This window comes from Mirounga leonina, unplaced genomic scaffold (assembly GCF_011800145.1).
Source record: "Mirounga leonina isolate KUSES-001 unplaced genomic scaffold, KU_Mleo_1.0 Mir_175, whole genome shotgun sequence".
NCBI lineage: Eukaryota > Metazoa > Chordata > Mammalia > Carnivora > Phocidae > Mirounga > Mirounga leonina.
This window is the reverse complement of record NW_023270453.1, coordinates 24,783,710-24,853,376: the sequence shown is the minus strand read 5'-3', so window position 1 is coordinate 24,853,376 and position 69,667 is coordinate 24,783,710. Positions and strand designations below refer to the sequence as shown.

At 49.6% G+C, this 69,667-nt stretch overlaps 2 protein-coding genes across 17 annotated transcripts; one reads left to right on the top strand and one right to left on the bottom strand.

Annotated features, from left to right (window-relative positions):
• Window positions 1-11,655: 11,655 nt before the first annotated feature.
• Window positions 11,656-38,626, top strand: CDIP1 (cell death inducing p53 target 1). 11 transcript variants are annotated; one of them, XM_035022168.1, is made up of 7 exons: window positions 11,682-11,764; window positions 34,577-34,665; window positions 34,758-34,841; window positions 35,063-35,164; window positions 35,306-35,461; window positions 36,252-36,525; window positions 36,648-38,626. In XM_035022168.1, the coding sequence occupies exons 3-7, from the start codon at window positions 34,796-34,798 to the stop codon at window positions 36,757-36,759; spliced, it is 690 nt and encodes a 229-aa protein (XP_034878059.1). In that variant the 5' UTR covers window positions 11,682-11,764; window positions 34,577-34,665; window positions 34,758-34,795; the 3' UTR covers window positions 36,760-38,626. The 11 variants fall into 11 exon arrangements, with proteins under 11 accessions (XP_034878057.1, XP_034878056.1, XP_034878059.1 ...); XM_035022169.1 differs by lacking the exon at window positions 11,682-11,764 and adding an exon at window positions 11,813-12,092; XM_035022170.1 differs by lacking the exon at window positions 11,682-11,764 and adding an exon at window positions 12,117-12,214.
• A 248-nt stretch (window positions 38,627-38,874) lies between these two features.
• On the bottom strand, window positions 38,875-68,838 carry HMOX2 (heme oxygenase 2). Of its 6 annotated transcripts, XM_035022162.1 has the most exons (7): window positions 68,737-68,814; window positions 50,140-50,264; window positions 43,241-43,366; window positions 41,904-42,021; window positions 40,767-41,258; window positions 39,664-39,790; window positions 38,875-39,573 (listed from the first exon to the last, which is right to left on the bottom strand). In XM_035022162.1, exons 3-7 carry the CDS (start codon window positions 43,324-43,326, stop codon window positions 39,446-39,448), a joined length of 951 nt encoding a protein of 316 aa, XP_034878053.1. In that variant the 5' UTR covers window positions 43,327-43,366; window positions 50,140-50,264; window positions 68,737-68,814; the 3' UTR covers window positions 38,875-39,445. The 6 variants fall into 6 exon arrangements, with proteins under 6 accessions (XP_034878053.1, XP_034878055.1, XP_034878052.1 ...); XM_035022164.1 differs by lacking the exon at window positions 50,140-50,264 and having other exon boundaries at window positions 68,737-68,838; XM_035022161.1 differs by lacking the exon at window positions 68,737-68,814 and having other exon boundaries at window positions 50,140-50,422.
• Window positions 68,839-69,667: the final 829 nt, after the last annotated feature.

Here is a 69,667-nt window from a genome sequence, read left to right as displayed (position 1 = left end):
ACTGGCCTTCGCTCACTTCACATTACAGAATGGCAAGATTTGGGAAAGTTGTGTGTGTTGCAGGTGATCTGATGCCACTAAATCAAAATAGTTGTGATAAAACGCAATAAATAAATAGATAAAGCCAATGCGTTAGACTTGAGAGGATTTGTAAACTTTAAAGATCACGTCATTTTAGGTCTGGAAATAAAACACTTGTTACAAAAACAAACGAGCCGAAGACCGGACCATTTGAGTAGAAGAGGATACAACGCGACTTCACAGGCTGTGCCTTGCTCCCCAGGAAGCGCCCCTGCCCTTCGGTCACCAGGCAGCACCTACGATTTGGCACAGCTGAGTTCTGAGGGCAGAACCCCCGATAAGACAATTTCAGGACAGGGGCGCCTGGGTGGCTCAGTCGTTAAGCGTCTGCCTTCGGCTCAGGTCATGATCCCAGGGTCCTGGGATCAAGCCCTGCGTCGGGCTCCCTGCTCAGCCGGGAGCCTGCTTCTCCCTCTCCCGCTCCCCCTGCTTGTGTTCCCTCTCTAGCTGTCTCTCTCTCTCTGTTAAATAAATAAAATCTTTAAAAAAAAAAAGAAGACAATTTCAGGACAAACTTGTCACCAGACATTCTTTGGATGGCTGGTTGGAGCCAGAAGCCAATTAACATGACTGGAAATGACCATTAGCATTTTTTTCCCTCCCAAATAAATTGATGTCAACTATTAAATCCGTTTTGTAAAGTGCTACTCATCCACTTTGCCCAGACAAGCCATTCTTCATGCTGCATAAATAGCTAAGAAGGATAACCAGGTCACCTTTCCTCTCTAGCTCCAGGAAGAACCAGGCGCCAGGGGGAGGATCAAGGGTGAAGGATCAGAGTTTGCGGTAAATGTGTGCCGTTTCTGGCTGCCTAGTATCCGGACATTCTCCTTACTGGGGGAGAGGGAGGGGCGGGGGTGATCTCATGACAGGTGCAGCAACCTGCCCCTTGCTCAGAAGCTGTCAATCCCATCAGATCTCCCCACCCGACCCACCTCAGTCTCATTCGTGGTTAGGTGTGAAAAATCAAGAAGGCAACTGCTGTTCCTGGTTCTGAAATTCAGGACCAATATATATATATATATTTGCAATATTTTATTTTATTTTACTTTTTTAACCATTTTTAACATTTTATTCTATTCTTCACTCTTTTTCTTATTCTTATGTTAATCCCCATACATTACATCATTAGTTTTAGATGTAGTGTTCCATGATTCATTGTGCATAACACCCAGTGCTCCATGCAGAATGTGCCCTCCTCAATACCCATCACCAGGCTAACCCATCCTCCCACCCCCCTCCCCTCTAGAACCCTCACTTTGTTTTTCAGAGTCCATTGTCTCTCATGGTTCATCTACCCCTCAGATTTCCCCCCCTTCATTCTTCCCCTCCTGCTACCTTCTTCTTTTTTTTTTTTCTTAACATATATTGCATTATTTGTTTCAGAGTACAGATCTGAGATTCAACAGTCTTGCACAATTCACAGCGCTTACCAGAGCACATACCCTCCCCAGTGTCTATCACCCAGTCACCCCATCCCTCCCACCCTACCCCCCACTCCAGCAACCCTCAGTTTGTTTCCTGCGATTAAGAATTCCTCATATCAGTGAAGTCATATGATACATGTCTTTCTGTTTGACTTATTTCGCTCAACATAATACCCTCCAGTTCTATCCACGTCGTTGCAAATGGCAAGATCTCATTCCTTTTGATGGCTGCATAATATTCCATGGTATATATATACCACATCTTCTTTATCCATTCATCTGTCGATGGACATCTTGGCTCTTTCCACAGTTTGGCTATTGTGGACATTGCTGCTATAAACATCGGGGTGCACGTACCCTTTCGGATCCCTACTTTTGTATCTTTGGGGTAAATACCCAGTAGTGCAATTGCTGGATCTTATGGTAGCTCTATTTTCAACTTTTTGAGGAACCTCCATACTGTTTTCCAGAATGGCTGCACCAGCTTGCATTCCCACCAACAGTGTAGGAGGGTACCCCTTTCTCCGCATCCCCGCAACATCTGTCGTTTCCTGACTTAATTTTAGCCATTCTGACTGGTGTGAGGTGGTATCTCATTGAGGTTTTGATTTGGATTTCCCTGATGCCGAGCGATATTGAGCACTTTTTCATGTGTCTGTTGGCCATTTGGATGTCTTCTTTGGAAAAATGTCTGTTCATGTCTTCTGCCCATTTCTTGATTGGATTCTTTGTTCTTTGGGTGTTGAGTTTGATGAGTTCTTTATAGATTTTGGATACTAGTCCTTTATCTGATATGTCATTTGCAAATATCTTCTCCCATTCTGTCGGTGGTCTTGTGGTTTTGTTGACTGTTTCCTTTGCTTTGCAAAAGCTTTTTATCTTGATGAAGTCCCAATAGTTCATTTTTGCCCTTGCTTCCCTTGCCTTTGGTGATGTTTCTAGGAAGAAGTTGCTTCGGCTGAGGTCGAAGAGGTTGCTGCCTGTGTTCTCCTTTAGGATTTTGATGGACTCCTGTCTCACATTGAGGTCTTTCAACCATTTGGAATCTATTTTTGTGTGGGGTGTAAGGAAATGGTCCAGTTTCATTCTTCTGCATGTGGCTATCCAATTTTTCCAACACCATTTGTTGAAGAGACTGTCTTTTTCCCATTGGACATTCTTTCCTGCTTTGTCAAAGATTAGTTGACCATAGAGTTGAGGGCAGGACCAATATTTTTAAAATCAAGGGAAAATCGTATCTGTACTAGCCCGCTGGAAGCTGTGGGGCTGTGGGGGTGGTGTGTGGGGTTGGGTGACTCAGCCACTTGCCATATTAGGCAAGACACCTGACGTAATGAAGGCCACTTACTTCCCTGGGCCTCAGCTTTCTTGTCTCTAAAATGGGATTAATGGGCGCCTGGGTGGCTCAGTTGGTTAAGCGACTGCCTTCAGCTCAGGTCATGATCCTGGAGTCGCAGGATCGAGTCCCGCATCGGGCTCCCTGCTCGGCAGGGAGTCTGCTTCTCCCTCTGACCCTCCTCCCTCTCATGCTCTCTGTCTCTCATTCTCTCTCTCTCAAATAAATAAATAAAATCTTTAAAAAAAAAAAATTTTTTTTTAAATGGGATTAATGGCCCTTCTCTCACTAGGGGGAAGAGCAGATGGAAAGGGAAGGAAGCTTTCAGGACAGCCCCAGCAGAGTTGAGGGGCTGGTGGGCGGGTACATGCTGAGCTCCCCAGGCAGCCTGTCCTGGGGTGGCATTGTGGCCAGGCCCGGCTTCCTGGGTCCCATGTGAGCTCTGTTCCCCAGCCAGGAACATAATTCTGTGAGCAACCACGACCTTCCAGCTGAACCCTTTCCTGCTCAAGTGACCAGAGTCAGGTTCTGTGACTTGCCATCAAGAACACCCGACTGGCCCGAAGTGCTCATTTGCAAGGCTGGCCAACAGTGAGAAACCGCTGATGGAACTCAGTGAGGGCAGGTGCATGTGTGTGTAGAGGAGGCCACACCAATCCAAGCCTGTACCTGCTAGGGCCCCCAGTGCCCACCCACCCGGGAGGGTGTGTCCAGGTGGGAGTGTGGGCTGCAGGTGCCCAAATTTCTTCTTGGGAGGCATAACATGTAAGTTTACATTTGCACTGGGACCCGGACAGAGCACCTTAATGAGACCTCAGACTGGAGGTTTCCAGAGCCTCTTGGGAAATGCTCAGGGATCTGGGCAGGGGTGGGGTGGGGTGTCTTCCTCCCCCAGTCACTCACATCATATCCGCCATTGGGCCCTATTGACTTTTTCTCCTAAATATCTCCCAATGTCACCCACCCCTCCTTGTCCACCGCCAGCCCTGAAGTCGTTTGCTTAGGACAAAGACCAAACCACGTGACCTCTCACCTCTTTGGGCTCAACTCCCAGCGGCTCTTTCTACTCTGACTCACTGCCCGTTCCTCCTTCCCAGCCCCTGGCAACCACCCCATTCTGCTTTCCATCTCTATAACTGTGACTACTCTCAGGACCTTGTGTGAGTGGGATCATGCACTGTTTATCTTTCTCTGTCTGGCTTTCTTGCACTTTGCATTGTGTCCTCAAGGTCCACCCATGCTGTAGCAGGTGTCAGAATTCCCTTCCTTCTGAAAGCGGAAGAATAGTCCATTGTGTGTATGCACACACTTTGCTCATCCATTCATCCGCTGGCGGACGATGGGCACTTGGGTTGTGTTCGCATTTCAGCTATCGTGGATAATGCTGCTGGGCACACAGCAGTACAAACGTCTGTTGTCAATTCTCTAAGCCAGGTGTGGAACTGCTGAATCATATGGTAATTCTAAGGTTAATTTTTTGAGCACCTGCCATACTGTTTCCCATGGCGGCTGCATGACTCCCACAGCAGCTCACAAGGGCTCCAGTTCCTCCGTGTGCTCACCAGAACTTGCTATGTTCTGTTTTTCTGATAACAGCCCCCCCAGTGGGCGTGACGGGGTAGTTCGTGGTTTTCACGTGCATTTCCCTAATCAGTGGTGAGCATCTTTTCATGTGCTTCTTGGCCATTCCTGTATCTTTGGAGAAATGTTTATTCCAGTCCTTTGCCCATTTTAAATTTTGTTATTGTTGGGTTGTATGAGTTCTTTACATATTCTGGATATTAACCACTTATCAGACATATAATTTTCCAATTAACTTTCTTTCAGTCCCTGTTGGGGAATGTGATCAAAAAGCTGTGACCGCCAGCTGACCTGTGAGCGGGGCCCACATACTGGAGGCTCCTCACCCCCTTCCCTGTCCTTGGCTTCCACTTGCCCTTCCCACTCCCAGAAACTGCTCCAAGGACACAGCCTGGAGACAGTGTTGTGATGTTGAGAACACCTGCATGCTCTGCGTGACTGAACCCAGTTAGGGCCTCTTTATAAGCTTTAAAAAAAAAATTATTTATTTATTTGAGAGAGAGAGTGTACATAAGCGGGGGTTGGGGTACTGAGCAGAGGAAAAGGGACAAGCAGACTCCCCGCTGAGCATGGAGCTGGACATGGGGCTCGATCCCACAACCCCGAGATCATGACCTGAGCTGAAATTAAGAGTTGGACCCCCAACTGACTGAGCCACCCAGGTGCCCCTTTTAAGCTTTTAAGACCTGGTGGGTTAGTGTAGGGATCTACTTGTCTTGTTGCCTCCCAAGACAAGCCTCATATGTTAAGTTCCCTTTGCTATTATTTTTTTTTTAAGATTGTATTTATTTATTTGACAGAGAGAAAGAGAGCACAAGTAGGCAGAGTGGCAGGCAGAGGGAGAGGGAGAAGCAGACTCCCAGCAGAGCAGGGAGCCCAATGTGGGACTTGATCCTAGGACTCCGGGATCATGACCTGAGCCGAAGGCAGACACCCAGCCACTGAGCCACCCAGGCGCCCCTCCCTTTGCTATTATTAAAACTGCCACCTACCCACTCAGAGTGGCCTGCCTCTTTCTTTGGTCTCTCCATGCTCTGCGTATGGGGGCGGTTTCAGATTACACCAGGAAAGCTCCCAAGAGGGTTGTGAACCTATGGTTCCCTTGTCCTTGTTCTGTTCCCTCCTGCCTCAGGCCCTTTGCACATGAAACATTTTTCCTGCCCATATTTATGAGGGAAAGGAAAGTCCTATTCATCATTCAGACCTCAGCTCAACTATCACTTTCCAAGGGAAGCCTTCCCCACCTCCTTGGTTGGGATAAATGCTCCCTACTCAGGGATCTTAGTACCTCTCATGTCCTTCCTTCACATGCTTGGCACGGTCATTTGTGTGGCTATTTGGTGAATGCCATTCTCCCTCACTATTCTCTGAGTTCCTGCAGTTAGATGTTGAGTTCCACGGGAGTATGGCTTCTAGCAAGCACAGAGTAGATGCTTAATAAATACATACTAATTGATGAACAAAATAGTCATTTGTAGAAAGCCTTTTTCCTAGAAAGGACCACAAACGGAGACATTTGCTTCTTTTGGCTAAACCTCCAGATGGGTGTAGAAGGACTGATTTTTACTTTCTGCCACAGTAATATTGAGCTGCTGCTGCCAACTCACGTAGGGTGGATTAAATAACATAAAAAAGGCAATCGGAAACTATACTCACTGAATGATCCTTAGTAATGTGTTCAGGAACTGCTGTGGTCAGACATTGAACTCACAGTTCCTGAATCCAAACAATAACGCTACAATGCGGAGGTTACCCTTATTTATTTCTACTATATCTTCCCACTTGGAATATATCATCCCACTGCCTTGCGGCCTCTGTTGTTTCCAAGGATAAGTTAGCTGTTAATCTTATTTGGGTTCCCTGGGGTGCCTGGGTGTGCAGTCGATTAAGCGTCTGAGCGTCTGACTCTTGGTTCCAGCTCAGGTCGTGATCTCAGGGTTGTGAGATTGAGCCCCGTGTCGGGCTCCTCACTCAGCTTGAGCTGAGTCTGCTTGAGATTCTCTCTCCCTCCTCCACCACATGCACTCTCTCTCTCAAGTAAATAAATCTTTTTCAAAAATCTCATTTGGGTTCCCTTGTAGGTGATCAGTCATTTTTCTCTTGCTCTTTTTTTAAAGATTTATTTATTTATTTATTTATTTGAGAGAGTGAGAAAGAGAGAGAAAGAGCGCATGAGAAGGGGGAGGGGCAGAGGGAGAAGCAGACTCCCTGCCAAGTGGGGAGCCCTATGTCAATCCCAAGACTCTGGGATCATGACTTGAGCCAAAGGTAGTTGCTTAAACAACTGAGCCACCTAGGCGCTCCTCTTTTGATCTTTTCAAAAATGTTTTGTCTTGTCTTTTAACTATGATGTATCTGGGTATGGAGCTCCTTGCAAACTCCTCTTTAGAGTTTGTTGAGATGCTTGGATGTATAGATTAATGTGGGTTTTTTTTTCTTTGATTATATTTGGGAGTTTGGGGGCATTATTTCTTTAAATACTTTTTCTGCTCCTTTCTCTCTCTCCTCTTCCATTCTGAAACGCCCATTACACATATGTTGGTGCACTCAAAGTTGTCCCACATTTCTCTGAGGCTCTGTTTGATTTTTCTTCGTTCTATTTTCTCTCTTTTTCAGATTATGTAATTTCTCTCAACCTAGCTTCAAGCTCATTTGTTCTTTCCTTTGCCAGTTCAAGCACTCTTGTTTTATAGATGAGGAAATGAGAATCAGAAAACTTAAATAATTGGGGCACCTGGGTGGCTCAGTGAGTTAAGTGTCTGCCTTCGGCTCAGGTCATGATCCAGCGTCCTGGGATCGAGCCCCATGTCAGGCTCCCTGCTCAGCGGGGAGCCTGCTTCTCCCTCTCCCTCTGCCCCCCAGCTGGTGCTTTCTCTCACTCTCTATCTCAAATAAATAAATAAAATCTTTAAAAAAAAAAAAGAAAAGAAAACTGAAATAATTGACTGAAGGTCTCAGACAGCAGATGAGTGGCAAAGCCAGGACTTGAACCTAAGATCTCGGGTCTCACCCTGCCTATCACTTATTCCATCATTCACTCACCCAATAAATATGTACTGAATGCAGACTATGTGCCAGAAACTATGCTAGAGGATAGAGAACACTGAACAGACAAGATTCTTGCCCTCGTGAGAGCAGCAAACACGTCAACAAACAGGTAAACAAGGTACCTTCGGTGATGTACGTGTCGTGAAGAAGATGAAACAGGCAATGGGTGATGCGGGCAGGTGCTCTGGGAGGCCCGTCTGCAGATGTGACATCTGAGTTGATACCTGAAGAGAGGATGTCCCTGGAGCTCCTTCAGGACAGAGAGCTTTCTGCTTTTTTCTGTCTCTCTAGCACCAGCACACAGAGCCCAGCATGCAGGAAGGGCTCAGTAAATGTTCACTAAATGGATGACGGCTCCCATGGAGTACTCCACTCTCATGACCTGTGTGCATAACAGGAATGTTACTAAATAGACGTTAACGCTGAAATCATGCGGGTTTCCACTTAGAATCATTGAGCGTTTAAATCAGAGGGTCTGGCCATGCCAAGTGTTGGTGAGGATATGATGAGCAGAACTCCCATCCTCTGGTGGAGTGTAAATTGAAAGAAGCACTTGGGGAAAGCAGGCAGACCCTCTGACCCAGCCACTCTACCCGTCAGCGGGCCACCAGAAGTAACGTTCTCATCCCATGCACTGCAGTATCTGCGACAACCGTAATAGCGAAGAACTCCTGTCTGTGAATTCCCCAGATGCCCGTGAACGGCACAACAGAAGGACCACACTATAGTCACATAATGGGCTGTCACATGGCAATGAGGATGAACACGGGCAGCCATGTGCACCCGTACGGATGACTTCCACTGATATAAAATTGAGCAAAAGAAGCCCTATACAAAAGAGCTCACACTGTATGAATCCTTTTCTATAGAAAGTACAAAAATGGAGAGAACTGTCTTTGCTGTCAGAAGTTAGGAGCATGGTGAGCATGGGGTGATCTCATGCTTGGGAGGGAGCGTGAGGCCGACTGCTGGGAGGTGGCCATACTAGTGTGTTCAGTTTGTGAAAATGCATCATGCTGTGCACTTCTGATTAAGGGCCCTTTTCTGTATCAAAGGTCTGAGAAGCCCCAACCGTTCAAACAAATCAATGACCTAACAATGTGGGGTCCACTGGGGTTGCAGGCTCCCTTCCTGTCCTGTGCTGGGTGTAAAGACAGATTTTTAGGGAGAACAGGCCTGCACATGATGGTTTCCTGGCTCACACCATCTCTGGAGAGCAGCTTAGGTAGCGAGAAGACCACTGGTCTAGAGTCACGAGATTTGGGGTCTGCCAGCCACTGGCTCCGCACCTCTGAGCACGTTATACTCTCTGCTCAGGTTTAGGCAAGTGTGCACAGGCTCCTTGTGGGGAGGAAGACAGGTGTGCATGCAGAGTGCTTAACACAGTCCTTGGTGCAAAGGAAGTGCTCCGGGATGTTGCCTGAGCCTCTCAAAATGACCACATGATTTTGTTTGAGGCTTTCAAGCCAATGGTGGGTCAGCTTGACGGAGGAGGGGGTGAGGGAGGAGGCAGAGGTTTGCGGCAGGAGAGGAGAGAGGTGTCCCTGGCAATACCTGGGCTTTCTCCTTTGGGGAGGACTGTGCTGCAAACGCCCTTTGTCACCTGGAGTTTTCGCTGCATTACAGCAAGTGCATACTGCAAGCTCCAAGTGGCTCCAGCTTGTAACGAAGATGCACATGCAGGCAAATGAATCTTAGGAGTTGCACTGGTGACCTCCTCGTGGGGGGACAGTGAGTGGAAGGGGGCACAGAGGAGGTTGCTGCGGGATGGTCACACTCCGTGTCTTGACCTGGTGCCTGCTGCACCAAGAGTGAGGTTCCTGAAACTCCACCAAGCTCAACACGTTAGACGTGGGCACTTTTCTCATGGTTCTCACTGTAGGAGGGAGGTCTGCTTTAAACTCCAGCCTGAGAGAGCTGAGAGGGATGAACGACACTCCGCATCGCAGACTCCAAGCCCGGGAAGGAAAGGCACACAGGGGAGCGACCAGGTCCCCTGCACCACCGTTTGAACAGCAGATGGCACTGGTTGTAGACAGGATGGAGGAGCTCCCACTTTTCCCACCTTCGGGCTGTTTTCTGTAAAACCTGGGAAACTGGGTCCAGCCCCCGCGAAAGCAGACAGGTGTTCTTCCAGTGGCAGCAGGATGTTCTGGAGGCAGGGGCCAGCAGAAGGACCACGAAAGCTGTCCTGGGCCCGGGGCGCTCCAGCTGACCCAGTTAGGGTATAATCCTGACTAAAAATAAAGTGCGGCTCGCTTTGCAGCACAGGTGTGAGTACAGGTGTGAGGCTCGGAGGCTGGAGGAGGAGGCAGATGACGTGGAAGCAGCCTTGTGTGTGCGTCTGTGAGAACAGCAGGAGTCAGGAGAAAGCAAAAGCTCCCGGGGAAAGGTGAGATCAGCAGTTACACTGAAAGACCACAAGTGACAACTCCCGACACCTCCTGGGACAGCCGTGGGCTTCTGGTCTCAGATGCGCCCCATGAGGATTCTACAGCAAATAGCACGGGGAACATCACCCCATCTCTACACAGGCGTGGCTGTGTCTTACGACGTGTCTTGATTCTTCCTGAGTTGCTTTGCGTATAGGCTCTCCCTGGTTGTTTGGTTGTTTGTTTTGGTAACTGCTTTAAGGTATAATACACATTCACCCATTCAATGGCTTTTAGTATATTCACCGTGGCGTGCAGCCATCATGACAATCTTAGAGTGTTTTCATCACCCCAAAAAGAAAATCTGCACCCATTTCCCCTGAACTCCCCCAGCCCCAGGCAACCACTGATCTGCCCATCTCTGTGGATCTGCGGGTTCTGAACATTTCATACAAACGGAATCATACAATATGTGGTCTCATGTGATTGGCTTCTTTCGCTAAAGCATGCTATTTTTAAGGTTCATCCACGTTGTAGCCTGGATCAGCCACGGTTTATCTATTTATTTGTTGATGGGTTGTTTCCACTTTTTTGGCCGTAGTGAATGCGAGCATTCGTGCTATGAATATGAACAAATGCTATGGACATTTGTGTACAGGTTTGTGTGTGGCCATATGTTTTCATTTTCTTGGCCATATTCCTAGGACTAGAATTGCTAAGTGACTCTGTTTAATCTTTTGAGGAATATCTGCCTTTAGGTTTTTTTTTAAGTAAACCCTATGCCCAATGCGTGGCTCAAATTTACAACCCTGAGATCAAGAGCTGCACGCTCCACCGACTGAGCCAGCTGGGCACCCCTGCCCTTAGTTTTAAGTGCAAATACAATTCAACCATCTCTTTTTTATTCCTTGATTCCTCTAACAGCAAGCGAGAGATGGCAGTTCCCTTTTTGTAAGCAGGGGAACCGAGGCCCAGGACACCCTAAGGAGAGCAAATAATAATTGTGTCCAGTGTGGGCATGCGTGAAGAGACCCAACCGCAGTAAGCCATTCCATCCTTAGAGCAGCCCTAGGAGGCTGGCCTCACATTTATCCCCATTTTCTGGCTAGAATATTAAGTATCTTGAACAAGGCCATTCAGTGGTGTGGTCCAAGACTTGACACCAGTTCAATCACACTCAATTTTAGGCTTTCACGGGCTCTTAAGCCCTCTGCTATTCGGTGGACTCTGGAGGGTCAGCGAATCTCCCCCGAGCCTCTAGCATAGTAAGGCTGGCCTGTCCTCTTCCTGCGTGACCTCTACTACACAGGATACTCTGCAGCTTGGGGCTACACTTGCAGACTATTTTAAACAGCAAAACCACCAACAAAACCCAAAAAAATGCAAAAAACGTGGCACTAAACATATATGAGACACTTGTTTACAGTATGAGAGCTAAAATAGGAAGGCACAAAGTTGTCTTATTTGACCTCAGCTTGGATCCTCCATACCTAGCAAAACTAAAGCCTTTCCCATTCTGTGCACGTCCACAGAACGCACAGCACCTAACGTCAGTGAGCATTGGTTGAATAAATGAAGGAAGATGCGCCTTGCTCGGACGGATGCCCTGGTGCTGCGAGGGCGGGAGGGAGCGCTAACTGGGTCTTTCCCCTAACCTCATGCCACTCTTTCGCAGGACAAAACCCTCCCGGGCCCTCCCACGTGTCCTGCCATCGCCGAAGCGCCTCCGCTCCCCGTGACGTCACCAGGGACCGTCGCGTGTCGCCAGAAGCTCCGCCCCGGCGCTGACCTCATGACTCCGCCCCTCGCCCTGACGCCCTGCTCCAAAGCCTACCCGCCTCCTTCTGACAGACGCGCGACCGCGAGCTGCGGAGGTGTGCGTTCTTGCAGCTGCGGCCGCCGCGGGTGCCGCGGGGACGGTGAGTCGCCTGGGCCGCTGGAGACAGTTTCCGGCGGAGCCCCCCGGGAGCAGGGCTTGGCGCTCGCGGCGCTCGGTGGGGAGGAGGGTGACCTCGGACCGCTGAGCCCCCAGCCCCCGCCTGCGCGGTGCATGTCGGGCACTGTGGTCTCCCCGACCCGCGGAGCGCGCCTGAGGCGCACGGACGGACTACATCTCCCAGAGACCTTTGAGCGGGCGGGGGGCGGTGTGCGCGCAAAGCCCCGCGGGGCCGAGGGTCTCGCCCTCCCAGCGCCTGGACCCCGGCCTGTCTCGGCGTTGGTTCGGCCTCCGGCGCCGGGCCTCCCGAGGTAAAGGGTCCCCGGGAGCGGCGCAGCGAGCCCGTCGCCTCCTCCCCGGGCACTGATGCGATCCAGAGCGGGGTTTTGACGTCGCACCGTCGCTGGGTTGGCCGGTCACCCGCGGGGCTGCGGTTAGTTTGGCCAGGCCCGGGCGGGGCGCCGGGGTCGGTCCCTTGGGGGCTGCCGGCCCGCTCCTCGGGGTCCCGCATCTCCTGTAAGGAAGGGTGGGGAAGTAACATCTCCCGCTTTCCGCGGCGGCTGTTTCCTCGAGGAAAGCGGGTCGGGAGGAGGGTCCTGGGGACAGAGGAGCCCCTGCTGAGCTCCTCGGTGACCTTGGCAGGCCCGAGGGGCCCGCGCGCCTCTCCCTCCCCGCCCGTCCCCTCTCGGCGACGTCTGTAAATCTCTGCGCCCGCACTCGGCCCGCACGCGGCGGGGCTGACGGGGAGGCAGTGACCAGGCCTGGCTTCGGGCCCAGCTTCGTTGAGGTCGAGGACCTTGGTGTAGTTGCACCCACCGCGTCTTCGAGCCCAGCTTTGGGCACCTTTTCGTAGGTGTGTGCGTTTCTGTTTGTCTCTAAATGTTCCCAGGAGGCTTCTCAACAGGTGTCAGGTAAGGAGCTAGCGGCTCGGAGTGTCTCCAGTGTGGGTCTCAGATCCTCTGCCTCAGAATCACCAAGGCCTTTGTTAAAAGGGCTGATTCCTGGGCAGCTGCTCCCCCCGCCCCCCCCCGCCCCCGCAGGTTCTGATTCAGCAGTTATGGGATGTGGCCAGGACTGTATTTAATAAGCTCCCCAGATAATTCTCAGTCACATTTGGGGTTGAGAGCCTTTATCCTAAAGTGAAAAGGTTGGAGGTCCTGGAGCATAGCACTTATACCAGTTTTGTATGTAGAGTGGGACCTGCTGCTGGGCAGGCAGTGCCTAGGCAAGTGTGACCTCTCTCCTTGGCACTTTCTTACCTCGGGGCTGACTTAAGAGTTGGGTGGGGAGAGGCGTGCCAGCTCTGCCTTGTCTGCAGCCCCACATTTAATTAATGGAGAATTTTAAACATACATAAAAGTTGAAGAAACTTTACACTGAATGCCAATAGACTACCACCTAGAACGCACAACATTTTGTCATATTTTGTCTCAAATCTAACTCTTGTTTGTTTAGGTATGTCAAAGTAACTGTAGACATCAGTCTGTTCCCTCCCAAATAATTAAACGTGCATATAAGTAAGTAGACTCTTAGAATTTTTGCTTATTGTTTTTTAACCAGTAGAAGCCCTGGGTATTGAAGGGTTATCTCTCTCTCCCACCCCTGAGGAGCTGGAGGAGTTTGAAGGTTTTTCCATAGGATGGGCCTCTAGAATCAGGAAGGAACTTTACATGTGTTCTTACAGAGATTTGAAAACAGTAGGCCATGGCTCTGAAGTTACAAAGTGCAGAAACATGGAATGTGTGATGTGCAATAATACTTCAGGGAACAAAAACGTTTTGGGGAATGCTAATGAAATGCATCCCAGTAGTCAGATAGCCCCAGCAGGTCTCGGTGACATTCAATAATATAAGTTGTCAGCCTGCATACTCTGTTGCTACTCTTTACAGTTTAAGTTTGCCTGGTTTGAACCTGCTAGTTCCGTGTGTTTTCTCAGGCTCCAGGGGAGCAGGGCTGCATAGCCCCGTTGACAAGCTTTGAGTCCCTTGGGCTGAGATACTGTGTTCTGTAGGCATGAACACCAACCCTTAATCCTGTTTAGTTGTCTGAGAGGGAGAGGAGACAGGTCTGTAGAAATTCATCTCCAGCTTCAGCAACACTCTTCAAAGGGCATGCACATCTGTTTATTAATGGAGGACACAGGGAAATGTGGTAGAGTCATGGCACCTTATACTGATGTCTCTGTCCTTATGTGAAGGAAAGCCATCATGCTGGTGAGAAGGCAGCATGCAGGGGGAGCTCTGCAGATAATGTAGGCCCTTAGTGCGGAGGAGACCCAGGCTTGCAGGGCTGGCACGAGGGTTATTAGGCCTTCACAAAGGGACTTGGAAATGGAGTGTGCAGAATGGGAATGTGCCAGTTTCTAGAACCCCACAGAGGGCTTCCGGCTCCTCATCTCTGCAGTCAGGACTTTCCCAGGCATGTCTCCCCAGGAGGTGGTAGAGGCTGCATTGAAATTTAGTGCTGCAGAGGAGAGGGGGCCCTTGATCTGGGCCTGTGGCAAAGCCTCTCCCCCCAGAGAGGGCAGCCCACCCAGGGAGATGCAGGTCTGGTCGCTGTTGAGCCTGCAGACCAAGCCCCTCTCCTGCTCTGTGAGTTATCAGGTTCTGGTAATAAAGGTGAGGTCCTGGGACCAGTACTGTCTAGACTCGGCAGAGCACGTTGGAGGCACTTTTGTCGCTTCCAAGCTTTGTGACAAGGCGTTAGCCTTCCCAGAACCTCACTTGCTACATCTATGATAGGTGAAAAGCAACACCCAGGTGAGATGAAGACCTGTATCCGCTTGTGCGGAAAGATTAGCGTCCCCTAATGTTAGACAAAGTAAAACCAGCACAAAACCACGCAATGCAGGGTAAGGAAGTCCAGTGCCATTCTGACTGTTTCTATAAAAGCGGTTGTGATGTGTTTGGTAATGTCGGATCAGTTTTCCAGAAAACGTTTCTCATCATCTTTTTGGTGCTCCTGGTCTGTGGGTGCTGTGAGCTCCTTTGTGATCTGGCCCCTGGGTGACTCTGCACCATCGGTTCTAACCACAAGGAGTTGTCATGAAGGTCCAGTAAAAACTGGATGTGCTGGAAATGTAATGTGTTCCTTACGTGTTGATTCAGTCTGAATCCAGATCTATTCCAGTGTTTGTGTTTTCCCCTGAAGGAGAAACAGAGGAAGGCAGAAGTAGGTAGAGAAGGCTGGAGGGGTGTCCTGGGTTGGGGTTTGAGAATTCTAAGCCTTATTACTATGGGAGGAAGTGAAACGTGTCGCGGTTCTAAGCAGCATTAAGAGCAACAGTCTTACAAGCTGGGGAAGCAGCAGGAAGGCGGTTGCGTTTGCAGGGGCTGCTCTTCGGAAGTGCTCCAGGCCCACCTGGCAGCGCCCGCACCTGTGCTCGGTCCGCAAGGGTCCTTGCAGCAGCGGGGGGGCCACTCTGGCATCAGTCTCGCGGCCGAGGAAACAGTGAGTGAGTGGTTTACCGAAGATTGCCAGATACGGGCCCAGCAGGGCTGAAGGGAGTGAGGCTGACGGGAATGTGGGCTGTCCCCGCCCCATCGTGGAAATTGCTCCATGGAGTTGACTGTGACTCTAAAAGGGGGTCTTCTATCTGGATTTTTGGCCATAAACCAGGCACTTTCATCCCCGGAAGCCAGGGACTCCATCTCTGCTAAGGCTGTGTTCTGCCCCAGGGCTATGGGTGGTGGGCATTTGGGCAGGAAACAGCATGGGAAGCCTAGTTAGGCTAACCCCAACCCTCACGGACTCGTTTTTTCAATGCACCTATGCCAGGGGCTGAGTAGGGCCTGCAGGGTCACGAGTGGGAGAGCCCCCCCACCCCCCCAGCGTTCTCTGGGTGGGAGGTGAGTGAAGTGTGGAGGGAGTCATGGGGAAGGCTTGGGTTTGCTGGAAAGGCAGGGGTTGGAGGGCAGGGGGAAGGTGTGTGGAGGTTGGGGAAGGGTCTGTGGAAGGTCCTTTGGTAGGGGTGAGGTTTGGTTTCTTTGGAGAAGAGCGGATTACAGTCTGGGTGGCTGCAGTAGGTTGTAGTAGAGAGATATGAACGTGGGGCCAAGTCTAGACTCTAGCCTTTAAACCTTGAGCAGTAGATGAGTGGATCTGAGACCTTTTTGAACCATGGCATTGGCAGGACTTGCTGACAGGTCAAGGTTTAAAGGGCCAGAGAAAAGTCTGGAACATCCATCTTCGTGGCTGGGGTACTGTGAACAGCACAGGGCCTACGGGACAGGGAAGAGCCCCTCCCCAGAGTACCAGCCAGGCTGCATTACTTACCCACCCAGTGACAGCCAAGGTTTGATGTGCTGCTTGGGGTTGTGGAGACACTGGCCCCAAACCCCATCCCTGCCCTCTGGGAGTGACCACTCTAGCCTGGGGAGGCTGGGCCCTTGACCACAGTGTTCTGTTTCCCCTCTGCTCACAGTGACTCCTTTGTCCCAGACCAGGAATCCCTGCCCTCCTTCCTGCAGGACCCACCTGGTGCCTGAAGCCTCCCCAGTGCCGGGGCTCACAGACGCACCTTCTCTCACCGGGAGCACCTGCTGTCATGAGTTCTCGTTTGGGTTTTGCTGAGTATCTTTTGTAAATTCTTCTTTGGTGTGAGCTGGCTTCCTAGGTGGATCTGCAGCTCCCTGAGGGCCGGGGCCACAAAATGAGTGACCTCCATAGAGGGGCCCATGAAATGTTGGCTGAATTAAGGAGTCAAGAACCTGAAGGCTTTTTATTTTTATTTTTATTTTTTAAAATATTTATTTGACAGAGACACAGCGAGAGAGGGAACACAAGCAGGGGGAGTGGGAGAGGGAGAAGCAGGCCTCCTGCCGAGCAGGGAGCCTGATGCGGGGCTTGATCCCAGGACCCTGAGATCATGACCTGAGCCGAAGGCAGACGCTCAACGACTGAGCCACCCAGGCGCCCCAAGAACCTGAAGCCTTTTTAAACAGGTGGTTACTTGAAAGAAAGAAAAAACAAACTTGGATAGTGATGGCTCTGCTGAATAAAACTGGCTTTTCCTAGGCCTGGAAGAATTCTGTCCTGCTCTAGGCGAGAAGGCCCCCCGTGACCCCTTGTCAGCTCTTGGACTCTGGGCCATTCTGTACTGCCTGAGGCTCAGGCCTCATCTCTGTCCCTGTGTAGTCAGGCTCAGGTTACATGCATTTCTGTGTGCATTTACCTGCTTTATCTGGAGAGCGTATGGTCCACGCCATGACCCAGTTCTCTGTGGCTCCAGTCCAACTGGCCATGAAGAAACCATGCCTGCTGGAGGTGGGGGCTGAGAACTGACGGTCCCCCACCTCTAGCAGCCACCTCTTGATATCAGGACTTTGGGGGCCCACATTAGTACACCAGGCATAGGGCAGGAAGTGGAGAGCCAAGGGACAGCTGGACAGCCTGATTTCCTGAGCCCTCCCTCTCACTCGGGGAGTAAAGTGGACGTCCTTTAGCGGCTTGAGGACCTGGCCTCCCTTCCATCAAGGGCCAGCCCCACTTCCCTCAGCTCCTCCCACTCCTGGCACCCATGCTACCCAGCCTCCAGCTCCCAGGGTTGTGCAGGCATGTTCCAGGCCTCTGCACTTAACTCTTTCTGCCTGGACCTTCTTTCCACAGCTGTGCACGTGACCTGTCCTGTCTTGGCCCGAATGCTCCCCACTCTGAGAAGCCCGCCCTGTTGAAAATTGCATCCGTGCAGTGCTCACTCCCTTCCCTGCTCATCATTCCTCTATGGCATGTGTCACTGTCTGACAAACTGTATACTTGATCTGTTTCTGTGTTATAACCCCCAGCCCCCTGCAAATGTAAGCTCCATGAAGACAGGTTTTTCCCCACCTTCAGGGCCTGGGCTGATTCAGAGCGTGTGCCAGTTATTTATGTGTTGAGTGAAATTGCGTCCCATGCCTGCATTTCAGCTGTCCTGGCTTTGGAAGGGCTGGTGAAGCCCTGAGGGGTGGGGAGCGGAGTATACATGTGCTCTGGAGCTCCCTGCAGCACAGGTGAATAGAGGTGAATTGCCAAGTGAACATTCAGTGGCTAGGGTCTAAAGTCAGCTGGTAGAGCAGACACCTCATGGTCCAGCTGCCCTGTAGAGTCCTTGAGTTGCCTGTGAGCTCAGAGGTGTGCAGGAGCTGGGCCCTTGCGCAGACGGCGTGCGTGCCCCGAGTTCCGGTCCCCTCCCAAGCCCTGCCGTCCCCAAGGGAAAAGCAGGGGGCCTGGTCGGGCTCATTTCTTTTTTTTTTTTAAAGATTTTATTTATTTGTTTGACAGAGACAGAGACAGCAGGAGCAGGAACACAAGCAGGGGGAGTGGGAGAGGGAGAAGCAGGCTTCCTGCTGAGCTGGGAGCCCAATGTGGGACTCCATCCCAGGACCCTGGGATCATGACCTGAGCCGAAGGCAGTCGCTTAACCAACTGAGCCACCCAGGCGCCCGGGCTCATTTCAGTTGTTTCTCTTTTTTGTTCTGGCCACAGTGAAATCCATGCAAACTCCCTTGGTGGAATTCCAGTGTGCAAAAGCCCTTTGTTGGGAGTGTGAGATCCTGCTTGAGGATAGTTTGGAGAACGTGTGAGTAAAGAGACAGGGCTGAGACCAGTGCATCTAATGCGCGTGGGGCATGAATCAGGGCTCCTCTCTGAGCTGCTGGGCCCGGATCCTGTCAGAGAGCAGCCGGGGGTGGGCGCTGCTTGTCTTGCCCACCGCAGTCTCCGGTACAGCACCCTGCCTCTGGGGGGGCTTCAGGAAATGTCTGAAGAGTCATGAATGTCAGTTGAGACTTTGGACTTCGTGATCTCTAATGACATTTCTGCCTGGAAGGTGGTCTCTAGGTGTTTGAATCATAGAGAAATGGCACGTGACCATAAATAAGGCAACCCCAGATATTCCATGAGCTCTCGTTTTCCCAAGGAGAAGATCCAAAATAGTTCTTCTGTCCCAACTGGCATGAGTAAGCTCTCTGGGTCAGATGTGCGTTAGAGTGATAGGAATTTGAACTTCCATATACTCTTCTGTGTCATGTAATGTGAACCACTGACCCGATTTGTTCCTCACTCACACGTCCCAGAGCACTTTGTTCGCACTTTTCCCTTTCTCCACTGTGGATGTCATGTTGTGGTCATGGATGCCGGCCCCACGTGCTCAGCAGCAACAGCTTGTCCAAGTGCCCCCGGCCCCCGGGACGCTAGCACTGGAGAGCGTAGCCCCGGAATGTCCTCTTGTCTCAGGTTTTATTCCACTGGTCCTGCAACACAGCTTCTTACCTCTACGGCGACATCCAACCACTGCAGTGGGCTCCAGGAACAGTGGACTAATCTGCGACATGTCTGCTGGTTTTTGGCTTTTTTCTTTTGACTGATGCTATCCGGTGACCTCTGGAAGCCTGTCACACTGGTACTGGTGAGGTTGCTGCAGCTCCTGTTCTCCATCCAGCTGTTCTCAGTTTAACTGAGAGAACGCTCTGTAGCATGAAGGATGTAAGCGATGTACAGAAACGTCCTCACTGTTGGGCGGGGAGACCTGGGCCAGGCCCGGCTGCCGGCTGAGCTCCCCTCCGGGGCCAGCAACGATGCTACAGGGTTTGTGTCTGAAGTAAGATTCTTCCAGCTGGGTGGCCATGACCATAGTGGCCAAGTGGCTTGGTTGCACGTAGGGCCTCGTGCTTTTAGCTGGGTCAGAATGGTATGTCTTGATCTCAGATAACTGATTAAAATGGAGTCAAGCCAAAGACTGCTTTGTCAGCTTAGTGGAGGCAGAGGTTAGGATTTTTTCTTTTCAGGGCTTCATTTTGATTGCCTAAGTGATGGTTTTTGAGACTCATCCTGCTTCTAAAATTAGTGGGCCTTTTAGTTCCCAAGCCCTGCCCGCCTGACAGGTGCAGATGACTTGTTTCTTCACTAGTGGCTGCAGCTGTAGCTGTTTTCTTCCCTTTGCTGCTGCTCCTCCTCCTGTCTGTACTGCTTCCTCCTCCTGTGTCCAGCTCCGGAGGCCCTCCTGCCTGGGAGGCACCTCTGAAGGCGAAAGAGGTTCTGGACCACAGCTTGGAGGCCTGGGCCGAACTCCCAGCAGCTGCCACGGCTGGCGGCACCCCCCCAAGTGCAGCTCTGTCGCCCGGTCTGTCTCCGCTTCATGTGTGTCTGCTGGGCTTTTCTTACCTGCCCTCCTCTGCCAAGTGACCTCGTGCCGGCTGTCCACATAGGGTCTCCGAGGCCAGAACCACCTTGGGTGGTCTTTATGTTCCAGCTTTACAGATCTAGATCTTCAATTTTACCGGAGTACGGTGAGGTGACGTGGGATGGAGAACGGACGCATGCTACCAGACTCACATGAAACCAATATAAAGACCGTAACACCACTTTAGGCGAGAAAACTGGTAAATAGACAGTCCCTGCGTTTGCTTCTTGGACTATTGCTTTTCCCGGAGGGTATAGTCAGAGGCACCTTTCTGGACTGAGGAGGAATACACATAAATTTAACACAATTACAATGAGGCTTTTTTGGGAAAGAACCAAAGGAGCTGCCCATCCTAGAAAAACTAGAAACTACACATAACGGTTTCTGTATATGTATTTGTATATAAACAAATGATCCAAAATCTTAACACCCAGAGAAAACAATTAACATTTGGTGTGTAATACATATGTAAATATGTACTTTTAAAGTAGAATCCCTACACATACTGGTTTTACAGTGCAATATCAAGACCACTGTTCTGCCTACAAAAAGGGGTCTATATCGTTTTGGGGGTGAATACAATTACATTATGTAGGTAACCAGGGGGGTAACCAGTCCCTTTGGTGGAACAGAAGACATTGGTACATACAGACATTTGCCTGTAAATCTTTGCTCACATGCTCACTTAGCTCTAGGACAGATGTCTTGAAATGGAATTAATGAGCCAAATAGAATGTACAGATAGCAGAATTGTCCTCCAGAGTTGCCGCGCTAACCCGCTTTGCTGTGGTCCGTTGCTCTTGACACTCGGGGAGTCAGAGTGGTTGGCCAGGACTTTGACAAGAATTTAGCATGACGTAAATTGTTATGATTGTTGTCATCATCACAGTTCCTAGAAATCTTACTGCTTTTTAGTTTAGAACCATGCCTTGAGTCCTGTCTGCCTTTTGATTTTGCTTCTAAGAGCAACCAGTGTATTTTTTCTCTTTTTAAATTGTGTACTTCTTTCTCATGCTCCGCTTGCAACTCCTAAATACCAGTGATACAAGCAAGAATTTGTTTATTGAACACTGTGTGGCCGGCTCTGCGCTGTGTGCTCTTCACACACAACCCCACTCAGGCCTCATTATGGCTCTGGAAAGCTGGGGAGCCAGATGGCTAGCGTGGGACCGAGCACCTGGGCACCCGCAGGTGAGGATTCTGTCCTGTCAGCTGACGCCGTGACCAGGGCTCAAGCCTCCTCTTGGGGCCATGGGCTTGGGCTGGTGTAGTAGCTTCTTGGAGCCGTGATACCGATCAGGGAGGTGCGTTTGGGCCGGGTGGGATGAGAGGCAGATGGGAAAACCAGATCTGCTTTCTGGTCCTTTCTGTGTCTTACTTTAGCTTGTTTTGAAGTATTTAGAATTCCCACAGCATCAGATAAGCCTGTGTTCGTGTGTAAAAACAAACGGTTCATAGCCCCCGGTGATGCTGTCTGAGGGAGGGATTACCTCTCCGTCCTGCCTCCATCAGTAAGAACAATGGAAAATGGGCCACAGGCAGGATTTCCCAGGCCCTCCAGGGCTAGAACTTGGCAGCCCGAGGGCCTGCTCAGCGAACCCGTGTGGAGGCCACCCGTGTGGAGGCCCCAGTGTCGGCTCAAGAAAGCCAAGTCAGTGGGAAGTCCATAATGGGAGGTTTTCAGTTATGGACCACTTGTTGACATACCTTCAGCCTGACTAGCACTATTTCTAATGATGCCTGCTTCCTTCTTTGTTAATAATCTGGAAATTTACCAATCACAAGTAATTTCTGGCCATAGTGTGTTTGAGAATTGCTGGAAAACTAGCATTTCCGTTTCCCCTTTGATTGCTGGAATTAGGTCTGGCTGTATTTAGTAGGAAACCCGAAGTTACCGACTAAAACAAGTTTGTTTCTTTCTCACATAGAAGTTATGAGAAGTGGGCGCCAGGGTGGCTCAGTTGGTTAAGCGACTGCCTTCGGCTCAGGTCATGATCCTGGAGTCCCTGGATCGAGTCCCGCATCGGGCTCCCTGCTCGGCGGGGAGTCTGCTTCTCCCTCTGACCCTCCTCCCTCTCATGCTCTCTGTCTCTCATTCTCTCTCTCTCAAATAAATAAATAAAATCTTTAAAAAAAAAAAAAAAAGAAGAAGATATGAGAAGTGGTCACTTCAGTGCTGGCATGGTATCTCTATGGTCTTCCGGGGCCTGGGCACCTTCTGCTGTCCTTAGTATGGCTTCCATGCCCAAGGTCACCTCATGGTCAAGCATGGTTGCAGGCGCTGTCACAGATGTATTCCAGGCAGCAGACAGGAGGGCAGGAGGACGGAGGGTCCGGTCCGCCTGGCTAGGGTGGCACCTTCCTATCAGTCCTTACAGTACTCTGCTTGTGACTCATTGGCCGGAGTTTAGTCATGTGGTCACAGGTGACTGCAGGAAGGGCTGGGAGTGTCTTAGTCAAGACCCTGTTGCCCTGAATAAAAACGGAGTGTGGTGCTCTAGGTAGGGAAACTGAGGTTCAGAGGAATTCAGTAACTCGTCCAGGGTCATACAATCTATCATGGTGGGCAGGATGCCCGTAAACCCTGTGCTCTCAGACTTTATTGCTGGTCAAGAAAGAAGTTGACGGCTTTGTTCCTGAAGACTGAGTGGTTGGGGATGGGGGCACCACTCAGGAGAGTGGGCTGGGAAAGAGGAGGGCTGGGGTGCTGCTGTGGGGTACTGTGGGCTTCCTGGCCCGTGATTCTCATCCTTCCTCTTAGCTCAGGTCCCCCATGGGGGTCCATGGTCTGTGTGCTCTGGCGGAGCAGCCCCTGTGGCCAGGTGCCTCTGAAGCAGTCGGGCAGCTTGAGCGTGGGCTCCAGGCTTGTGACCTGCCCCTTCCCCCCCGCCACCGCAGCTTGAGCGTGGGCTCCAGGCTTGTGTCCTGCCCCCCCCCCACCGCGGGTGCAGCCTCCTCCCTTCAGTCTGTGGCTCACCATCCAGCCGCTCTTCACATCCCCTCCTTTGCCTGCTGGTCTCGTTAATCCTGCCTCCTGGCTTGCTTGGAGAGACGTTCCCTGATCCCCAGACCAGGGCCAATTTTCCTGTGCTTTCAAAGTCTCCTCCACCTCTGCACGCCACTGGTCACACTTTTCATTATGTTTGGCGTTTCTGGTGTGATGATTTAATGCCTGTCTCCCCCTACTTGATTTTAAGCATCTGGAAGGCAGGGATCGTGCTCTCACTTCCTGCCACACTGTACAACTACCATCGTGAAGGGACAGGTGGTTATTCCCAGAAGAAGCGCCGTCCTCCCTCCAAGGGCCTCTGTGAAGTGGCCACCACACAGACTGTTCTTAAATCCGCCCCTGGGAAGTTGGAGAACAGGACAGTACGTGGTGTTGCCCAGGGTGTCAGTGCCCATCTCTGGCAACCAAGTCCCCCAGTCAGCGACACCTCATATTGCCTGGTCCTTACATGGCTTCTGCACATCCGTGTCTCTGTTCTCACACGGGCCCCAGGGGTGGGCGGGCGGGAAATGGGTGACGCAGTCACCTGTGGGCCAGGCCTCCTGTGAAGGGACTCAGCAGGGGCCAGGTGGGTTCTGCTTCTCCCCTCCTCTGGGTGGCCAAGAGGACCCAAGAAGGTGTTTGGCTTTTACTCTGGACCTCCAACCCTTCCTGAGCAGTGGGAGGCTGTTGGCAGTGTAGAAAACTGTTTTTCAGTTTCCCCAACAAGTCCTGTCTCTGGCCAGACGCCTGGAACCTGTGTCCTGGGGACTGAGGAGCCCCCTGAGGCCCTCTGACATCCTAGCGCTGTGGCTGCTGGGAAGGTGAGTTCCTCTGGAGAGAGGCCCCTGGGAAAGGTGGTCCTGCAGTTGCTGTTGCCTGGCCACCGACCTGCCACCACGGTCTCAGGTAGACACCCAGAGTCTCGGGGCGGAGCGCCCTTGCCAGGGCCATTACTGACCGTGATGTTGCCCGAAAGGAGAGTCGGCCCTGAGGAGGATTGCTGGTATCTCTGCAGGAGTCGCGCAGAGCAGGTGGCCTCCACTTGGCTGTGTCATGGATGAACTCTGCTGGGTGGGCCGCTCAGGTGGGGTTTGATTCCAGGTCCCCCCGCATCCTGTGAGGAGCACACACCAGGACCCTCACAGCTGGGGGGGGGGGGCAGAAGCTGCTGTGGCAGAGGCCTTGGTGCCTGTTTTGTTTTCCTTCCTGTTGGAAGTTGGTCACAATAAATGGTGCTGTCAGCAGGTGCCATTTGTCCCGTGTTCTCATGTGCTGGGTCCGGAGCCGCTGCTCTGGGTATTTCGCACACACTAGTTATTTTAAACCTTGCTCCCACCCCTGGAGGTAGGCCTGATCACCTCTGCTTCCAGATGAGAGAGTCTGAGGCTCAGTGAGGTCACGCAGCTACAAAGTGGTGAGCTGGGTCCGAGCTGGTCCGATGCTTCCTGTCAGGCCGGGCACACCGCAGCCGGGGCCGGGGCGCAGCACCAGCAAGCTCAGAGGCTCACCGGCCCGGGCCGCTCTGGGTGGGTCTCTGCGGCGTCGGAGCTCCTCGTGGTCTGCGGGGCTGCCTCTAGCACAGCAGGGGCGGTGTCCTGGGGGCTGCCGGGGCTGAAGGTCAGGACTCTTTATGGCAGTGCCCTTCACACCGTGTTGGCCGCCACACCTGTGGTGCAGAAGCAGCGAGGACCGAACTGCTGTTTGACTTAAGGCAGAGGCACCAACCTGGGCTCGTCATCTTTGTGATGATGCTCATCACACTCACAGGTCTCATTTAAGAAAAAGCAGTAAAAATGATTTACTGTGTTAAATCATCTTGACCCTCAAGTGCACATCTCTGCTATTCTGTGTGATGAAACATGAGACCTACATCACACACCTGTGGAGTATGACAAATGCCTCAGGGAAAGCACATGCACAGTTGTTTGAATTGTGAGCTGAACTAGCTTTCTTGTGAAGCTCCAGATTTACTTGAACAACTCACACACAAACTGTGGTTATTCACACTTGGGGACTTAGTGGACATTCTCTTGAAAATGAACAGTGAGCCCACTACTTAAGGGGAAACCGCTGACCTTTGTTTTTGTAAATGTCACCAATGATAAATTTGTTAATCTACTTGTGGCCAGTGATGAAATTGGGAACTTTCAAGGGAAAGTTAGAATTTTGGGAAACTTGTATCTGCCACTGCGAGCTTGACAGCTTCCCAGTAGTTAAAGACTTTTCCGATGAGATTGGTGGTGATGCTAGCCATGTGATTTGAGTGGGGGGAATATTACATAAGACACATCAGCGCTGTTCTGTCTTCATAATCGGGGCTCATATTGTGAACCGATGTTTTCCAGATGACCCACGCGTGCTGTTAGAAACCATGCATGGGTAAAAGCCATTCCAAATGCAAGGTAGACTGATGAACTGTAACATAACAGGAGGAAGAATTCATTAAGCATTCAGATTCCATATTGCAGCTAACCTTTGAGACACTACCCCGGTCGGGTTTGGGTGTGGTATGGAAGAATGTCCACAGTTACGTACCTGAAGAGACTCTTCAAACGCCCCTCCCATTTCCAGCTGTTTTCTTTGGGAAGCTGGGTTTTCTTCACGTACTTCAACCCAGACACCGTAGCACGACAGACTGGGTGGAGGAGCAAATAGGAGAATCCAGAGGGAAGTGAAATGAAAAAGGGTTGCAGAAATGAAAAACAATACCAGCTATCTCATTATTACAGTTGTTTTGGAAGGTAGTTATTTTAACTATTTATGCTGACATGTAATGAGTTTATTGATGTTTTTAATGAATTAATACTTTTTAAAAGCCCTCATTTTTTATTTCTAATATGGTAGGTATTGATAACCCACAAAAACAAAACCTTTTTAGAGTCCTCAATAATCGAGTTTGTAAAGGAGTCCTGAGACCCAAAACATTGGGGAACTGCTGCTCTAGCAGATCCTGGGGGAGACTGGTGTCAGAAAGTCCTCCTTCGGGCGCCTGGGTGGCTCAGATGGTTGAGCGTCTGCCTTCGGCTCAGGTCATGGTCCTGGGGTCCTGGGATCGAGTCCCGCATCGGGCTCCCCACTCTGCGGGGAGCCTGCTTCTCCCTCTGCCTCTCTCTCTCTCTCATGAATAAATAAATAAAATCTTTAAAAAAAAAAAAAAAGAAAGAAAGTCCTCCTTCCAGGCACTGCCCTCACTGCCTTCTGCCTTCACCTCTGCCTCATCCCCCTGGCACCCCACCTCGGCCCTCCAGGAGTGCTCACTCGTGCACAGATGGAGCTTAGCATCGGACTGTCCCTCCCTGCCCTCTCGGTCTCACCTGCCTCCAGAAGGGAGTGTCAGTGTGTGTCCCTGGCAGGTCATGTGTGGTGCGGCAGAGACCGTGGGGGCAGGGTGGGTATCCCTTGGCCGTGTGCGGGACCGTTCAGATTGCAGAATTGGGTTTGCAGCTGTGGCTGCAGCGGGGGAGGAGTGTCTCCTGCTAGCCTGGGCCCAGGCCTTCCCAACTCCCATGGGCAGCCCACCTGGGCTGCCATAGGCTGCTGCCAGTTGGCCCAGCTTTGGATCAACAGCAGCTCTCTGCAATGAATGATGAATAGTTGGGAGCCGAGCAGAACGCCAGAGGCCTTTCCCAGGGCCCCGAAGTCTTTGCTTTTAAGTCCTCTCTGGGATGTGGGGAGGGCGGGGGCAGAGGAGAGCCGCTGAACTCGGTGCACCAGGAGGTGGAGACCCCCTGCCTCCTCTCTGTCACCAGGGATCGAAGCTGCCCATCTCAGCTCTGTCCTAAAATTGTATTCTTTTCAAAAATTTTAGTTCTGCAAATACACAGATACCTTTTTGTTTAAAATACGCGTGTTTAAGTCTGTAATGACAGAAATCCTCACCTCTCTTGACCGTTGGCTGCCAAACTTCAACCCCAGAGACGATGATTCTTGTCTGGGGTGTTTCTTCCCCATCTCTTTTATAACCGTGCACACACACAGAACTATCCATATCTGGGTGGGTTTTGCTCTTGGGGGGATGTAATTATAATTCACGTGCCATACAATCCACCCTCTCAAAGTGCATAGTTCAGTGGCTTTAGTATGTTGGAAGAGCTGTGCTGGCATCACCACTAATTCCAGAGCCTTGTCATCCCCCCCAGTAGACTTGTGTTTGGACCCGAAAGTGCTCTGCTCCCCTGCCAGGTACTGGGCACCTGCTGTTGTCACTGCTCTGCACGCAGCCTGGCCAGGAGGCAGGGGTTCTAGTCCCAGGTCCCAGGAAGACTGAGGCTCAGGGAGGGTCCGTGACTCACCCAAGGCCACCAGCTTCAAGCCCAGGGCTGTCTGACTCCAGAGCGCCACACTCTCCACGTGTGCCGTTTTCCCATTAACTGACGACTGACATGGGGCAAATCCTTGCCTTCCTGTCCTCGGAGCTGTCGTCAGTAGCTGCTTAGAGTATTGTGTTGGATGCAGACGGGGCCTGGGATGGGGCAGGGTGCAATAAGGCAGTTTCACTTGTTTCATGGCCCCACACCCTAAAACCCATAGTAGGCACCTCAGGACATCATTTCCTTCCTCACACCTGAGGAAACTCACTCCTGGTCCCACCAGCTCATCCGAGGAGAAGGGCTGCTCTGTGACACGGCTGAGGGTGGAACGGGGCTTCCAACATTGGGATGTGGAGCAGAAGTTTACATTCTGCAGTGGACCTGCGCTGAGTGCCGAGCAGGGCCTGGCTCTAGGGGCTGCTGGTCCAGCAGGTGGCACTCAGAATTCTGCTGGACTGGGACGCCGGCGGGGCTCAGTCGGTTAAGCGTCTGCCTTCGGCTCAGGTCATGATCCCAGGGTCCTGGGATCGAGTCCCACATTGGGCTCCTTGCTCAGCAAGGTGCCTGCTTCTCCCTCTGCCTGCCTCTGTCTCTCTCTCTCTGGTAAATAAATAATATCTTAACAAAAAAATATTTAAAAAGAATTCTGCTAGACTAAGGAGGGGAGCTGTGGGCAGCTTTGCGGAAAAGGGCCTGGCTCTATGTCTGGCACACGTGTGTGCTGCCCGCAGAGGCCCCAGCATCTGCCGTCCTTGGGAAAGTGAGATGAGATCACAGGCAGTGGGTCTACAGACAGATGTGAAGACAGGCTTCATCTTGTTTTAGGGTGACTTGAATAATTCTAAGACCACAGTGGGTGCTAGGCTGTGTTGGTTGTGGGCATAAGGAGCCGGTTTGGGCCTTAAGTGGCCCCATTCTGTCTCCCAGGAGGCTAAGGAGCATGTGCAGGCCTGCCCTTGCTTCTCTTTTGCCAGAGACCACTCAGGACCCTGTCTCCTGGGCATACCACACCCTGTCCCTTGGGGCTCCCCTAAGTCTGCCCCCAGATATCCAGGGCCTTACTGTTCCCCATGGCAGGCTATGGCCCTTTCCATTCTAAGGGTTTTCTTGCTAATCTGGACACAGGCCTGTGGTAACAGCATGGAGAGGCTGCAGGCACAGGGTATCTGTTGGAGGCCACAGCACCTTCTCAAGTGTCTTGAGCCTTCTAACTCATCAGCCACCTGGCCCATGCTGCCTCCCTGCCCTAGCAAGGGTCAGGACCATTACTGGCAGGCTCGCCTCATCCTGAAAATGCAGTCCAAGAGACATTGATCTCCTCTGTCAATTTGACCCCTGAGGCTCCTGTGCCCGGGTGCCATCTAGTAACCTCCACTCTTCACACATTTCCAGATACTGATTAGTTTCAAATAGACTTCCAGCCTCTGGAAAGCAGCGGTCTCCCAAGGGCCAGTGGCTTCTAAAGTAGGAGCCATTGGGACTGGGGCGGTGGCATATCACTTTTATCCAGGACTAAGTGGGAAATTCCTCAGCATCCCCAAAACTGTGCTGAAAACTGGTAAACAGGAATTTAAAGCTCAAAGAGAAATCATTGAAAACACCTAAAATGCTGATTGTGAGGCCGTGTGACCCTGGGTGTGACATGAGCTGTGTTACCTTCTCTAAAGTGAAGATGTTAGTAGGGCTGCCCTGTAGAGCTGAGGACGACAGTTGAACACCCGTAGCAAGCACCCCAGGGGTGTCAGGATTATTGCTTCTCTAGGTGTCCCCGGAATACATAACCCTTGCAGCCTGCGTGGGATGAGCGGCTGACCCGCGTGCCTGCACTGTTCCACTGTGACAGGAAAACTTCATGTAAGAATCTTCCTTCTTGGGGCGCCTGGGTGGCTGTCGGTTGGGCATCTGCCTTTGGCTCGGGTCATGATCTCAGGGTCCTGGGATCGAGCCCTGAGTGGGGCTCCCTGCTCAGCGGGGAGTCTGCTTCTCCCTCTGTGCTCTCCCTCCCTCTTTTTCAAATAAAATCTTTAAAGAAAAAAAAAATACAAAACACTTTTCCTTCTTGTGTAATGTGCTCTGGCTCACTGAGAGCACCTCTGCTCCCGTGTGGAGTGCAGCCCACGCCCTGGTGTTCTGGGTACCCCCCTCTGTACCCTCACACCTATGTGCTGCTGGGGTCAGCACCTCGTTGGCTGGCCAGCTGCTGAGCAGTCAGCTGGATCTCCAGTTCTGAGAACCAGAAGTGGCAACACCTATTCATGCATAAAATCTTCTGGGCCCCAGGGCAGCCCTGTTCAGGGCGATAGACCTGGGAGGGTTTTCAGGCGATTCTCAGTTTCTTCCCACTTCACGTCCAAGGGATGGGAACAGGAGGCTGAGAGGCCTGTTTTGGCTTTCCGGGGCTGCACGCTGACTTCACTGACGCTCCCAGGACTGCAGGCCTCCCTCTCCTCTGTGGGGAACTGCGAACCGCGGGGACTTGGGTCTTGCAACCCGTTCCGTAGCCTCTAGTTACCAGAGCGGCAGCGCCTGCATAACAGCAAAGCTGCCCGGGTGCGGTCTCAGCTTCCACATTTGCATTTGTCGTGTCATTTGAGCAGTGTGCATTTTTATTGGAAAACTGTTTTGCTTTTAGATGAGTGATTTTTTTATTTTTAAGATTTTGTTTGTTTATTTGAGAGAGAGAGAGCACAGCAGGGGGAGAGGGAGAAGCAGGCTCCCCGCTGAGCAGGGAGCCCAATGTGGGACTTGATCAGGACCCTGCGATCATGACCTGAGCCGAAGGCAGACGCTTAACTGACTGAGCCACCCAGGCGCCCTGACGTGTTTGGTTTTTTTTTTTTAAAGATTTTATTTAGGGGTGCCTGGGTGGCTCAGTCGTTAAGCGTCTGCCTTCGGCTCAGGTCATGATCTCAGGGTCCTGGGATCGAGCCCCGCATATCGGGCTCCCTGCTCAGTGGGAAGCCTGCTTCTCCGTCTCCCACTCCCCCTGCTTGTGTTCCCTCTCTCGCTGTGTCTCTCTCTGTCAAATAAATAAATAAAATCTTAAAAAATAAATAAATAAAGATTTTATTTATTTGACAGAGCGCACAAGCAGGGGGAGCGGCAGGCAGAGGGAGAGGGGGAAGCAGCCTCCCCGCTGAGCAGGGAGCCCCATGTGGGGCTCAATCCCAGGACCCTGGGATCATGACCTGAGCAGAAGGGCCAACTTGTAACCAACTGAGCCACCCAGGCGCCCTGATTTTTCTTTTTAAAGATGATAGCATTCTTACAGTTTTTATTGCACCTTAGACAACATAGTTTTGTGGCATGCCCCATGGTTTTATATCGGGAGGCACTTGGGGAACTAGGGGTTGAATTCCAGAAAAGTTCACGATTCATTCTTCAGAAACCTCTCTCCATTTTTTTCCCTAAGATTTTACTTAGAGAGAGAGAGCATAAGCTAGGGGGAGCGGGGGAGGCAGAGGGAGAAGCAGACACCCCGGCTGAGCAGGAAGCCCGACATGGAGCTTGATCCCAGGACCCTGGGATCATGACCTGAGCCGAAGGCAGACGCCCAACTGACTGAGCCACGAAGGCGCCCCAACCTCTCCCCTTCATACTGAAGTGTCCTGCCCCCCGTCTCTGCCACAGTTGACAGCTCCAGAAGGCAGCTGGAGGATGGGTGTGGAGGGGAGGGGAGACAGAGGAGCAACAGGGGTGCTGGCCGAGGGAAGCTGTGGAAGCAGGTGGTGGCCCAGTCAGTGGCTGGCGTCCATGTGGCACACATCAGTGCCTGCTCTAGGTACAGAGGATGGCTCAGCTGGGTGGATACCACGGAGGGCTTTGCCCTGTGTGCCAGGCTTGTAACATCATTATGATGGCAGAATTCCAGAAGTAGAATCTTGTGCTCTAGGAAACTGGAACTAGATGTGATGTTGATGAAAACGCAGGCCATGCTTGCATCCTCAGAGGGTGGTGCAAGTGGTATGTGCCCTCTGGACACGGAGTGGCCGGGAGGATCCAGGCTAGTTCCTCTCTCCTAGCACCGGAAAGTGCTCCAGTGACTCACCAAGCACAGTGCACCTTTTCTTCCTGGCAGGATTCCTGGTGAGCCAGGGCTGAGATAGACAGTGGTACCACCTGGGGCATCCCACGTGCTGGTAGGGTAGGAGTCCGTGACAGGTGCTGGCCCATATTCTAAGACACTCAGCAGGATACAAAGTTTCCCGTGGAAGCACGACAAGCCTCTTTTTCTGCCATCAGGAGGGTGCCTGGTGGGCTGCCAAGGATCTCCAGGCCCAGCACACACAGCCAGTCTTGCCTGGAAGGGGACTTTGTGTGATGTCCTTGAGAGGCTCTGTAGCTTCCCTTCATCATGCGCTATTGAAATTCACCTGCAGGCAGGGGTGGGTGGGAGAGTCATGCAGAGTCCTACACTCAGCTCTACCTCTTTCTCTGACATGCCACGTGACCTGGGTAAGTCCCATTTTTTTCTTGGCTTTCATGTCTTTGAAGGATTATTGTAAGTAGCAACTCAGAAGAGACGCTCATAATATATACAAGCACTTGTGACATGTTCTGCTTCATGGTGGTCAAAGAAGTAAGTACCGACTGTCATTTTAATGTTACAAATTAGTGATAAGAGTAGTATCCAAAGTGTCTACTATAAATTGCCATCATCCTTCCCAAAGGCACAAAGTGGCCATACCCTTTGACCTAATTTCATTTCTGGCAAGTTTAACGAAAGAAAATGATCCAAGAAAGGGAAAGAGCATTAGCCAGAGGTTTTCCCTGTTGGTGGTGGTGGGTTTTTTTTTTTTTTGAAAGTAGCAAGCATTCTAAATGCCTTAATAAGGGTTGGTCACATAAACAGTGATGAGCCCATTTTAGGGAATATTAAAATTGATGGTCATGGGGTCTTGCAAGATGGACAAAATATATAGGACATGATGTTAAAACTGTCACAACAGCAAGTATATAAAAATATATGTGACTTTCTAGAGGGGAGGGGGGTGGGAGGATGGGTTAGCCTGGTGGTGGGTATTGAGGAGGGCACATTCTGCATGGAGCACTGGGTGTTGTGCACAAACAATGAATCATGGAACACTTCATCTAAAACTAATGATGTAATGTATGGGGATTAACATAAGAATAAAAAAAAAAGAATGAAAAAAAAATATACGTGACTGCATACAGACGGGCAGGGACATGCAGGGAGACTAGCTGCATTAAGGTGGTGAGATTGGGCAATTTTATTTTGTTTTTTAATAAGTTTTATTGACATATAATACTCCACCTACCATATGATTTCCCCATTTAAAGTGTGCAAGTCACTGGTTTTTAATATAATCACAGAATTGTGCAACCATCATTACAGCCAGTTTTGGCACATTTTCATCACCCCCAAAGGAAACCCCGTATTCATCATTCTCTGTCTGCCCCCACCCCCAAGCCCATGACAACCACGAGTACGCTTTCTGTCTCGATTCGTCTGTTCTGGGTGCCTCACGTAAGGAGCACACCACATGTGAGCTTTCGTGTCTGGTCTCTCTGAGCAGCCCGTTTTCCAGGTTCGTCCAGACTGTAGCAGCCTCATTCCTTGTCATGGCTGGTACGTTTCCACTGGAGGCGTACAGCTATAGTTTGTTTATCCATTTGCCAGTGGTTGGACACCTCAGTTGTTTACACTTTTTGGCTACTATGAATAATGATGCTGTGAACATTCATGTACAAATTCTTCTGTGGTTTTCAGTTCTCTTGGGTGCGCACCTAGCAGCGGAACTGCGTCACGTGGTAACTGTGTGTTAGCAGGGGGACAGCTGCCGGCCATTTCACACACCCCCACCCGCCCCCAGCAGTTGGGAGGACTCCTGTGTCTCCGCATAATACTTGTTATTTTCTCACTGTAGCCATTCTCATGGATATGAAATGGTACCTCATTGTAGTTTTGATTTGCATTTCCTTTAGGCTAAGTGTTCAGCTTCTTTTCAGGTGCTTATTGGGCTTTTTTTTTTTTTTTTAAATCTTTGGAGAAAGGTGTATTCAGATCTTTTGCCATTTTTTAATTGGGTTGTCTTTTTGTTAATGAGTTAGAGTTCTTCATGTATTTTATTATTTATTTTTTTAAAAGATTTTATTTATTTATTTATTTGACAGAGAGACACACAGTGAGAGAGGGAACACAAGCAGTGGGAGTGAGAGAGGGAGAAGCAGGCTTCCTGCTGAGCAGGATGGGGCTCGATCCCAGGACCCTGAGATCATGACCTGAGCCGAAGGCAAACGCTTAACGACTGAGCCACCCAGGCGCCCCCTTCATGTATTTTAAATACAAGTCTTTTAGCAGATAGATCTGTAAAACTTTTCTGCCGTTCTGGGAACTGTCTCCACTTTCTTGATGGTGCCTGTTGAAGCCCAAGTTTTTGTTGTTGTTGTTTGTTTTAAAGATTTTATTTATTTGAGTGTGAGTGAGCAAGATCAGAGCAGGGGCAGAGGGAGAGGAAGCAGACTTCCCCCTGAGCACAGAGCCCGATGTGGGCCTCGATTCCAGGATCCTGGGATCACAACCTGAGCTGAAGGCAGCTGCTTAAACAACTGCGCCACCCAGGCACCCCGAAGCCCAAGTTTTTAATTTAGTGACATTCGGTTTTTTTCTTTATTTGCTTGGATTTGATCTCTTGGGCCCTGCCACTGATCTGTGACATTTAATAAACATACTGACTCCAGGCTCCTTCTGCTCCGGTGGGGTTCTGAACTTCCCTCTAGCGGGACTCTCGGATGGAGCTGCCCTAGGAGAGCTGCTGTCACTGGGTGTCAGAATTTGTTCTGATTCATATTATTTTCAGTTAAAAAAAATCAACTGAGCTTCACTTCAAAATGCTAATTGCAAACCTTCTATGCTGAATAGAGTGAAAGGAAGTGCCTAGCTAAAGACAGGATGCTGACCCAAGGCAGGAAGGCCCCTGGTTTCCTGTTTCTCCCCCAGGGCCCAGCAGCAGGTGCTCAGTGAGCCTTGGGAGGGAAAGAGATGAGGGAAATGTTTCATTCCGCATCTTCCTTCCCACCCTGTCCACCACAAAAACGGGGCGGGGCCCTGCGTGCACAGCTGGCTCAAAGAGCTGCTGGGGTGGGGAGAAGCCTGTTCTCCTTTCTTCCTGCAGTGGGTGCAGGTCTGTGGGGGCTGGTGTGAGCCTGGAGTGCACAGGACCTGCAGCTGTGAGAGGGGAAGCGGAGCTGAGGAGTCGATGGGCAGGCCGGCTTGCTGCTGTGCCGGCGGGAACCAGCCAGATGGGGTGGGGTGTGTTGGCTGCGCCTCTTGCTCTAGTGCTGAGGCTCTGCCTGTTGTTCTCCCCCCAGAACAGCTCCCTAGAGCCCTGCGTGTCTGCTCAGGCCGCCAGTGGAAGGAGCCTGTCCTGCCTTCCCCTTCTGAGTACTTGGGATTTGAGGTAAAAAGTCTCCCACAAGCATAGTGCTCTGGCACCGAGGCAGCCTGCTGCCCTGGAGGGAGGGTCCGCCTTACCAGCTTCTTTCCTCACAGGGCACCCTTACCTTCTGGCTTTGACACAGGAAGCGGGGATGATGTGGATGGTGGCGGCTCTGGGCCTGATTATCCTTGCTGATGGTAGGATATCTCCAAGGCCTAGAGGGAGCCCGATGACTCTAAACTGCTCTACTGAAGGAATCTGAGCCAGTCCACAAGCCCTGTCCCCCACCCAGAGTGCAGAGATTGACGAGGACTAAAAGGCCACCTGAGCTGCTGGGGCTCAGAGAACTGTCACAGACCTGTGCTTGACCAACATGCAGGGGCTGGGAGCTTAGTTCATGTCGCGGCTTTCCTTCCAGGTCCAGAAGCAGCAAAGATGTCCAACGAGCCACCCCCTCCTTATCCTGGAGGTCCCACAGCCCCCCTTCTGGAGGAGAAGAGTGGAGCCCCACCTACCCCAGGTAGGGTTCAGTGTTCCTGATGGTCCTGTCCCTTGTGCCTTGCCCGTCCCCGCTCCTAGGAGCTGGTGCCTGGAGCAGCCCTCCCAGGGACTCCGCAGCCACTGCCCTCTGAGCTCCCTCTCCCTGCCCTTCTCTGTCCAGGCCGTACCTCCCCAGCTGTGATGCAGCCCCCTCCGGGCATGTCGATGCCCCCTGCAGACATTGGTCCCCCACCCTATGAGCCACCAGGTCACCCAATGCCTCAGCCTGGCTTCATCCCCCCGCATGTGAATGCAGATGGCACCTACATGCCTCCAGGTAAGTAGGAAAGGGGAGCACAGGGGTCTGCCCGGTCCAGCATCCAGCATGTTATCTGGGCTGTCGTCCAGCCTTTGCAGCAGGTAGGTGGTCTTCCTGCCCAGTGTTTTTTCAGGGCTGGGGGCGTTGATTGTGGGTGTGGATGGAGGACATGGGAAGGTGTCCTAAAGCAAAGCACTGCTGTGCAAGTACTGTGGGCAAGCCACATGAGCCCTGGGCCCTGCTGGGAGGAGGGCTAGCTCCTGGGAAGGCCCCTAAGGCACAGTGGCAGGTGCTGACTCGTGGGTGCTGTGGGGGCCTCTCCCTGCCAGGGTCCTGAATCCATGGGGGAGGCCTGGGTTCCTGCTCAGCCAGCAGTTCTTGAGGACTCCTCAGGCCAAAGAAGGGCTCAGGGCTCTTGCACAGGTGGCCCCAGGTGACGTGGGCCAGTCCCTGGTATTTCAGTGCAGGATCTGACACTGGTGGGGCCGAGAGCCCTGTGTGCACAAGAGGAGCTGGGCTGGTGAGTGGCAAGGCTCTCCCTCCTGTGGTTGAGGTCCCCTGCATGTCAGAGGCAAGGAGCAAACACATCAAGCTGAGACCGAGGAGAGATTAGGCCTTCTTCCCGGCTCTGCCATGTCTAGCTGGGTCAAGTAGCTTCTCTATCTTGGTCTCACAGGGCTAGGAGAATGTAGATGGTCGCCTTGGCCCAGGGCCGGGTCCTGGAGGCCTCCCCTTGTATCCTAGGGGCCACATGGGGCAGGTGGCAAGCCAGTAACCTGTCTTTACTCTGTCTTCTGTGCCATTCCAGGTTTCTACCCTCCTCCAGGCCCCCACCCACCCATGGGCTACTATGCACCAGGGCCTTACCCTCCAGGGCCCTATTCTGGCCCTGGGGGCCACACTGCCACAGTCCTAGTTCCTTCAGGGGCTGCCACCACAGTGACAGTACTGCAGGGAGAGATCTTCGAGGGCGCCCCTGTACAGACAGTGTGTCCCCACTGCCAGCAGGCCATCACCACCAAGATCTCCTATGAGATTGGCCTGATGAACTTCGTGCTGGGCTTCTTCTGCTGCTTCATGGGGTAGGTGATGTGGGTGCTTGGGGGGGTGGGGGCTGTGCCCACCGGCCGCCGAGCTGGAGTAGGCCTGCGTGCCCTCCGTGCCTTCTCTTCTGACCTCCCCGTCTTCCCGGTCTCTGATTCAGGTGTGACCTGGGCTGCTGCTTGATCCCCTGTCTCATCAACGACTTCAAGGATGTGACGCACACATGCCCCAGCTGCAAAGCCTACATCTACACGTACAAGCGCCTGTGCTAACGGAGCCGGGACTGGACTCCCTGCTGTCAGTCTGGCCCCCTGTGCTTTTGCTCCCCTCGCTCAGTGGCTCGCTTCCTTGCTCCCACTTGGGGGTGGAAGCCATTCCACCAGTCCCTGGAAGTCTCGTCCTCTTTGGCTTGCCCTTCCCTGAGCATCTGACTCTTGCGGCAAAAATCCTGATGGATTTAAGGCCAAGGGTCAGCAAGTGGCAGGGGGATAGCACTGAGCCTGTGTGTTGCTGGTTTGGTTGGTGTTTGTGATCAGGAAGAGAAGCTGTGAAGGGTCTCCTTGCACGGTCTCCCTGCTGGGGTCTCGTTCCTCCATTTCTGTACAAAGTATAGATTTGGTCCTAACTCTCCCTGGAACCACAAGCAGCCAGAGCAGACCTGGGGCCTGCAGACCTATAGCCACAGTTATTTCTGATCTCCTGGGCCAAGAGTCGGGGAGTGGACCCAAGCAGGACAGAGTCCTAAGGCCTGGCTTTGTTCCTGGGGTACTAGAGGTGGACATGATTAGAAGGATGACTCTGGCTCTTAGAACTCTCAAACTCTTAACACCCTGTCCAAGTGCCCAGGAGTCCCCTGGGGTAAGGGAGAGAGGTCAGCACATCTGCAAGTCGTGGGATGAGTGGTTAGGCCCCAGCTTGCTAAGAAGGGACTTGCTTCTGGCCCCCACCCAGCTCCCTTTCTGGCCACCCCTCCACAAGCCCCCGTCTTTGCTAGGGCCAGAAGGAATGCCCAGGAGCCTAACCCATAGCCATACCATGTCCTATGTATGGCTATGTATCGGCAAGACCTTTGCCCAGTGGCTGGTGTGTCCCAGCTAGGACTGGAGATGACAGAGAAGGGGCCTCCTTGCAAGCACACTCAGATTCGTCACGCACGCTCCATGGATCCTCTTCTCAGTAAGTGCTGGGCCCTGGGCCCTGGCTGACTTGCTGTCACTGTGCTTGTTTCAACAGCAGGTACTGCAGCAGGAGCAGCTGTGGCACTGGACTGGGACAGGCCGGGGACAAGGAAGGAGCAGCCCCAAGTGGCGGAAGTGCCCTGGTGGACACCTGCCCTGGGCCTGAGCCCACACTGTATTTCGTGAATGGCTTGTCTGTGAACTTGCTCACGTGGACCGCTGTATCCTGCTGCCACCCCTCTCCTGGTCTCGCACTGCCACTGCATGGCCTCCTGTCACTGTGAATCATGGCTGGTCTCAGTTTGTAGTTTCTCATTAAATTGGCCCTTTCACTCCCCTGCCCTGGGCCTCTGCTCTCCTGCCTGGCTTCCTTCTTTGACGGAAAGAGGGTGGGGGCTAGAAGTGGTCTAAGGGCAGGGGCTTGAGTCCTCTGGGTCTTTGTGCTTGTGCTGCACTGACTGCCCAGGGATGACACTAAGTATCTGATTAAACCACACCCAAACCCGGTGTGGACAAGCCGTGGGGTTCTAGCCGTGACTGGGTCGGGGTAGGAGTTGGCTTCACTGCGCTCAAAGGGCACCTTCCTATCTCTGACACTGGTTTCACCTATCTCCATGCCACGGCATCTGCCCACACCGTCTGCAGGCTGGAGCCCCCTGGCTTTAGCTCAGGGTCATCCCACCCTGCAGGCAAATACCCTTGCTCCCTTAAGCAAGACAGAATCACTGGGGCTGAGGCTTCTGGTCTGAAGGCTAATGGGGGGCAGCTAGTCAGCCCCTAGGTTCTGAGCCAGCTCCACCCCTACTAGCCCTCATCTGAACTGTGAAAAACGGGTAGGCTTGGTCAGTAGTCGAAGACAATGTTTTCCTCGCCATTTAACCCTTTCCTGAATAAAACTTTTGCAGATCCTCAATACATAAAACAAGAAACCGATTCCTATCAATAAAAATATTTAAGTTCACATTTGTATTTTAGACAAGAATTGTTATAATACAAGCATACACTTTTTATCCTTATTTATAAACAAATTATTTCAAAAAGTAGGAAACCTCCCAGGCACTTGCGAGAGAGAATCACAGGACCACATTGTGAGACACGGTGGCTTTGCTCTGGGCAGAGGGCTGTGGGGTGACCAGGGGTGTTGGGAGCACAGGAAGGGCAGGAGTGGCTGAGAAGGATAATGTTGGTGCCAGGAAAGAGGGAGGCAGCTGTCAGAGTCCACTTTATTGAGTGCTGTAGCATTTACACAGGTCAAGGGAGGAGATAGGCCACGGCTAAACAGACCCCCCTCTTCTGGAGTTTCTGCTTGAGAGGGTGAGGATTGGCTGTTCAGGACGGAGCTCCCCAGGCTTCTGAGGCAGGGTGCAAGCCACCCCTCCCTCCCACAGAGCTACAGCAGCGTGGGCTTGCTGGCTGCTCTGTTCCCATCAGGGGAAAGGTACCCACCTAAATGCCAACATAAGGAAGAATGAAGGGAAGGAGCCTCAGGGTGAGCAGTGTGGACGCCCCTGGAGCAGAGTTGGTTCCAGAGGCCCAGGCTGCTCCCAGTACCATGGCCTAATGGCTGCAGGAATGGTGGGCCTACAGCCAGCTCAGCATCTAGCCCACAGAGAGGACGCTACAGGCAGAGGCTTTAGCGTCTGGCCTTTATTGGTTGCTTGTTTTCTCAAAACCAGCATTTAAGAAGAGTCACCTGAGGCGGTAGTTTAGTCACCGGTGGAGGTGGGGGCAGGCCAGTGGTCACTCAGGAGGAGGGCGCCAACGTGGTATGATGGGTCCTTCACATGTAGTACCAGGCCAGGAGGCCAGCAACCAGGGCCACACCAGCGGCCAGAATGAACTGCAGGCCGGGCTTACTCAGCACAGCCAGGGCTGTTCGGAAGGGGCAGCTGCTGCCCTCCAGGGCACCTGTGTGGCAGCACCAACGGGACATGGCATCAGTGGGGAACGTGGACACAGCCCACCCTGGGAGGAGAGTTTGGGACAGGCGAGACCTACCTCTGTCTGGTTTAGCAGCATAGTAGGGGCATTTACGCACATCTCCTTTCCCATCGTGCACGGGGAGCCCGTCCTCCAGGGTCTCTTTGGCCAACAAGGAGCCAGCCTGGTCCAGTTCATCGAATATCTGCAGGAGCAGGGGATGAACAGCCATCACTTGACTGGGTCCACTCTCCTTTCGGAGAAATATCTCTTTCTTCCCCCATGCAGAGGAAGCTAGAACTGGTGAGACTTGCTCAGGAGGCCAAACCAGTAAGTGAGCAGCCCCAATCAGCAGCAAGGACAGCCACACCAACCTAACACTTCTCCCTGTGCTCAGCATCCCACCGCTGCTGACTGTGGTGGCTCTTCCCTGGGCACTGACCAGACAACACAGCCCACAGCTGAAACTGCCAGGGTAGAAACAATGAGGAGAGAACAAAAGCGCTGCCCCAAAACACCCTGTGAGCACTGGCACTTGGCCATTTTCAGTGGCTAGGTATTTTTAGAAAGAATGACAGAGAGGAACATGCGAAAACAGGCCCCAGCAGGGCTGACCCATCCTAAGTGGCCCTTGGAGGCTTGCTAATGTCAGACTAAGCCAGTGGGCCTGCACTGGGGCTGGTGCTGGTGCTTCACTCCCCCCCCCCCCCTGGCCACTCTCCTGGTGCTGAGGGCTGGCCTGGGTTCCAGGGACGGAATCCGCCTCCCCAGGCTTGGCCCCATCTAAAGGCTACTTGTAAACAGAGTTCTGCTTCTCACTCTCCTTGGTTCTCTCCATGAACTTATCAAGTGGAGCTTTTCAGAACCCTCGCTAAAAAAGAGGAAATCCACTCAAGACCAGAATCCTATGGGCAGAGGGAGGGAGGGAGCTTCATTTTCCCAAAACCCTCTGTCCTAGGGCCTCGCCCTCCCCAAAGCAAAAACACACGGGCTGTCTGTCAAACAAAGTGGAGCCATCGCTGGGCTTGCCCTGTGTGGCCTATTTGGTCCTTCCACTTTCTCTCTGGCAGGCTGCAGCTCCTCTGGCCTAATGCACTGACGCCTGTTCAGGCAGCTCTGGATTGGCTCCCACCGTCAGAGACCCCCGCCTCCCCCCCGCTACCATGAGCCCCCAGCAGTACCTGCATGTTGTACTCAAAGGCCCTGTTGGCCTCCTCCACAATCCTCTCTTTGGTCTTCAGGTTCAGGTCCAAGGCATTCATCCTAGCCCGGTACAACTGCTTGAACTGTTGTGCATTGTCCACGTTCTCAAACAGATAGAACTGGGTCCCTTCTCCTGTGCTGGGGAGTTTCAGGGCCCGCTGGGCCACCTTCTTCAGCACCTGGCCCCCTGAGAGGTCCCCCATGTAGCGAGTGTAGGCATGGGCCACCAAAAGCTCCGGCTCATTTTGCCCCACATAGTGGATCCGCTCCACATACTTTTGGGCAGCCTCAGAGCACCGCACCTTCTCCTTCCAGTCCTCACCAAAGAAATACTCCATGTCCTTGGTCAGTGCCTCCTTCCGGTGTAGCTCCGTGGGGAAGTACAAGGGGGCAAAAGCTGGGTGGTCCTTGTTGCGCTCCATTTCCTCCTCAAGGGCTGAATATGTGAAGTAAAGTGCAGTAGTGGCCAGCTGTTGAGGGCAACGGGGGAGACCATGGGATAGGGCTGTCGGCCTTGACCAGCAAGCACATCTCCTGAGCCCACCTGCCCCCGCGTCTGAGGAGCCACCAGTGAAGGCTCCAGCAGTGTGCCCCCATCACCCCAATTCCCCAGAAGCCCATTTTTATACAGTGAATTATTTCACACACTCAGGAAACTTCCATGTTCCTTAAAGGACTGACATGGTGAATTCTTAGGAACATGGATACCTCTGCTTCCTGCACACTACCACTATGCTCTTCTATTTAAGCTTCATGAAAACCACAATCTGAGGGCGCCTGGGTGGCTCAGTTGGTTAAGCGACTGCCTTAAGCTCAGGTCATGATCCTGGAGTCCCGGGATCGAGTCCCGCATCGGGCTCCCTGCTCGGCAGGGAGTCTGCTTCTCCCTCTGACCCTCCTCCCTCTCATGCTCTTTGTCTCTCATTCTCTCTGTCTCAAATAAATAAAATCTTAAAAAAAAAAAAAAAAAAAAGAAAACCACAATCTGATGTCAAAAGAGTGGAGAGTGGGTAGAGAAAGGCCCAGCTTCCGCCTCTGAGCAGTTCCCAAGGGGATCCTCCTTATGGGACTAAGGCCCCCAACCTGACCCTATATCCACAACCAAGGGCACAAACCTTAAACAGCTCCTTCCTGATGTTGCCTTTCAAGAAGTCCTTGACAAACTGGGTGTTTTCTGCCCGGTCATGTGCTTCCTTGGTCCCTTCCTTCAGGAGCTCAGAGAGGTCAGCCATCCTGTGGAGATGGGGGGAGGGGTGTGTGTGTGCGCGCGTGCACGAGCGTGTGTGCATGTGTGAACTAGCCTTTTCCAGTCTCAGGGTGTCCCCCTGCTGAGCTGGAGGCAGAAGCTGCTCAGAAACTCCACTCCAGCATCAATACAGGGTCTTGCCAGAGAGCAGGCAGATGTGAGTTGGCCCCAAGGACTTGGGTGACATGGGGGATGACTGTGGCCTACTCCTTAACAGTGTCCGTGTCTCTATGAACCACCCAAATGAACAATGCTTTGCCTCTGTGGCCACCTAGTGCCTGAGGAAACACACCTCTAATCCCACCACAGCGTTTGCTGGCTTCTCCAGGAGCGGCCAGCCTTGGGGAACATGTCTCGCAGAATCCGTGCTGCTGTGATGGACTGACGGTGTCTGTCCCAAGGCAGCCTTGCTGCCTTCCTCCCACCTTCCACCCACGGCCTCTTCAGGACTACATGGGGCTGGGCCCAGGTGTAGGATCAGAATGAGACGGGCTTGGCAGTTGGAGCCAGGACATAGGTCTGTATCACTTAAAATGACACAGGATGCAGTTGCGCTGACAGGTGCCACAGCCAGTACACAGCAAGGCAAACAACGCATGACCCTAAAGATGGGGGTAGCAGCTCACACGGTCCACACAATCCATCCACCAGAGTGACAAAAACTTGGTCCCTCACGGCCCACCCTCCCTCTGCTGGCTTCTTTAGGAAAAGAATCCTTTATTATTAGCAGTTATTTCAAGATATAAAAAAGCACTTTGTCAGTGACAGGGCTACAACGAGACAATAAGAACAATGAAGAACAGGCTTCGGTAACTTGAGGCTTAGCATGAACTGTCCCTACCCAGTAAGAAAAATCCCTGGAGTCAGAGCTACTCCCACATTCTAAGGAGTGGAAAACACTGGTCAAGGTGCCAGTTTTGCCTAATGGCGCTTTTTCAGCACAGAAGACAAAACACTTAGGGTTTTAAGAAGAAAAAAGGATCAGAAATACCATCAAATTCCATTCCTCAGCACTTCTAGCAGTGCCTGACCTGCTTCCTTGGGAACAAAGGGGGAGAATGCTCAAGCAGCCCAGGATGCTGTATGCTGTTCCTCTCTGCAGTCCCTGTCAGGTGTCCTGGGCGGCGGCGGCAGCACGACACGACCCCGACCGCACCCCAGCACCCCAGCCCACAGGACTCAACGTAGCCAGCCCCCCCCACTCACCTGGCGTGGTTCTCTTTTTCTGAGGCCCCGGAGCTCTTTTTCTCCGACTCATCCACCCCCTCCGCAGTCTCCAGTTCCGCTGACATCGTTGCCGAGTGTGATTCCTGGGTGCTCACTCTTCTGGTCCTGAGGAGACACAAGGAGCTGGCGATGTGGCGCCCACGGCGCCACTTCCCCCAAACACCTGCCGGTGCTGCTCTCGTCTGAGCCAACATAATGGAGGAGTCACCCACGTGCCTTAGAGTGTTTTCTTTAAAAAATAAAGCTCTGCCATTACTGGGACCAGTATCTGAGCATGGACAAAATTTAAATATGGACAGTGGATTAGGTAATAGCATCGTATTGATATTGAACCTGCTGATTTTTATAAATTGTGCTGTGATTATGTACGAGAATGTCTTTGTTTTAGGAACTGTATCCTGAAGTTTTTAAAAGTAAAGGAGCACACTGTCTGCAAGTTACTGTAAAATGGCTCAGAATGTGTGTGCGCGTGCATATACGTAATAGAGAGAGGGCGGGAGGACATACCAAGTAAAAGCAAATGAGGCAAAATGCTGGTGATGAATTTGGATAAAAGGTGCACAAGAGTTCTTTGTACCATTCTTACAACTCTTCTGTATGTTTGAAATTACAACAAAGTCAAAAGTTACCTAAGACACAAAATAACAACATCACAGATAAAGCTTAGAACAAAAGCAAGCAGCGGCGGGAGCAGCGGCTCTGAGTCGGGCAGCAAGGGCACGTGGGCTGGCCCGTCCCAGCTGTCGCCGGCAGGCCAGCCTTGCGCACAGACCAGTTCGAAAGGCACTGGACAAGCAGTATCAGGTACATGGAGTCCCCCCAAGCAGAGCGGCCCCAGCCTGCCCGACTCGGCCGGGCTGAAGGAGATGAAACAAGCTAGCCAGGCAGTTCCCAGTGCCGCTGCCAGGGCCGAACCTTCGTCAGCCAGGGAAGTAGCGTCTCACAAGGCAAGCTGACCTCCCGCCCCCAGAGGCCTCTATCTGGCAGTGCGAAGGAGCAGCCCATCTGGGGAATCTTCCAGATGAACAGCAGCACAGTTGCACCAGCTACTAAAGGAACTTACAAAACCAGAGCTACCCAATCAAGCCAAGGAAAGAAGAGGCCTTCCTTTTCTACCTCCACCAGTACCTACTTATTGAGCATTTTCTACATGTTCCACCCAGAAACAGGAGTCTAGGGGGACAAAAAGTTTAAGTAATGGTCCTTCGAAGGTATAAAGGAGAAAACAAAAACCAACCTCCATCTCACCCCACGGATAAACTCATTGCTAGTATGTTGGTATATATCCTGAGTTTCTTCTAGGCTTGTAATTACATTTTATCTTTTCAGATATTATAATACATGGTTTGCTCGGCACGCTTTTTCTGAACCTTCACACCTTTAGATTTAGCATTTATACAGGGGGATTAATGATAGGAAGGATTAAGTGAGAACGGGGAAGGTAGTGAGGCTTTTAGCACAGTGCCTACCACATGGTAAGCACTAAATATTAGATATTATTTACGTTTGTATTTTGATAGAGGCGTTTTTTAAAATTTTATTTATTTGACAGACAGAAACAAAGCGAGAGAAGGAACACAAGCAGGGGGAGTGGGAGAGGGAAAAGCAGGCTTCCTGCTGAGCAGGGAGCCCGATGTGGGGCTCAATCCCAGGACCTTAGGATCATGACCTGAGCCGAAGGCAGACGCTTAACGACTGAGCCACCCAGGCCCCCCCGCTTTTTAAAAGATTTTATTTATTTGACAGAGAGACAAAGCGAGAGAAGGATATATTTTGATAGAGGCTTAACTGATGTTGTCCTAGAATGCTTAGAAAATAAAGAGCAGAAAGTGAAATGAGCCAGGCAAAGACATACATGGTATCACTTGTATGTGGAACCTAAAAAAAAGATTTAAGGGGTGCCTGGGTGGCTCAGTCGGTTAAGCATCTGCCTTTGGCTCAGGTCATGATCCCAGAGTCCTGGAATCGAGCCCCACATCGGCTCCCTGCTCAGTGGGGAGCCTGCTTCTCCCTCTCCCTCTGCCTACCGCTCTGCCTACCTGTGCCCTCTCTGTCAAATAATTCTTTAAAAAAATAAAAATTTAAAAATAAAAAAAAGATTTAAGTCATAGAAACAGTAGAATGGTGGCTGCAGGGGCTGAAGGTGGGGACAATAGGGAGAGGTTGGTAAAAGGGTACAAATTTTCAGTGACAATTAAGGCCTGAGGACCTAATGAACAGCATGGTGACTAGAGTTAATAATTTACTACATAATTGAAATTTGCTGAGAAGTGTAGCTTTTAAGCATTATTACAAAATAATATGTGAGGTGATGGATATGGATTCAATTGTGGAAATCCATAATTATAGATCACATTGTACACTTCAAATATATTGTAATTAACTTGTCAATTATATCTCAATATGCTGGGAAAAAAAAAAAAAAAAACCCAGTATAGGCGCCTGGGTGGCTCAGTCCGTTAAGCGTCTGCCTTCGGCTCAGGTCATGATCCCAGGGTCCTGGGATCGAGCCCCGCATCGGGCTCCCTGCTCCGCGGGAAGCCTGCTTCTCCCTCTCCCACTCCCCCTACTTGTGTTCCCTCTCTCGCTGTGTCTCTCTCTGTCAAATAAATAAATAAAAAAATCTTAAAAAAAAAAAAAAACCCAGTATATATAGTAAATGGGACCTTCTCTTGACTCCAAATCAGATATATTCTCATCTCCAATAATAATGATGAACTGTGCAGTTCATTAATGTTAAGTCCAGAATGTGAAGGTAGGTGGTCATCACATGGAGAGAAGAGTATTCAGAGGGCTTCCTGAAGAAGAGAGGGCTTACCCAGGACCCTCAACGACAGACAGCATTTGGGTGAGAGAGGAAGGGCCTCTAGATCAAGGAACAACATGAACAAAGTAAAATGGGACAGATCACAGAGATGGTGTAAGGCTGCCCAGCTATGCATCCTGCATTCTTTTACCAAGGGGCCAAGGTAGACTTTGTCGACTGCAGAATAAGCCCCACACCAGCTTGTCCACACTGACCTCTTTTTACAGACTTTTAAGAAAGAACATCTCAGCTCTATGTCCTTGGTGACCCTGAGAGCCAAGATTTATCCTGGGCCACTCAGCACGCAGGCTGCTGAGAGAAAAGGGGGCTGGATAGGACCTGTGGGCCACCCAGTGGAGGGAAGAGGGCAGAGTAAAAGGTCCCAGAGCCTCTAGACAGGTGGAGGTGCATGTGGCCATGCAGAAGACATACATACCCCAGGCACCTGAAGACTGCAGGTCCCATGCTGCTTGCATGTGAAACTAAAAGTAGGCAGACAAGAACAAGTGCAATCTGGTTGTCTAGGTTACTAGTTATGGTAAGTTAGGTAAACTTCCTGCACCTAATTATCACGCTGCACAACAGTGATTATGTATGTGATTAAATCTGATCATTAATTGTTTTGTTTGATAACTACACACTCTGGGAGGGCATGGTCTTGCTCTGGGAGGGCATAGTCTTGCTGGAGCAACAGGGCCTTTTGCTTATCTTAAAAATACAAAGGGGAGAGGAGCACCTGGGTGGCACAGTTGGTTAGGTGTCTCTTGGTTTGGGCTCAGGTCATGATCTCAGGGTCCTGGAATCCAGTCCCCGCACTCAGCAGCGAGTCTGCTTAGGTTTCTCTCTCCCTCCGCCCCTCCCCCACTCTCTTGCACATGCTAAAATAAATAAATAAATCTTAAAAAAAAAAAAAGGGTAGGAAGGGAAAGCCAGCTTCCATAGATGTCTTCTCATTACCACTTTGTGCCAGTCTCCCTTTGGGTACACTTTCCTCCCACGTTCTTCAACCCCAGTCCTGCCTGAGAGCCCCTAATTTCCTCCTCTTAGCTCAAAGGAGGCCCAACTCTGGCTCCAGAGGGAGGGCCATAGCTGTCTCTTTCACTGGTGGAGTTCCAGAACCCAGAAAATAACAAGTTCTCAACAAACACTTGCTGAATAAAAAATCCAAAGAAGGGGCACCTGGCTGGCTCAGTTGGAAGAGCATGCAACTCTTGATCTGAGGGTCATAAGTTCAAGCCCCACACTGGGTGTAGAGATTACTTACATTAATAAAAACTTAAAAAAAAAAATCCAGGGGCTCCTGGATGGCTCGGTTCTTGGGCGTCTGCCTTCGGTTCGGGTCGTGATCCTGGAGTCCTGGGATCCAGCCCCGCATCAGGCTCCCTGCTCAGCGGGGAGCCTGCTTCTCCCTCTCCCACTCCCCCGCTTGTGTTCCCTCTCTTGCTGTGTCTCTGTCAAATAAATAAATAAATCTTAAAAAAAAAAAAAATCCAAAAAGGAAAGGCAGGCAGGCAGTGTTCTCATGCATACTGCCAACAATACGGCACCTGTGGACAACAAAAAGTTATCGGCTGTTGACTACTTCAATAGTTTTATTTTTTAAGATTTTATTTATCTATTTAATTGACAGGGAGAGAGAGAGAGAGACAGCGTGAGAGGGAACACAAGCAGGGGGAGTGGGAGAGGAAGAAGCAGGCTTCCGGCTGAGCAGGGAACCCGATGCGGGGCTCGATCCCAAGACCCTGGGATCATGACCTGAGCTGAAGGCGGTCACCCAACCAACTGAGCCACCCAGGCGCCCCCTTCAATAGTTTTCTAAACTCCAAATATGATTTAACAATTTTGTTTTGAAGGAAAAATAGATACTGTCCTACTCCAATTAGAGGCAAGAATACTAAATCCTTAATGTGAACTAAAAGCACCATCTACACAGACGGGAAGAAGGTTCTGGGGAAAGCTCCATTAGCACATTCAACCCACACAAGTAGGGCCCAGGGAAGGCAGCCTTTGTCCACCTCTGTGGCCTGGTCACTGTTCTTCAAGGGAGTGGCTGTGTGGGGCAGCATGCAGAAACCACCTTGCAATGTCAGAAACAGAATTCACTTCATTCTCTGAAAAGCTACGTGTCCAAACTTGGTCTGACTGGCCTCTACACTTGAATCCTTTTTGTCTTGCAGCAACCACTGGAATCCCTAGAAAATCAGAAGCCAAATCATAAACGTAGAAATTTTCTAGACTTCAACCTCTCATTATCAACAAGCTGCTGCCACACTCCCCCTGGGGTCTGCTTAGGTTTCTCTCTCCCCCTTTTGTTGTTGAAAAACAACAAAAAAACATTCCACTCTGGGAAATACACTTCAAGATGTATTAATAGTAATCTGTAACAAAATGGTAGGTAGCCATACTATGATGTTACAAAAAAAGTCACACAGCCCAACAATACAGGGTAGGATTGCTCGAAGGACCGTAAACAATAGAATCCTGGCACAGATGGGAAAAGTTGATAGGCTGCATCCACTATGGAAAAGTCTACATACACTTGTTTTACCTAAAAGACTCAAAATACTGACTACAAGTATGTGCAAAAGTATGTAAGTAAAAGTGGCACCTGGATGGCTCAGTCAGTTAAGCATCCGACTCTTGATTTCAGTTCAGGTCATAATCTTAGGGTTGTGCGATTGAACCCTACATGGGGCTCTGTGCTCAGCCGGGAGTTTGCTTATGGATTCTCTCTCTCCCTCTCCTCCCACTTGCACACGTGTTCGCTCTCAATCTCTAAAATAAATAAATAAATCTTTAAAAAATATATATATCTATATATACAAAAATGAAAAAACAAAGTATCTAAGTATACCGATAACAGGAAGGTAGTTTGGAAAGGTATAAACACTATTTGTTTGACTTTTTAGCTAATTGGCTCCTTCTTTTATATAAAGTGGCCCAATTCTCTTGAAAAGGGCGGGGGGGGGGGGGGGGGGGGGGGGGGGGGGGAAGACAGGGAGAGAGACAGACAGAGGAACTGGACCAAGCAAACCAGCTAAGGTAAGATACTGCACTAACTAGTCCATAGGAAGTCACCTGGGCCTTTACTTTGCTCTTACAAATTTCAGAAAGGTCCATCTGCCCTCTGTATTTTAATTCCAGAAAACTGTGACCCTCTGTTTATAAAATCTACCTCCATAACTCCCGTACTAGCTGTTCACCTGACAGGTTTTTACTCCAGCACCAGATATGATAGAAGTAGCAACAATGTCCCATCACCAATGTTCCTTCCAGCAAAGGAAGTTCCTGTGGACTGCCCAGCAGAGCCAGAACACTTACTTCAAAGCCTTTGTTCCTTGTAAATTGCAGGCTCAAGGCACTAGGGCTCTTGAAAGAACAGACGTGTTCACAACTTTTTTCTTATTATATCCTCCATGGAAACATCCTACAAACTTCAGAAAGTGCAATGCTGCCAGACAGGATTACATTATCACTCATTCCCCATTTGTTAATTCAAAAAGCCACAGGGGCGCCTGGGTGGCTCAGCTAGTTAAGCATCTGACTCTTGATTTCGGCTCAGGTCATGATCTCGGAGTCGTGAGACCAAGCCCTGTGTCAGACCCCCACTCGGTGGGAAGTCTGCTTGAGATTCTTTCTCTCCCTCTGCCCTTCCCTGCGCTTGTGCTCTCCCTCTAAAATAAATAAATCAAAAAACAAAAGGCACAAAAAAGACTTAATCTATAATAATTCTTTTCCATTTGGATTCTTTTTCTTTGCCCTGGAAAACCACTGAAGAAGGGAGCAGGTTGCTGAGCTCAGCCAGCACTACACAGCAAGGTGGGGGAAGGGGTAAGAAAACGCATGGCAACCAGCTCCCTGAAATTAGAACAACTCTCCCACTCCGGAATTGACAGTGACCAGCCACAGATGCCCACATGAGCTAGTGTTGTTATCCTAATGTGCAGAGGAGGAAACCGCCACAGGGAAGGCGTAAGCAGCTGCTCAGACTCCTGTACTGGGTCGGCCATAGCTCCCACCCCTCCCCACTAAACAGCCTGTGGTTGGGCACCAGGAGTGCCTGCCTGCTTACCAGAAGGCTGTTCCCAGCTCAGAGTTTACTCCTGTATAGCACTGGCATCACATTAATAAGAGGTGATTATTCTTCAGCTTTCACAAGTGCTGTCATCATGTTTCCCCAGTTAAACCAGAAGCTTCCTACAAGACAGATCATCAAAACTCTCTCAGACTCAAGTTTCTCAGAGTCCAATGCCATGTTCCAAATTACTTACAAGTCAGTACCCTGGGCAGTCTCCAACTTGAGCTGTAACTGATGTAGATGCACAAACAGAATGCCCACTGAGAATGCTAGCTAAATGGGGGTGGGACAAGAAAATATTAGTTAAATTCTAAAATACCGGGGGTGCCTGGCTGGCTCAGTTGGAAGAGCCACGCGGCTCTTGATCTTGGGGTCGGGAGTTTGAGCCCCACTCTGGGTGCAGAGATTACTAAAAAAATAAATAAATAAATACCAAATAAAATAATAAAAATTTTAATTGGGGAAAAATTTTTTGATTGGGTATTAGGCCTCTAACTGGTATGTAATCTGGTTTTCTTTCTTCATATCTCCCTCCCTCCCTCCTTCCCTTCCCTCTCTCTCTTTCTTATGGTCTGAATTTTCTACCTGATGACCTGTTTGTGTTTCCCATGCCTCTAAGCTGGCCAAGGCCATTCTCATCCCATAGGGCCCAGTTAGGCTGGGTTCTGCATTTACCCAGATATGTTGTGTTTTCTCTACTGCTCCCCTCCTGGGGCTCCAGAAGGCCCAGGGTCTCCCCTGTAGTCCCTGCCTCAGCTGTTCTCTTCACATCAGAGCTAGGCACTGGCTCCCTGGCCCCCTCTGAGCCCTCTGAACAGGCCTAGTTCAACGTGCACTCCCCCGCCCCGGGAGGCTGCTTCTCACCCAAGTGCCTATGAGGGTAGGCACTCCACTGGCCTCTGCTTACTTTTTCTTAGCCAGCACTAGAAGTAATGAGGACTCCAGTTTCTTTTTTCTTTCTTTCTTTTTTAAGATTTTATTTATTTGAGATGGAGAGAGAGCACAAGCAGGGGGAGCAGCAGAGGGAGAGGGAGAAGCAGGCTCCTCACCGAGCAAGGAGCCCGATGCGGGACTCGATCCTAGGACCCTGGGATCATGACCTGAGCCGAAGGCAGACGCTTAACGGACTGAGCCACACAGGGGCCCAGGACTCCAGTTTCTTTTATCTGAAGGCTTACCTCTGGTCACTGGTACAGGTTCCTTCCCACTGCCCATGGTTTTTTGTGTGTTTTCTACTTTTGCATTCAATAAATACCTTTCAATTGTATACATCTTTGTCTATGATCTCACCTCACCCACTTATATTGTGACATTCAGGAGGGTCACAGTTCAAAAATAATGTATTACCTCTCACAGAAACCATGTTCATTATGTGCCCCATAAATGTTAGAATACAAGAATCCCAGACTCTCTCTTTCCTGGATTATAGGATCTGTTCCTTCTCTATATGCCCTAAAGGCTTTTCATATTTAAGTGAGAGAATACCTGTTCCCATTTACCAATACCATAAATCAGGCCGTGTCAATTCTTAATGATGCCACATAGTCCCATGGGGCCTCAGCAGATATAAATAGATTGTTTACCTAAAAATTCTTTTCTGAATATGTGTCAACATAAAAAGAGTAAATTCTAACATCCTACGTATAAACCCTTTATATGATCTGGGAACAAAGAACCCTAGAGCTACTATTGAGAGAAGAAACCAGGGACAGGAAGGTACATCTCTTCAGAGCCTCCAAATCTCTCTCTATATTTTTCACCTGTAGGAATGAATACTTGCCCAGTGTTCCATACCAAAAGACCACTGGGAGGATCAAATAAGATGATGACTGTGAAAACACTTGATAATAAATGTTAAATTATACAAATGCTACAAAAGGAATTGAGTATGAACCCAGAACTATTTACTAGCTGGTCTGCCCTAAAAGACACTCCAGGTTGAGCTTTTCAAACCTTACTAAGACACCAAGAAACTCTCAAGAGGAGGAAAAAGCCCTGTTCCTGGATGTGGTGTGGACAAGAATTTGTTCTCCTTGGCACGGTTTACAATCCAGCATTGATAAGGGTAAACCCCGCACCAAGGGCCAGTTTTGCATGCCATTCAATGAATGGACATGCAGAAGTGCCATCTGCCTTAGGTAAACAGCCACTTGACTGGCCCTGCTCTGCTCCCAGACCTCAGGGAAGCTGGAATGTAGAGAGGGACAAGGGAGTGACACTCATGGACCTGTCAGTTTACTGGGGCACTTCTGGGCTCCTGCTAACTACTGATTATTGCTATAGACTCAGCTCACCTTTGGGAATGGAAAGGCAACTGGGCCTTGCACAAAGGGCGTGGTCTTTATAGAGTTTTAAAGATTTGGGATTGAGATCTGGACTCCCAATGTTTAGTAGCTGCATGGCTGTAGTAAGTCATAACTCCTTGAAGGCTGAGTCTCCTCATCCATAAATAGGGTAACTCCCTTTGCCTCACATTTTCAAGTGCGCTATAAGGACTAAATGAGCTAATGTGCATATGTTTCATGAAATGTAAGGCTGCCGCAAATGTTGATGGTTTCTTACCGAAGAAGCTGCTGAAGAAAATGAGCAGCTAAGGGGTGCTTGGGTGGCTCAGTCGGTTAAACATCTGCCTTTGGCTCAGGTCATGATCCCAGGGTCCTGGGATTGAGCCCCCACATCGGGCTCCCTGAGGGAGCCTACTTCTCCCTCTCCCTCTGCCTGCCACTCCCCCTGCTTGTGCGCCCTCTGTCAAATAAATAAATAGAATCTTTTAAAAAAAGAAAGAAAAAAGAAAATGAGCAGCCGAGTGATTATGAAACACTAAGATAACAAAATCCCAGTGAATCAACAGATAATTCTGAGCAGGTCATACCCAAGGTCTTCTGAGTTGGCCCTCATTCTCTGGCAGTGCCAGAAAATGGGAATACCTGTTCTTTCCAAGAAGAGACATGTGACCACTGCAGCTAGAAAATCTTCATTGCAGATGCTGGCTGAGTCAGATGCTGGGAGCAGTGGATGGGGGTGAATCCGCTCTAACCCAACAAGGCACCTGGTAAGAGGTGCCTCCCAAAACTCTGAGGAAACCATATCATCTAGGTCAACAGCTTTTTAGTTTATACAAGGAATGGCCTGGAGTCTCCGCTGAACTCTGGTGCTGCCACTCCTTAGGAAATCTTACAACCTTCATCCCTTTCATTTTAATCACTGGGTGAATTCAATCCCACAGTTCACTGACTGGATGACTATTAACCTCTTGATAAAGAGCGAGTTTCAGACAAGGAATCCTGGGAAAGTAGAGGCTCCAGGGACACAAAACTCTTGCATCAGATTTACTAAGCACACATTTGCACATCTGCACAATAAGCAACCCGAATACAAAACTACTACTAGTCCAAAGGCACTAGCCTCTTAGTAACCTCAAAAACTGACCGCTCAGGAAGTCCAAAACTTCTTGGGCAAGCTCTCTTTTTACCGGGGACGGGGGTGTACTCATCTCCAGCATGTTAAAATACAACTGAGCAAGCATTCAAAAGCAGACATTGGGGATGAAACCTGAAGCACTGAAAAGAGCACAGAGTAGGGGCCAAGAGTCTACTGTTGCTGCTGCCAAAGAGAAGTCCTGGTAAAAAGACTTCCTACTATGAATGAAATAAGTATGAGACTCTCCTGTTCCCTGAGTGTCACCCCACCTCATATGAGAGGACCAGGACTCAGGGCTGAGAAGAGGAAGACTCTTTCCCATGAGAAGCACCTGGGGTGGGGGCTGAAGCCCTGACTGAATTCTAAAATGGATAGGACTACATTTTATAAGAATCAAGCCTAGGCACCAGACATCCCACAAGGGCTGGTTTTAGCAGAGGAAATGCTGACATGACCATGAGTCACCCCTAGGTACCATCAAGTGAAAATTATTCCAACTTTGGAACAATCCTGAAAACATGTCCTGTGCCTTAAGTGGAGTCATTATTCCCTTTCGCTCAGGTGTAACAGTTGTCACATGTGGCTTCAGCTTCTCTCATAAATACGATGACTACGAACAGCATTTAGGGGTGGAGGGAGAGTGGCTAATTAGGATGCTTCTGTGGAATCTTCATTTTGGAAAATGAGGTGCTATCAGCTCCCAGGTGCTTTCCTCTCTACAAAGAGACTCAACAGAGGCTCAGCAGCACCCCTGTAAGAACAGAAAGTCCTCAAATTCACCCTGGGAGGATGGTAGAGAGGAAGAGCGCCAGACCGAACTCTAACAGACCTGGGCACACCAGACTAAGTCACTTTCAAGCGGTGTCCCAATGACGAGGAAGAAATGAAGATTCAGAGATTTAAGTAATATGGCCAAGGTCACTTAGAAAGTTAATAATGGAGTTGGGACCAAGTCCTTCCTGAATTCAAGTTCATTCCTCCTGTGTCCCAGCTAACATGCATGTGCAATTAGTATGATGTCACCACAGAATACTAGCAAAATGGAAAATGAGGCTATATTACACTGCATTTACGTGTGCAATGGAAGGGTTTCCTAAACCACTGAGTGCCATTTGTTTTTTAGTATGAAAAGTTAGCTCAATCCTATGATTTCTGAGAAGTAAATGCTCAGCTTCCCATTTGAAGCTTCAGAAGCTGGTGCTGCCCATCCCACAACACTCACCTTCACTTGCTCAGATTACACGGCAACCCGAGAAGATTGTTCCCTGACGAGTCCTGCTTTTGTTGACTAGCAGGGCAGGCCAAGGCTGGAGATAGCTGGTCCCAGAGGCAAGGACAGCACCTCTACCACTCAGTGCATGAAGGGAAGCAGCCAGATCTGCCAGGCCTTGGTGGACAATGAAGCCAGAGACTCATGGCATCCCTGCACCAAGGAGAGGTCACAATAGGATCTGCACATCTCTATAGCATCTATCACCATAGTAACTACAGAGAAATAGAAGATCTGGTTTCAAGAATCTAAAAGCATGTTCTCCATGTGCTGAGTGTTTAAAATCTATTCAGTCCTGGGGTGCTCGGGTGGCTCAGTCGGTTAAGCACTGGACTCTTGGTTTCAGCTCAGGTTGTGATCTCATGGGTCGTGGGATGGAGCCCCGCTTCCGGCTCCACCCTCAGCAGGGAATCTGCCTGGAGACTCTCTCCCTCTGCCCCTCCCCGCCTCATAAATAAATAAATCTTTAAAAAAAATCTATTCGGGGGCGCCTGGGTGGCTCAGTCATTAAGCGTCTGCCTTTGGCTCAGGTCATGATCCCAGGGTCCTGGGATCGAGTCCCACATCGGGCTCCCTTCCCGGCAGGAAGCCTGTTTCTCCCTCTCCCACACCCCCTGCTTGTGTTCCTGCTCTTGGTATCTCTGTCTCTTTCAACTAAATAAATAAAATCTTTAAAAAAAAAAAAATCTCTTCGGTCCCATCTTTGCCAACTAAAAATATATGTCTAACTTGGGAACAGTAGTGCAATGGATATGAAGTATGTCAACATAAACTTCATGTAAGATTAGGAACTCCACAGGCCAAGATATTGGTCAATCTAACAAGGTGGTTCCTATATCTCACTTTGGACCTGTAAGGGATCTTACCATGTTCCCACAGGCCTACAGAGTTAGGTATTATTCCCAGGCTTTTTCACAATGACTGCCTAGATTCTGACAGCAGGGGGGAAGGGGTGGGTGAGTGGAGTGGGGGCAAGGAAACAAGCCCAGCCTCACAACCGGTAACTCCAAGAGGCTGGCTCCATCCTACAAAAGCTTTGTCTATGGCAGCAGAGGACCAGCAACAGCAGCTATTGGGACTTTGTCTCAGAGTAAGGAGTTCAGCTTTCCCAGTGAGCCCTACCTCCACTGGTAGAGGGGTCAGGGGCACAGAGCAGTCTAATAGCAAGCATATGCATACAAGTCCTTTCTGCACAACACAATGCTGATATGCTGATGTGACACGGGAGGAGGCGAGGCAACGGCTGCACTGCATGGATGACCTGTGGCAGGCACCCAACAAATGTTACCTGAACTGAGCTCAGCCAAGAAAGAATCCACTGGCCACACAAGCCAAAAGGAAAAGCAGGGAAGTGGTTAAGGCCCAAGCTCTAGTCAGGCACTACTGAGAACAAAGCTTGGTTCTGTCACACACCAGCTAGGTGGCCTTGGACCGGCTACTTCTCAGAATCTCAGTTTCTTCACCTGTAAGGATAGTAGTAACAACTCTGCAAGGTAGATATGAGAATTTAATGAGATAAATTACTTATAGAACCTCAACATATTGTATAATGTTAATTGAAGAAAGTGTCCCTTAAAGTTTGAAGTTAACGAATGTTCTCATATACTTTTATTTTTATTTTATTTTTCTTTAGATTTTATTTATTTATTTAGTCAGAGAGAGAGAGTAAGCAAGTGCACAAGCAGGGGGAGTGGCAAGCAGAGGGAGAAGCAGGCTCCCCGTTAGCAGGACCCTGGGATCATGACCTGAGCCAAAGGCAGACACTTAACTGACTGAGCCGCCCAGGCAACCCCCCATATACTTTTAGACAAGAAATGGAAATACCCCTGTCTCAATGAAAACCCTTACAGGCAACATCAAATCTGTACTGGGGTCCCACACTTTGTGTTGAAGTCTCACTGTGAAGAACCTCTGTTTTCATTCTGATAACACTAGATACCAAGAAAGGAACAGAAGAATCTTGGAATTTCTAACAAAATAAATTTTGCAAAGGATCTAAAGGAAGATGATCACCTAAGTTCAAACTCTTTCAGGGACACTCTGAACATGAGTTAGATGAAGGTCCCCTTCATGCTATGGTCAGGGTGGAGGACAGGGCATGTTGTTTTCTTTAGAATAGCTCATCACTATAAATAAAGGTTTAGGTAACTGAAAATTTTACTTGACTTTGTGATAAATCTGATTTGCACTTATATCTCATGACACTCAATCCCGAGCCCAATCAATGGTTGTCAGTTGGGGACCATTCTGGCACACACCTGCCCCCACAGGTTATCTGGCAATGTCTGGAGACATGTTTGGTTGTCACAACTGGGGGGTGGGCCATTCAACTGGTATCTAGTGGGTAGAGGCCAGGGATGCGCTCAACACCCTACAATGCACAGAAAGCACAAACACAAGTGCAGGTATGCACACACATACACACGTGCACTCACAGACCCACCACCACCACAAACCATTATCCAGCCCAAAATGTCAATAGCACCAAGGTTGAGAAACCCTGCTTGAATCTCAGAAGCAGCACTAACGTCATTCAAGAAAGGACATGCATCTAATACTCTTCTTATCCCTTCATCAGTTTACAGAGACAAGATGAGATTTTAGCACTATGCTTCACACTGTTTGTCACACCTTTATCAAATATCCTTTACAGAGATTTCTTTTTTTTTTTTTTAAGATTTTATTTATTTATTCATGAGAGACAGAGAGAGAGAGGCAGAGGGAGAAGCAGGCTCCCAAGGAGCAGGGAGCCCGATGCGGGACTCGATCCCAGGACCCTGGGACCATGACCTGAGCCAAAGGCAGAGGCTTAACCATCTGAGCCACCCAGGCGCCCCCTTTACAGAGATTTCTGGGGAAACTGAATTTACACCAGAAAACAGAAGAGGCTGTTACTAGATAGGGCAACTTGGCACTGTCCACAGATGACAATGAAAGGGGTCACAGTACCTTCCTGGGAATAGGACTGATTTGTATTTGGATCACTAGGAGGCAAAACCTTTAAAGCTCAGTAACAAAGCCAGGTAGAGGTGAAGCCCCTGAGAGTACTGACTTCTTTGTGGAATGGAACAAAATACTGGAAGAAATCTAATGATCATTTATCAGTCTGGTGCATGACTGACAAGCAGGCTAAAAATCAGAACTAAGTTTTATTACAAGGCCTGCAATGGCTAGCTGTATTATAGGACTTTCCGGAAATTCCAACATCTTCATTTATAAAACGAGAGGCAGGCGCCAGGGTGGCTCAACCAGTTAAGCATCTGCCTTCAGCTCAGGTCATGATCCTGGGGTCCTGGGATCAAGCCCCACATGGGGCTTCCTGCTCATCAGGGAGCCTGCTTCTCCCTCTCCCTCTGCCCCTCCCCCACCCATGCTCTCTCTCTCTCTCTCTCTCTCTCTCTCTAATAAATAAAATTAAAAATAAATAAATAAAATGAGAGGCATTCCTCAGTAAGGTGCAGGAAGGATGGTATTTAACATGACGAAGAGCAGGAAAAACTGTGGGCTTCCCCCAACTGTTTCAGCCAGAGCAGCTCCCCTATTCCTTGCTACTCTTCCTTCAAAAATGGGGTTGTGCTACTTCTAAAAACAAGGTATAGAAAACAATGAGCTTGATGATCTTGGAGGCCTGGTATTATATTAAGAGTTACCTAAACAAGACTTATGATCTATTATAGCACTCATATCCCATTACATTTTTTAGTATTTATTTATTTACATTCCAGATTATTGCTCATTTACCTTTTTCTCCTACTGCCCAACACAGGGCACCCAATCAGGGTTTGCTGAGTCAATGCATGATTTCCAGAATTTGAGGTATTCTCAAAATTAAGGTATTCTCAAAGAGCAGATGACAAAAATGAGCCCCAGAGGGGTGCCTGGCTGGCTCAGTTGGTAGAGCATGCAACTCTTGATCTCAGGGTCCTGAGTTCAAGCCCCACATTAGGTGTGGAGCCTACTTCAAAAAAAAATTAAAAAAAAGAATCCCCAAAATAAGAAAAATGGCTGGCTAATGAGTAAGCATTTTTACTACAGAAATTTCTACTGATGGGGGTGAGGGATGAGATTGGCCATGTCGGAGAACCAAACATGTGATGCTTTGTGCTCAACTAACAGTTTCATATTTGAAGAAGAAATGTTGCATTGCATTGGTTTTAGGGACTGTGAAAGCCTCATTGGAAGCAGAACACTGCCTTATGGCATCCTCCCCGCTCCCTGGGGCTTTCTTTTTTAAAAAATGGATTGGCAAAATTTTAATAGTCAAAGTAACAAATGCTTGCTAGCATTCCTTCACCCCAGGCAAGCACAAACCACCTGACACTTCCTGATATCTACCACTGTAAAAACCCTTTGTTCCTCCAGCTGGCTTTAGAGAGAAGGGATACACAGCAGCATTTTCATGTTTGTTACTCTAGGGAAGGGGTAAACCCAAGCAACAGCTGTAGAACCTCCTAACAAGCCCATATCCTGTCTCTAAGCACATTTTGGAGGAAATACACCAAGGAATAAGATTATCATTATTACCAAGGGAAAAAGCAAAAATGCTACAGCGATCACAACTTACTGAAAGAAAACAAAGAAACAACAGTTTGCCACTGTAAAACTGAATAACTTCCTTTTCCATGAGGCAGCCCCCACAAACTACATGAATTAAAGATACATGAAGTGGGTGCCTATAATTCCCAAAAGTTCCCAAGAACTGGTCAAACATCATTGTCTCTATTAATCATTATCAAGAAAAAAATCAAATAGCCCAGAACATCTACTGTTGCCTAAGGACATGATTAGGCAATAATGAATGAATAACTTTAGGAAAAAAGAAGGTAGACAAGGTGGGGAGGGCAAATATTCAACAATTTATAGGCAAAGAAAGGCAGGGGACCATGTACTCCAAGGTTCTATGAGGTATCTCAGCCCCCCCACTTTTTTTTAAGATTTTATTTTTATTTATTTGAGAGAGAGAGAGCACGTACACACACACACACACACACACACACGAGCAAGAGAGAGGGGCAGAGAGGGAGGAAGGGAGAGAATCCCAAGCAGACTCTGCACTGAGCACAGAGCTCCATGCGGGGCTCAGTACAACCCTGAGATCATGACCAGACGCTCAACCAACTGAGCCACCCAGGCGCCCCTCAACCCTTTTTCTAAACCAAACCCTACACAAAAGGCCAATACATAAAGCAAATACAGTGAGTGGAGCAACCACAGTTAAAAGTGGTGCCAGGGGGCACAGGACTGGCTCAGCAGGTAGAGCATGTGACTCTTGATTCTCAGGGTCTTGAGTTCAAGACCCATGGTGGGTGTAAAGCTTACTTAATTTAAAAAAATAAATGGAAAATAAAGCCAGGCCAGGTACTCAGGAGCTCAGCTCCTCCAGCATCCTTAGGAACTCTGAGCTCAGCCTAGTTTGCGGGCTGCGGTCTAGGGAAGCTAGGTCATTTGCTTTGAAACAGATGGTTTCCATTTCCTGCTGCATGTGCTAAGTGACAGTGGTTCTAGGGCAGTCTCTTAGCCTAGTGCTTCCAAGCAACAGAAAGAAACTTGTCCTGGATTAGCCACTGTTCGTGGACCTGCCCAGGGCTTTCTGGCTGCTGCACTAGGGCTCCCTATACTCTTTCACACCTTGTTTCCAATAGTCCAGAAGCTTCTTGAAAATGTCCTGACCTTCCAAAAAATCTGTGGTTTCTGTGTCCTCAATTCACCCCATCCCCAACACTCTTACTTAGCTCTAATTCTGTATCCACTACACTTGATTCTAAGGTCCCTGAGGGCAGACCTAGAGCCTTAACCACACCAGTAAGGGAGGGTGCATTACCTGCCCTGTTCCTGAAAGATTAGACCACAACTTCTGTGGGAACACATTGTCCTTTGCATGAGCACTCATGCATGTCCCATGACAGTGTTTGGTGAAAGGCTGTTTACAAAGGAATTCTATGGTTTGTCTCTAATCTTCCACTCAAATACTTCCTCATCTGAAGACAGAAATTCAGAGACATGCACTTCTGAAGATGGGTAGGGAAGGGTATTTGCCAGAACAGAATATAATCATTAACCTTTTTTTGGTTGCAAATCCCTTTTGAGAATCAGATGACAGCTGTAGACTCTCTCTCCAGGATAATTACATATAAAAAATGTTGCCAGTGACATTCCAGAGCATCCACAGGCCCCTAAAGTTTACCCACAGACCCAGAATTCAGGTTAAGAATCCTCATTCCAGCAAAGTCTCTTTACGAGAGACATTCTCATTGGAGTATGTTTTCAGTGAGACTCTGAGTACTGATTAAAGAGGGCTTCCCCCTTTCTTTGGTTGCCTTCTTTTCTCTTAATATTCTTTCACCTAACCCCAATGGGTTCAGTTCAAGTTCTTCAGTCTTTTCTGTTTCTCGGCACTTCACTTCGCTGACCTCCCAAAATACTGTGTCGGAATGACAATCATAAACCTTACAAAGAAATTTTACTGTTTCGAGTTTCCCCAAGGTGACAGCCAACTCCATGTGAACAAGGACTGTGCTGGGTTTGTTGTTTTGCACACCCCCTCAGTGTCAATACTCCGCACACCACAGAGGCAATACATACTGCCTAATACGCAGATATCACTGCTTTTTTGCCCTTCTACTTTTAGGCATTTGCACTTGAACGTTAACTTTAAAACTGGACAATATGCCCTAGAAAAGCCAAATGCAAAGGCAAGAAAGAATAACCTACAGCAGCTAGTCACTCCACTTTTCTCCTTCTGGGTCCTCTAGTATGATTTTGCAAACACAGAGAGCAAGACAAATATGACACTGAAGACACACACTTGGAAATTTCGCTGTAGCTGTCAAAAAAAAAAAAAAAAGTGTGTGGTATAGGAATGGAGTGTTTTAGAAGTTATTTTCTAGGGGGTACCTGGATGGCTCAGTCAGCGGAGCATGCAACCCTTGATCTCGGGGTTGTAAGGTTTTTTTCCCCCTAAAGATTTTATTTGTCAGAGAGAGAAAGAGCGAGTGAGTGAGAGTGAGAGAGCGAGCATGCACAGCAGAAGCAGCAGCAGGCAGAGCAGGCAGAGGGAGAAGCAGGCTCTCTGCTGTGCAAGGAGCCTGACACACTGGACTTGATCCCAGGACCCCAGATCATAACCTGAGCTGAAGGCAGATGCTTAACCAACTGAGGTACCCAGGCATCCCTTAGGATTGTAAGTTTGAGCCCCACGTTGGGTGTAGAGATTACTTAAAAAATTTAAAAATCTGGGGCGCCTAGATGGCTCAGGCATTAAATGTCTGCCTTCGGCTCAGGTCATGATCCCAGGGTCCTGGGATCGAGCCCCACATCGGGCGCCCTGCTCGGCGAGAAGCCTGCTTCTCCCTCTCCCACTCCCCCTGCTTGTGTTCTTGCTCTCGCTAACTCTCTGTCAAATAAATAAATCTTAAAAAATAATTTTTTTTAATCTAAAAAAATTAAAATTATTTCCTAATTAGTGGGATACCTGCTATTACTAAACAAAGAGAAAGCCTGACTCTGCCCTTGCCTTCCGAAGAAAACCAAGGTAGTAAAGGTCAACAGTTCACTACATCTGCTTTTTTTTTTTTTTAAAGATTTTATTTATTTATTTGACAGAGAGACACACAGCGAGAGAGGGAACACAAGCAGGGGGAATGGGAGAGGGAGAAGCAGGCTTCCCACTGAGCAGGGAGCCCGATGCGGGGCTTGATCCCAGGACCCTGGGATCATGACCTGAGCTGAAGGCAGACGCTTAACGACTGAGCCACCCAGGCGCCCCCACTACATCTGCGTTCTAATACTACCTAGACTCCTTTCCCAACCCACACACAGTTTTGCTCACCAATTCTTTCCCTTCACCTGCATGCCCTCCTCCAGACTGCCCTGGAAATAATTCCTCATGACAACAGTTCCTCTGCAGCAGTGTGTAATGGTCTTGCCAGAGAGAAGAGCAGATCCAGTAACTAAGGAAGAGGATGGCTACACTTGGACACGTGACATGCCATAGGATCACCAACAAGCATTTATAATGCTCATGGGCTCTATGACTACAAAGAGGCCTAAAACCCTGTTTTGGACTTTAAGCACCTTTCAGTCAAGACAGAGAGAGAAATAAAAAAGACCTTTAGTGCCTTGTATAAATATTAATTGTACAGTACAGGCAACAGTGTAAAGATTGAGCCTTATGTTCCACATTTTCCAAGACAGTTCTGATTCAAATCAAATATCCCGTCCCATCAATTCCTTTAGTACACTTGTATGCTCGGACTATGGGTCCCAGTGTTTGGCATAGAAAATATGACCATCATAGCAACTGATGAAGAAGGCCAATCAACTAGGTTAGCTAAAAGCATGATGGCAGATTGTTTAAATCACTCTAGTGCCTTCCCACAGCCCTCAGATAATTGTGGTGTTGAACACAAAACAGTGAAACTTGAGTCTTCTGAGACTGAGGGAGCTCATCAGGACAAAGGCAGGAAGCTGGGAGTATTTAGAAAAAGTCAGACAGGCAGGGTGCAAGACACCTGTCTCTGTTATGCCATTATTCTCCAAAGCCCTTTTAAAGTTATTGAGAACTATGGCAATAATTAGGCCTATGATACTCCTGGGAAAGAAACAAATCTATTCATGTGACAAAAATTAATTTTTTCCCCCTAAGCAGAGAGAAAAGACCATCTGCTTGCTCGGCCTCTGGTGTACAAGCTGACAGCAGTCACTGCCACGCAACAATTACCCCTTTCTTTCCTCTTCTGCTGTCCACTCCCCCATGTACCCTAGTCACTGACTTCTCTACCCTCTTGTCCGTCCACTCCCACTTTGGTCCAGCTTCTGCTTCAGACAGGGGGCCCTAAACAAGAATCACACGGGAAACCTTAAAAACACAGATTCCCTGGCCCAATCCCAAACTTACCCAAATAGAAAGGTTTGAAAACCCCTGTCTTAGATCTATAAACACCATTCAAGGCACTAAAGGTCTTTTAAGGTGCTAACCTTAACCTCATTAAGTATTTTTTTTAAAGATTTTATTTATTTGACAAAGAGAGATACAGCAAGAGAGGGAAAACAAGCAGGGGGAGTGGGAGAGGAAGAAGCAGGCTTCCCACCGAGCAGGGAGCCTGATGTGGGGCTCGATCCCAGGACCCCAGGATCGTGACCTGAGCTGAAGGCAGACGCTTAATGACTGAGCCACCCAGGCACCCCAACCTTATTAAGTATTAACCCCATTCTTCAAATACAGAAACTAGCTCAAAGGGCTTAAATGTTTTTCTCATGGTCAAAAATATACCATCACAACTTCCTTTTTTGGGAGAAACCAACCATTTATATTTCACTTTATTATAAATGAGTATGTATTTAGATACATAGACAAGTAAAACAAAACTGTCTAATGTTGAATAGCTGTGAATGAAAAAAATGGTTACATTTGACTAATCAGCTTAATCTTGTACTTAACGATTCAGTCACTTTTTTTTTTTTTTTAAGATTTTATTTATTTATTTGAGAGAGAGAGAGAGAGAGAGAGCATGAGAGTGGGGAGGGTCGGGAGGGTCAGAGGGAGAAGCAGACTCCCTGCCGAGCAGGGAGCCCGATGCGGGACTCGATCCAGGGACTCCAGGATCATGACCTGAGCCGAAGGCAGTCGCTTAACCAACTGAGCCACCCAGGCGCCCAGCTTTTTTTTTTTTTTTTTTTAAGTGAACTCTATGCCCAACATGGGCCTGGAACTCATGACCCCCCAAGATCAAGAGCTGCATGCTCTACCAACTGAGCCAGTCAGGCGCCCCAACAATTCAATCACTTTGAAGTACAAACAAAAAGTCTATCTGCAGACTTTCACTGAGCGAGATACTCAAGCACACATCTGAAGAAAGAAAATTCCTCAACATCCCATCACTGAACAGCAAGAATACACGCACTGACGTAATTCCTATTCCATAAATAGACTAGTCAGCCCTTGGATTACTATTACAGTATTTGCTTAAAGAAATCTATCACACAGAGAAATGCATGTTTGCTAAAAGCCTTTGAAAATTACATCAAAGCAATAGAAAAAACCTGTTCACATAAGAGCCGTAGGAATTTAATTGCTGTTTTGAAATGCCTAGTTAAGAGTTCAGAATATTGCCTTGTGAGGTCTGAATATAAATGTGTTGATATGACGACCCAGAGAGAGTTCCTGGCTCCATTTCAGTCCCCCATGATTGCAAGTTCTTTGATGGGCTGTTTGTTAATGGATTCTTTTTACAATAGCTATACACCTTTACCTTACCCGTAGTGAGCCCCAAAAATCAGTGTTATTTCTTAAATGGAAAGACAATGGTCCTTCAGAAATGCAAGATTTCTTGCAATCTATATAAATGTAACTGCATATTCATAATTATATGTAATGTTGCTAAACCAGACCATCAGTTATGGGCTGCTGTATTTCAGAACTGTGTGTCAAATTTATTAGAAATTTAAAAATGAAATTTCTGAGGGCCGCAGCTGCCTTCATTAGTTGGCTTTAAAATGTGTAATACAGGGGTGCCTGGGTGGCTCAGTTGTTGAGTGGCTGCCTTTGGCTCAGGTCATGATCCCAGGGTCCTGGGATCGAGCCCCACATCGGGCTCCCTGCTCAGCGGGAAGCCTGCTTCTCCCTCTCCCACTCCCCCTACTTGTGTTCCCTCTCTCGCTGTGTCTCTCTGTCAAATAAATAAATAAAATCTTTAAAAAATAATAAAATAAAATAAAATAAAATGTGTAATACAATGGGAGATAATATATTATGGTAAACGGAGTCAATGTAGAGAAGTAAACCATACAGTGAACAATATTACAGAACACCTGAATGGTCACCAGAGTAAAATATCTTCCAGTATTTAAAAAAAAAGAAAAGAGGGCGCCTGGGTGGCTCAGTCGTTAAGCGTCTACCTTGGGCTCTGGTCATGATCCCAGGGTCTTGGGATCAGAGCCACGCATCCGGCTCCCTGCTCAGCGGGAAGCCTGCTTCTCCCTCTCCCACTCCCCTTGTTTATGTTCCTTCTCTCGCTTTGTTTCTGTCAAATAAATAAATAAAATCTTTTTTAAAAATTAAAATATTGGGACACCTGTGTGGCTCAGTCTGTTAAGCAGCTGCCTTCGGCCCAAGTCATGTTCCCAGGGTCCTGGGATCGAGTCCCACATCGGGTTTCTTGCTCAGCGGGGAGCCTGCTTCTCCCTCTCTGTCCCTCTGCCTGTGCTCTCTCTGTCAAATAAAATCTTTAAAAAATAATAAATAAAATAAAAAATTAAAAAAATTAAAATATTAAAAAATTTTATTTTTTTAAACATTTTCTTTTTTTAAGATTTTATTTATTTATTTGAGAGAGAATGAGAGAGCATGAAAGGGGGGAGGGTCAGAGGGAGAAGCAGACTCCCTGCTGAGCAGGGAGCCCAATGCGGGACTCAATCCCAGGACCCTGGGATCATGACATGAGCCGAAGGCAGTCGCTTAACCAACTGAGCCACCCAGGCGCCCAAAATATTAAAAAATTTTTAAAAAGACCTTGTTACAAGCAGTTACAGTAACTGTTCCAATTAAAGATTCCCCCTCCTACTTTTCTGTCCCTTCCTCTCCCTCCCTCCCTCCCAAGAATTAATCATAAATGGCACAGCTTCTCAGTACTGCAAAATATCCTGAGAAATCATTCAAGTTACAACAAAAGAGCTTTCATCTATGTTTTTGCAAACTTAACAGATATAATAAATTTAGTTAAAAAGCACATAACCCTTACTGCGTTTAACACAAAAGATGTAATCCAGAGCTCTTCTCTCACTGATTACTGTAAGAACAAAAGATTGCATTAAATGTCTATTTACAACTTTTCAGTTAACTGTGGCCAAGAACATAGCAGGAGGTAACTTACAGTTCAAATTTTTCATCTTTTTTTTTTAACAAACTGAATTCTCAACTTTACAATAAATACACATTTCCAGTTGTTTTTTTGTTTTGTTTTTTTATTTGAGAGAGCAGAGGGGGGTGCAGAGGGAGAAGCAGACCTCTGCTGAGCAGGGAGCAGGACATGAGGCTCAATCCCAGGACCCCGGGATCATGACCTTAACTGAAGGCAGACACTTAACCGAATGAGCCACCCAGGTGACCCTACAATTCCAATTTTCAAAAGTATCTTTCTCCTGAAGGAGTGATACTCTACTTTTTGATATAATACTGATGCAGTTCAACTGTCCTACGAAGAGAGTCAGGTATTAAAAGAAAACCAAAAAAAAAAAAGAAAAAATCAAGGTAGCTCAAAGGCCCCAGCTGTCCAATTTTGCATTTCAACAAACTCAGTAAGGCGTGAGCTAAGGGCAATGAATACTTTCTGTAACTCATCTTTTCATTTGGCATTGTCATTTCTAGAGTAGCTCATACACCTGACTCTGGTGACTCACAGCATCTCACCTTATTGGCCCAAGCAGAAGAAAAAAAGCAAATCAAACCAGACAATAAGAGAACCCGAAGATTTTCCTCCTCGCATCCCCAGTTAGATGGGGTTACTCAGTGAGCGTTTGCAAGGCCCCTTTAATTCCCACACTCTCACAAGTGTTTTGGCTTAGGTGCTGTATTTAAAAGTGTTTCCAATTCCACCAAGTAAATCTGCAAATACCCAAGTGAGCTGTGAGCTTCTGGTAAGCTTGTGATGTTTCTTGAAAAAAGAAAAGAAAAACCTATAGAATAAAGCACATATTACTAAAGTGTATTCCTTAACCCACTCCTTGCAAAAAGAAAAACTACAATTTTTAAATATGGGAGTTAAAATTTTAATCAGAACACACCGGCTAATGTCATACCAGAAATTCAAATACACAAAACCAATAAGCTCCTGTTCCTTCTACTTGTAAGACCGTTTCCCGGGAGAGGGAAAAGAGAGCTTAAACGACATAACCCGTTTCCAATCTCTAAGACCCTGTTTAGGAAAGATCATCGGATCTGTAGGCAGACGACTAGAATCAAAACCATCTGTGGCGACTTCTCCGTTGTGGGATGCAGGTGAAGTCACTGAACCCGCGTCTCATCATTAATTCCATTTTATAAGTGGAAAAACCTATCAACTCACAGGCTTTTGGAAGGGGCTGACAGTGAACTGCAGAGCATTATACGGTGCCCTCCCCCACCACCCCCAATCACAGGCCGCCTTGTCTGGTTCATAGAGCCATGAACATGAACTGCTACAGGCCACAACAAGCGGTTCATCAAGAATCCACATAAATCGCACGACACAGGCAGGCCTTGAGCACAGAAAGACTGTGCAAGGCGCTCCTGGCGACCCCGGGCAATCAATACACCTACAGCAGTGCGCCGACGAGGTGACTGGTAAACTCCCCGCCCGGACTAACCGGCCGCCCCGGGCGTCGGTCCCTCCCGACCGGTCTGCGCCCCGGCGGCCGCGGGTCACTCATGAAGTCATGACAGTGACTCAAAGCGCCCTTCCGACTGAGGTGAGTCAGGAGGAAGCGCAGAGCCCGCAGGAGCCGCCACGCGGGGCACAGACCTCGGGCGCCCGGAGACAGGCGGGAGTCCCGGTGGGCTCACGGCCGTCGGAGGCTGCAACCCCCTCCGGGAACGCCAAGACGGCACGCGGCGCCCCCGGGGTCACCTCGCCCTGCACACTCGTGACGCCGCGAGGGGCTGGGCCCAATGGGGCCCGACGCGGACCGGCCGCTCGGGCCTGGCCGGCCCGCCGAAGCAGCGCGGAGGAAGCGGGGACCCTCAACTCGGCCCCATCCGCGCTCACCCCGTTTCCGGCCGCCCCCCGCCCCGGCCCGCCGGGTCACCCTCAGGCCGGCGCCGGGGCCGCAGAGTGCCGCCGCCTGTCCGGCCCAGGTCTCGAAGGCCCGAGCCGGCCGGACTCGCCGAGGAGCCCAGAGGAGGGCCGCGGAGGGCGCGGGCCACTCACCGGCCTCTGGTCCGCTCGGCCGACCGTCCGTCGCCGAGTCCGCGCCTCAGCCAGCGACTCCTTGAAGTGCCGCGACCGCCGCAGCCGAGCGGGCGGTGCAAGGGCGGCCCGACGCGCGCACGCCGCGGGGGCGGAGCCTGCGGCGGACACGCCCCTGCGGCGGACACGCGGCGCCTCCGGCGGGGCACCTGGCGGTAGGGGAGTCTGGGCGCTCCCGAGAGAGCGGGTTAACTAGAGCAGGTGTTAATGAGGGTGCCTCGGGGCTCCGCGCTCTCCGTGCCCCGTGTCACCGCCTGTCCGGTTTCCTCTTGCGCTGGGCTCCACCTGCCCTTTTTGTTCCAGCCGCACTGGCTTCCCGTCATTTCTTTACCCTTGGAGCTGGCTGCAGATTAAATGACCCGTATTGTCCGGTGTTGACAAAGGTGTGCGGAACGTGCCGTGTTCGTGGGAGTTACAGGGGAAGCGGGGACAATTTAGCGAGATCTGTTAGAATTAAGAATGGGCCTTCACTTTGCTCAATTCCACTTCGGTAGCTTTCGTAGAACAACGCGTGCGAGAAGCCAAAGAGGCATAAGCAAGGAAGGTCATTGCAACACCTAAGGGGATGCTTACGTCATTTGGGTGAAAATCTTGAAACAACCTAAACGTCCATTAAAGGAGGATGGGGTGGGGGTTGACAGGGGCACATCTATTCAACGGAGTTGTGCTTCCGTTAAAAAAGGAAAGGCAGGGGCGCCTGGGTGGCTCAGCCGGTGAAGCCTCTGCCTTCAGCTCAGGTCATGATCCCAGGGTCCTGGGAAAGAGCCCCCGCATTGGGCTCCTTGCTCAGCAGGGATCCTGCTTCTCCCTCTCCCTCTGCCTGTCGCGCTGCCTACTTGTGCTATCTCTCTGTCAAATAAATACGTAAAATCTTTAAAAAATAAAGAAGGGC

Excerpts from the sequence above, each read along its gene's own strand:
- CDIP1 (XM_035022168.1), top strand. The coding sequence starts at position 34,796 with ATGATGTGGATGGTGGCGGCTCTGGGCCTGATTATCCTTGCTGATG. Across the intron at positions 34,842-35,062 it reads CCTGATTATCCTTGCTGATG|GTCCAGAAGCAGCAAAGATG; the intron begins GTAGGATATCTC and ends CTTTCCTTCCAG. Across the intron at positions 35,462-36,251 it reads TGGCACCTACATGCCTCCAG|GTTTCTACCCTCCTCCAGGC; the intron begins GTAAGTAGGAAA and ends GTGCCATTCCAG.
- HMOX2 (XM_035022160.1), bottom strand. Across the intron at positions 42,022-43,240 it reads GAAAAAGAGAACCACGCCAG|GATGGCTGACCTCTCTGAGC; the intron begins GTGAGTGGGGGG and ends CCATCTCCACAG. Across the intron at positions 41,259-41,903 it reads TCAGGAAGGAGCTGTTTAAG|CTGGCCACTACTGCACTTTA; the intron begins GTTTGTGCCCTT and ends TGCCCTCAACAG.